This window comes from Oncorhynchus masou, chromosome 5 (genome assembly GCF_036934945.1).
Source record: "Oncorhynchus masou masou isolate Uvic2021 chromosome 5, UVic_Omas_1.1, whole genome shotgun sequence".
Classification (NCBI taxonomy): Eukaryota; Metazoa; Chordata; class Actinopteri; order Salmoniformes; family Salmonidae; genus Oncorhynchus; species Oncorhynchus masou.
In genome coordinates this window covers 28,288,864-28,359,578 of record NC_088216.1, presented here as the reverse complement: position 1 = coordinate 28,359,578, position 70,715 = coordinate 28,288,864, and the positions used below count along the sequence as shown (strand labels likewise).

General features: G+C 46.1%; 4 protein-coding genes across 5 annotated transcripts; 3 read left to right on the top strand and 1 right to left on the bottom strand.

The window, feature by feature from the left end:
• Window positions 1-2,729: 2,729 nt before the first annotated feature.
• LOC135539338 (N-acetylmuramoyl-L-alanine amidase-like) lies at window positions 2,730-5,655 on the bottom strand. Its single transcript, XM_064965164.1, has 5 exons — window positions 5,336-5,655; window positions 4,213-5,061; window positions 3,861-4,071; window positions 3,314-3,608; window positions 2,730-3,054 (listed from the first exon to the last, which is right to left on the bottom strand). Exons 1-5 carry the CDS (start codon window positions 5,397-5,399, stop codon window positions 3,025-3,027), a joined length of 1,449 nt encoding a protein of 482 aa, XP_064821236.1. The 5' UTR covers window positions 5,400-5,655; the 3' UTR covers window positions 2,730-3,024.
• A 1,389-nt stretch (window positions 5,656-7,044) lies between these two features.
• On the top strand, window positions 7,045-8,361 carry LOC135539346 (trafficking protein particle complex subunit 5-like). Its single transcript, XM_064965168.1, has 3 exons — window positions 7,045-7,155; window positions 7,358-7,486; window positions 7,742-8,361. Exons 1-3 carry the CDS (start codon window positions 7,045-7,047, stop codon window positions 8,036-8,038), a joined length of 537 nt encoding a protein of 178 aa, XP_064821240.1. The 3' UTR covers window positions 8,039-8,361.
• A 2,101-nt stretch (window positions 8,362-10,462) lies between these two features.
• LOC135539316 (mucolipin-1-like) lies at window positions 10,463-27,749 on the top strand. Of its 2 annotated transcripts, XM_064965140.1 has the most exons (14): window positions 10,463-10,703; window positions 17,258-17,529; window positions 17,852-18,019; window positions 18,510-18,666; window positions 19,415-19,496; window positions 19,835-19,931; window positions 20,175-20,274; window positions 20,822-20,928; window positions 21,684-21,833; window positions 21,994-22,095; window positions 22,178-22,300; window positions 22,775-22,981; window positions 23,645-23,775; window positions 24,064-27,749. In XM_064965140.1, the coding sequence occupies exons 1-14, from the start codon at window positions 10,658-10,660 to the stop codon at window positions 24,098-24,100; spliced, it is 1,779 nt and encodes a 592-aa protein (XP_064821212.1). In that variant the 5' UTR covers window positions 10,463-10,657; the 3' UTR covers window positions 24,101-27,749. The 2 variants fall into 2 exon arrangements, with proteins under 2 accessions (XP_064821212.1, XP_064821219.1); XM_064965147.1 differs by lacking the exon at window positions 17,258-17,529.
• Window positions 27,750-29,967: 2,218 nt separating this feature from the next.
• On the top strand, window positions 29,968-66,685 carry LOC135539232 (mucin-2-like). Its single transcript, XM_064965056.1, has 5 exons — window positions 29,968-30,337; window positions 50,221-50,936; window positions 51,240-51,330; window positions 63,122-63,279; window positions 63,450-66,685. The coding sequence occupies exons 2-5, from the start codon at window positions 50,312-50,314 to the stop codon at window positions 66,047-66,049; spliced, it is 3,474 nt and encodes a 1,157-aa protein (XP_064821128.1). The 5' UTR covers window positions 29,968-30,337; window positions 50,221-50,311; the 3' UTR covers window positions 66,050-66,685.
• Window positions 66,686-70,715: the final 4,030 nt, after the last annotated feature.

Here is a 70,715-nt window from a genome sequence, read left to right as displayed (position 1 = left end):
AAGAGTCTGGCTGACTGGCGGATCTGGAAGAGTCTGGCTGACTGGCGGATCTGGAAGAGTCTGACTGACTGGCGGATCCTGGCAGACTGACGGATCTGGCTGCTCCACGCTGACTGGCGGCTCTGGCTGCTCCACACTGACTGGCGGCTCTGGCTGCTCCATGTAGGCTGACAGCTCTGGCGGCTTCTTACAAACTGGCAGCTCTGGCGGCTCCGTGCAGACTGGCAGCTCCGTGCAGACTGGCAGTTCCTTGCAGACTGGCAGCTCCTTGCAGACTGGCAGCTCCTTGCAGACTGGAAGCTCTGGCTGCTTCATGCATACTGGCAGCTCCATGCAGACTGACAGCTCCTTGTAGACTGGCAGCTCCTTGCAGACTGACAGCTCCATGCAGACTGGCAGCTCCGGTTGCTCCATGCAGACTGACAGCTCTGGCTGCTCCATGTAGACTGACAGCTCTGGCTGCTCCATGTAGACTGACAGCTCTGGCTGCTCCATGCAGACTGACAGCTCGGGCTGCGCTAAACAGGCGGGAGACTCCAGAAGCACAGGAGAGGAGGAAGGCTCTGGCTGCGCTAAACAGGCGGGAGACTCCGGCAGCGCAGGAGAGGAGGAAGGCTCTGGCTGCGCTAAACAGACGGGAGACTCCGGCAGCGCAGGAGAGGTGAGGCGCACAGTAGGTCTGATGCGTGGTGCTGGCACTGGTGGTACTGGGCCGAGGACACGCACAGGAAGCCTGGTGCGGGAGCTGCCACCGGAGGGCTGGGGTGTGGAGGTAGTACTGGGTAGACCGGACCGTGCAGGCGCACTGGAGCTCTTGAGCACCAAGCCTGCCCAACTTTACCTGGCTCGATGCCCACTCTAGCCCGGCCAATACGAGGAGCTGGTATATACCGCAGCGGGCTATGCATCCGCACTGGAGACACCGTGCGCTCCACAGCATAACACGCTGCCTGCCCGGTCTCTTTAGCCCCCCGGTAAGCACAGGAAGTTTGCGCAGGTCTCCTACCTGGCGTAGCCATACTCCCTGTGAGGCCCCCCCCCCCAATACATTTTTGGGGCTGACTCTCGGGCTTCCTTCCGCGCCGCCGTGCTTGCTTCGCCATCTCCATTCTCCTATAACCTTCTTCGCACTGCTCCAGTGAATCCCAGGCGGGCTCCGGCACTCTCCCTGGGTCGACCGCCCACCTGTCTATTTCCTCCCAAGTAGTGTAGTCCTGATATTGTTGCTCCTGCTGCTGCTATTGCTTCTCCTCATACCTATGCCTCTCAGCTCTCGCCGCCTTCAGTTCTTCTTTGAGGCGGCGATATTCTCCAGGCTGATCCCAGGGTCCTTCTCCAAACAATTCGTCCTCCCATGTCGATACCTCCTTTTGTTGCTCCTTGGGGCGGCTACACTCCCCTTGTTTAGCCCAGGGTCCTCTCCCGTTGAGGATTTCCTCCCAAGTCCAAAAGTCCTTTTTACGCTGCTCCTGCTGCTGCCTTTGCTGTTTCTTCTGTGGCTCCTGCCTGTTGACACACTGCTTGGTCCGATTGTGGTGGGTGATTCTGTAACGGTTTTCATGCGGTGAAAGAGAGTAGGACCAAAATGCAGCGTGTAGATTGCAATCCATGTTTAATGAACAAAACGTAACACGAATCTAAATACAAATACTACAAAACAAAGAACATAATGAACGTAACGAAAACCGAAACAGCCTATACTTGTGTAAACTAACACAGAGACAGGAACAAGGACACTAAGGACAATCACCCACGAAACACACAAAGAATATGGCTGCCTAAATATGGTTCCCAATCAGAGACAACGATAATCACCTGACTCTGATTGAGAACCGCCTCAGGCAGCCATAGACTAACGCTAGACATCCCACAAAACCCCAAGACAAAAACACACCACAATAACCCATGTCACACCCTGGCCTGACCGAATAAATGAAGAATAAACATAATATATTTCGACCAGGGCGTGACACTAAGAGGAGTGGAATCCAGTCATTGAGTGGAACACATCTATCCTGGATCCTCTTGTAGCCTTGGTGCCAGAAGTCATTCCTATGCCACTGGGTGTCACTGTCTCTCTCTCTCTCTCGACAGATGCAGCTATACTGATCAAAACATGTTATGTTATAAGAGTTATAAGTTCATATAAGGAAACCAGTCATTTTAAAAAAAAAAATTAGGCCCTAATCTATGGATTTCACATGACTGGGCATAGGCCCACCCACTGGGGAGCCAGGCCCAGCCAATCAGAAGGAGCTTTTCACCACAAATGGGCTTTATCATCAGCTGTCCGGATGGCTGGTCTCAGACGATCCCACAGGTGAAGAAGTCAGATGTGGAGGTCCTGGGCTGGCGTGGTTACAGGTGGTCTGCGGTTGTGAGGCCTATTGGACATACTGCCAAATTCTCTAAACCAACTTTGGAGGTGGCTTATTGTAGATACATTTACATTCAATTATCTGGCAATAGCTCTAGTGGACATTACTGCAGTCAGCATGCCAATTACAAACTCCCTCAACTTGAGACATTTTGTTGTGTTGCAAAATTGCGCATTTTAGTGTGGCTCTTTATTGTCCCCAGGACAAGGTGCACCCGTGTAATGAACATGCTGTTTAATCAGCTTCTTGAAATGCCACACCTGTCAGGTGGATGGATTATCTCGGCAAATGAGAAATGCTTACTAACAGGAATGTAAATACATTTCAGCACAAAATTGGAGAGAAATAAGCTTTTTGTGCTTATAGAAAATGTATTGGATCTTTTATTTCAGCTCATGAGACATGGGACCAACACTTTACATGTTGCTCTAATATTTTTGTTCAGTATACTGTACATGTCTCTCTGTTGTGTTACAATACTGTAATGTGAAGCAGTGACAACCAAAAGGTTGAGTGTTATAACCTGTTATAACTCTAAAACACACTGTTATCATGGACATAACAAATTGATACCCCCATACAATCCAATGAGATATTTTGACAAAATTGGTTTAATTCCACACTGCTTTTTACATGCTTGTCTTCTTCATTGGTCTTTTCTCGATGAGCTGGTTTCCTGTAAAAGGTTGCTGTAATGAGTGATCAAGATAACACCGGATCTAAACGTGTCAGCAGCATCAAAATCAACAGTGGACAAACAGATTAATGTTGGTGTTTATCACTAATGTCTAATGTAGGAAAAAGGGCACAATTGTATTATGACTGAATAGTGTTCTGGTGCAACTGTGATGCCCTTCTGATTGTGTATGTACTAAAAGGATACATTTGACATTGACTGACGGTATAGCAGCCAAAAATACTGAACAGTCTCTCACCCCAAAGTGCTCCCAGCCCCTGATCTCTGAGTAGAGGGCGTCTCCTGGACATGAGGTGTCCACCAGCTGCCGGTGCCCGTGGAGGGTGAAGTTGGCCTGCAGGCGCCCGCCATCCACTGCACACTTGGCCAGGTGTTGGCGCACCAGATCCAGGGCGTGGCGTGAGGGCAGAGAGGAGGAGTAGTTGCCAATGAAGGCCACGCCGTAACCGTAAGGGTTCTGCCCCCTGGTGTGGTTGCCAAGGTGATGCCATCCGCGCCCCTCGTAGATGTACCCTTCAGAACCCACCACAAAGCTGAGGGGAACATACATTTAGGAGTTGGAGTGATAGAACAAATTGCATTATCTCACAACACTGAGTCCTGTTATAGCATCTTGTCATTTTATATTGCACAGTTATACTGTGTAATAAATATCATGTCAAGATTTGCTATGGTATGACTGCTTCAGTAATTGTAGGCTGACACAGTACACTTGTCTCCATCTATGAAGCTTAGTATAAAGGGTTTGTTAATATCAGCGAATGGATGAAGGGGTCAAAGTTCACCTATATCCGATGTCGGCCCAGCCACGGTCTTCTTGGTGGAAGCGCTGCATGGCCCTCATGCTCCTGGAGCACTGCCTGAAGGAGTAACAGGGCCTGTCTGGCTCGTAGGTGTGGTGGATATACAGGAAGGGGAGGGGCAGCGCAAGAGGGAAGGGAGACCCTCGGTAGGGTGCCGCCCCCCACTGACACCGTGGGATGATGGGAGGGCAGTCTGGAGAGGAGAGGTTGAACCAGAGTAGAACAGGTTCAATTACTCTTCATGTTTACAGACTTCAAATGAGTAGCCATTTATCACCTACAATTTCATAATTACAGGGGTAAATGATCCCCTCTCCCCCACCCTGAGACTCACCCCAGTATCTGTGGACAAATTCCAGCATTCCGTCTCTCACTGCTTTTTCCACCCCTGTATCCTTGGCTATCCACTGAGTGTCCTCCAGCCTCCACACCAGGTATAGGGTCTCCATCACCTGCCTCTGGGTGTCCAGGGTGCCCAGCAGGGCTTGGGAAATCTCTCTACGCTTGGGGCTGATGTGGCTGGATACAACCCCCAGGTCATGCCCCTCCAGCACATGGTTGTAGTAACCCTTCAGCACCTCGCTGAGTTTACCAGGCTGTTCAGAGTGGGCCAGGGTGGCAAGATCCATGCCCAAAATGGACCCATCCATTCCCCCATTGACGAGGGCATCGGTGGCCAGGGTGGGCACCCTAGACAGCTTGAACACCCTGGGGTTGGTCAAGTTGTCCCAGCAGCCATCTGGCCCCAGACGCTGAGCGGGTGGAAAGTCCTGGAGGCTAAGGAACGACAACCCTAGGTTTTTGGCCAAGGTGAGGGGAAACATGCCCAGAGGAGGGGTGCCCTCAAGCTTAGCTTTTAGACCCACCTCAATGCCTAGAAGCATGGGAGCGATGGCCACTGTGGTGCCATCTTGGGTCAGAACGACCCCTCTCTCCTCACCACGGTCCGTCACAAAATGGTGGATGGCTTTGTCGAAGAAGCCAAAGAGAGTGGTGTTGAACACAGAGGTGTGGGTGTGGCTGATGTTGTTGGAGGCCCCCAGGAAGTGCAGGGTGAGTGGGTCCTCATGTCCGGCCGTCCTGCGCAGCCTCCTCACAAGGGCTAGTGGGGACAGGTCTGGGTTAGAGTCCTCAGCCAGCTCTACGGCACGTATGAAACTGTCCATGTCGCGCAGGTGGTCCTCTGAAACCAAAACAAGTGTTTTATTTCATGCTACAACAGACTCCGTGCAAACAGTTACCTGGGGCTTCATTCATACTCATATTCATACTATCTGGGGTATTTAATGTATTGTACATCAGCTACATACTAGTGACTCTTTGTGTTAAATTGAGCTCTCAGTTTAACAATAGAAGCATATGTTGCCAATGGAGACGGACAATGCAGTAAGGCGGCCGTACCTTCAGACATATGAACCCAAATGAACAAGTAATTACAGTCCATTAACACAGGTTACCTGAACAGAGAAGGCTGTGGCACGTTCCAGCCACAATGAAGAGCCATAGAACCACTGTAGTCATTCTGAGTGTAGCTGCACCACACCAGATCCAGAGGCTAAACTAAAACCCACAAACAATCCCCAGACAAGGTCAACCCAGGCTGCCGATTAGAGTTGTAATCTTCTTATCTCTTACGGTCCAACACTCTGTTATGACAAACCACAACCACTCATGAAAACCCCAAGTAGAATGTCTTGGTGCCTAATAAGGCTTTGTATCAAGTACCTAAAGCTGGTTTCACTTCCCACTTCGGGGAATCAATGTGTTTGTAATGCGGTGTGTCCCAATAGATGAAATAACTCTTTATACACAGACGCCTCCAAATATTGATTGGTTCCTACCCAAAGTCAAAGTTAGTCATCGGAAAACAAATAAGGCCTTTTGAAGCTTGTGACGAGATCAGGCTTAAAGGGGCAAGAGAAAGTGCTGAAGATATGCTGGTTTGTATTCGTCGTCCCGTTATTTCTTTGATGATAATAATGATATTACATCCACCTTTCACACATATGGATGTAATTACACACACATACACACAGACACACACAGATAGTGAAGTCTGGTAAATGTGTTCCACGATACATAGAGAGGGGCGGTCTGTTTACCGTCAGTGTCAGGGAAACCCAGGAACCTTACTGGAAATTATACTTAACAAATTCCCCTGAAAACAACCCAGTGTAGTAGGCAGACACTATAATCAGTGCATGTATGCTTTTTAAGATGACAGTAACGTTCCTGACTCATGGCATTAGTGTCCCATGGCAGGTGGTGTCCATATGCTTATGAGGTTTTGGTGGTAGGGAGAAAAGGGGAACAAAGTCTATTACACTTGAGTGAGTGCTGCATTGAGAATTGCAGCCAGTGTCTGTTTGTTTTTGTGTTTTTCTTCCATCCCCAACCCGTTTGTTCTCAATGTATGAGGTGAATTTTGGCCCCAATGTTTCTTTTCCCTTTGTGCCATTTAGCAAACATCCATTACCAGGGGATAAATGGGACAATAGTGGCCTCTACTGGATTTTTAAAACATTATTTGTGTAGGTTTAAGAAATCTGTTTAAAATACGGATTTATGAAAACTGTAATATTTTAATTGTATCAATACCATAATGTTTTAACAGAAGATATTTCAACATTCATATTGTGATGTGTGAGTGTGACGTATCACCCGGAATAATATCTGCTATGTTTATTTCTTCTCCGTGCATGTTTCAGAGTCAACTTTCCACCATGTGTGCTCATTGAATGAAATAATCCTTGTTTTTATTCATATTCTGTTCAAGAGTATCTAACCGTAGCAGTACGTTTCCTGATGTGTTGAAATTGATGGACGGTTGTCAGAACAGTCATTGGGTGATGTTAGGTACTAATGCCGCGTTCAAAATAACTGGGAACTGGGAAATCTCCAACTTCAGTGCGTTCAAGACAACTGGGATCTCGGGAAAAACTAGTTCCCACTGGGAAAAATCATTTGAACTGTCATCCACCTCGGGCATCCTTCTGGAGTTACGACCTAAAGATCACTTACGTCATGATTTGACCTCGTTTTTTTCCAGAGTTCCCAGTTGTCTTGAAAGCACCAACAGTCATGCGCTGATATTTTATTATACACCAACATTCTGCTGTTGTTGACAGTCACTCGCTCTCCTCACCTTCCTTTCCCCCTGTAGAAAATGGAGACTCGCTTCACCAGGGGCAAGTCTGCGATTCTAGAGCGTTCGCTCGCCAGATTCTTCTCTGAAATGGTGCAGTACTGCCAGAGTCAGGTGTACTCCGCGTCAGGTGTACTCTGCGTCAGGTGTACTCATCATCGGGTGTACTCTGCGTCAGGTGTACTCTTCAGCGGGTGTACTCATCGTCGGGTGTACTCTGCGTCGGGTGTACTCTGTGTCGGGTGTACTCTGTGTCGGGTGTACTCTGCGTCGGGTGTACTCTGCGTCGGGTGTACTCTGCGTCGGGTGTACTCTGCGTCGGGTGTACTCTGAGCTGCAGGCACGCTTGGCAGACTTCGGTCAAGGCATGGGGGCCAGCCTGCTGGATGTGCTGGATGTGACGGTTTTGAGAGAAGAATGGAAAAGGGAAACCAAAGTGTTGAACATACTGCTCTTCATCAAGGCATGAACTTTGCACATTGTGTGTGATTCACATACTAGACTTTTTCATGAGTGTAATAACAACCAATGTATGACATTATACTAACATTCACATAACATTAGGCTAAAACGTAATACAAATATAGCCTAGGTATGAATGGCTCTTGGCTGTAGCAGCGACTTGACCTCTACTTCAAGAGACCTGACCTCAGACATAAGCATAAACACAAACAAACCTTCACCTTTCTCTGCCTTCCGTTCCCCCTCGGTTCCCCAGGTGTCGGTGTGGAGGGCCCTGTTCGGCAAGGAAGCGGACAAGCTGGAGCAGGCCAACGACTACGTCAAGACCTACTATATCATTGAGAAAAAGCCCCTGATCAACACCTTCACCTCGGTGCCCAAAGAAAACAATACGCTCAACTGTGCCGCTTTCACCGGGGGCGCGGTGGAGGCCATTCTCACACACAGAGGCTTCCCCGCCAAGGCTACGGTGCACCGGCACAAGGGCACCACTCTTATGATCAAGTTTGATGAGGCCGTCATCGCCCGAGACAAGACACTGGAGGGCAGATAGGATAGAGAGAGTTCAGAGGTGGTCGGACTGAGATGTGAAAGGGATGTACTGTATACCCTATTGGCTGTATAATGTATAGTGCTTCCTTTCTTATTCCCTATACATTTTATTGTCCTGACAAATGTGGGAGATCGGAGAAAGTACTCACTTTAACTTCCCTATCTGTTGGCAAGGTCAACGTACATACTTGAATATTGCTACGTGGGTGGAGACAGTTTTTACAACAACGCATCAATTTGTGTACATAGTTACAGAACTTCCCTACTATGACTAACCCACTATAACTATGACATGATGCCTCTTCCACTGCCGTAAATTAACTCAATGGCATTTTCAGAAAGTTAACCGATTTAGAAAGTTCAGAAAGTTAACAGATTCGGTGCATTTGAATCAGTGAGGACAATGACATAGAATAAGGAAAGGAAGCTAGTTGAAAGTACAGTATTCATTCATTCATTCATTCATTCATTTAAAGGACCTACTCTAGAGGCAGATGAAAGGGAGGAGTAACAGTATGGAAAGAGAGGAGTGTGGATTGAGTAGCTCAGTGATGTGCCAGTAGTTCACTGGTGAAAAAACAGAAATGGTCACAAATGAATGCACTTCATCCTGGACTGGTTGTTCAGCAAGATGTCAAATGGAATCCCCTGATTGAACAGAATAATATAGCACTGTACATTGATATGCACTTCAGTCTTATTTGTAATATCTAATGGGTGGGATATTTTACAATGCTCCCCATTTAGACATGACACATCATTGTGTCATTTTAAGTATACATGTGGCTGCTGTCATGTCTTGTTATGTCTGTTCCTGTCCTTTCTCTTCACTCTGTCTCTCTCTGCTGGTCTTTTTAGGTTACCTTCTCTGTCTCTCATTCTTCAGCTGTTCTACATCTCCCCTAACTAGCTCATTCACTCTTTCCCACCTGTTCTCCCTTCCCCCTCTGATTAGGTCTCTATTTCTCTCTCTGTTCCTGCTACTTTCAGTGTCTGATTCTTGTTTGTGTTTTTGATGCCAGAAGCAAGCTGTCGTCCCGTTTGCTTCCACCTTGTCCTATCCTGTCGGAGTCTGCCTGGCAGGTGCATCCTGCATTATACTAACGTTCTTTTTGTTCCATTGACTACGTTGGAAGAGGATTTATGCCATTCCTGTTTTTCATTAAAGAACTCTGTTTTCTGTTAAAACCGCTTTTGGGTCTTCACTCAAGTACATAACAGCTGCTTAATGTCCACAACTTATTTGGTGCTTGTATATTGCTTTGTCAAAATTGAAATAAATACTTTAATACCTGAAATAATACCTTTGTATTTCATTGAAATGACCAAGAAGTGTAATGTTTAAATGTGCCATATGGACCAGAAATTCCATGAGAATAAATAATCGTATCAATAACATAGGTCTCAAGGTTATACACAATTAGATGTTGTGCTTGGTACGTGTTTTATTATCGTCTGAAATGAAATGTTGGCCAGAGGCTGCAAAAAGATGGTAAAGTTGAAGAGGGAGAAAAACGAGTCAGAGAGATCGACCTGGAGAAGAGTCCCCCCCTAAGCAAGCTGGTCCTGGGGCTCTGTTCACAAACACAAACAGAGCCACAGGGCAGCAACACAATTAGACCCAAACAAATCATGAGAAAACAAAAAGACAACAACTTGACAAACTGAAAGAATTAACAAAAAAACAGAGCAAACTAGAATGCTATTTGGCCCTAAACAGCGAGTACACCGTGCAGAATACCTGACCACTGAGACTGACCCAAAATTAAGGAACTCTGTAAAGACTCAGTGAACATAGCCTTGCTATTGAGAAAGGCTGTTGTAGGCAGACCTGACTCTCAAGAGAGGACAGGCTATGTTCACACTGCCCACAAAATGAGGTGGAAACTGAGTTGCACTTCCTAACCTGCCAAATGTATGACCATATTAGAGACACATATTTCCCTCAGATTGCACAGACCAACAAAGAATTTGAAAACAAATCAAAATTTGATAAACTCCCATATCTATTGGGTGAAATACCACAGTGTGCCATCACAGCAGCAAGATTTGTGACCTGTTGCCACAAGAAAAGGGCAACTGGTGAAGAACAAAGACCATTGTAAATACAACCCATATTTATGTTTATTTATTTCCCCTTTTGCACTGGAACTAATTGCACATCGTTACAACACTGTGTATAGACATGTGACATTTGAAATGTCTTTATTCTTTTGGAACTTTTGTAAGTGTAATGTTTACTGTTAATTTTTGATAGTTTATTTCACTTTTGTTTATTATCTATTTCACTTGCTTTGCCACTGTAAACATATGTTTCCCATGCCAATAAAGCCCTTTGAATTGAATTGAAATAGATGAGAACAAGCGCCACCTTGTGCAGTCACATGATGGCACATGAGTCATGTGATCTCGTCGAAGGAAGTTATGTCTTGTACCGATGCTGAACCTATACTGTAATTGCAGAACACAGAAAAACGTCGTCCTCATGGCTATCTTCTCAGACAGTTAATTTCACGCCAACAATATACTCATGTTTTATAACCGCTTTTATTTGCCTTATTTATTCTGAGACAGTTCAGATTTTATGTCGCATATTTATTTATAGTTTCAAAACGTTTACATGGCTACAGCAAGCGGCAATTGCAACCACGGCAGCGCCCGTTCAGGTATGTTGAGTTTCAATACTTTTCTGACATGTAACTTTGTGTGTTTTAAGTGGTTTGTTACATTGTTGCATGTCTTCCATTGAAAGGAGGGCCCTGTGTATATTATGATTGTTGTGTAACGTAGCTCTACAGTGTGGGCTGTCATGTCTTGCCAATCATCTCCATGAAACATACATCTCATTCCAATGGTGATTAATCGTGAATAAATGCATTAGTAACATTGTATAACACAGTAACATAGACAATAACATTGTATAAGACATTAACATACACAGTAACATTGTATAACACAGTAGCATTGTGCAACACAGTAACATTGTAGGAGGCAGCTGCATCAATAATGTTTTGTTACAATGTTTCCAAACACTGACTGGAAGAAGCGTTATTGCATAAATATGTACAAAACCATCCACCCTCTAGTCCGTTATCCCCAAGATGTTTTGTTTTTTAATCATGTGATTGCTGTTGCTGGGGATTTTAATGTGTTGTGTTACGCCTGGGAAGAAAACACTTCAATTTGCTTAACTTGCCATTGGCTCAATTTACCCCAAGGCAAACACAACTACAAGGATGCTCTTTCATGCTAGGTTTAGGGCCTGATATTGACGTTTACAGAGACCCCAAATTATGTATAGAACCATTTTTAAATGATCTGCTTTGGTTTATATGCAAGCATCACGAAACCTCTTCCCTAAATATTTGGTCAAATTATACATTTTGTGTATAGTTTCCTCGAAACAAGGGGTGGCTCAACTTACCCTTTCATTAACATACCTGATTCTCCCCTACAGACATTCTAGATTAAATAGGCAAAGATAGTTTGCTTTATGTTGACCTGATGCTGACAGAATTTGCCAATAACAGTTTACACTTGTCAAATCTGGGGTAGGAAATTATACCTGATGGCCACGTTCAGCAAGGAAAATTGTAGCCTTGAAATTGTTCTATTCTATCCCACCATTGCAGTCAATGCTGTACTTCGATACTCATGAGTCTTGATTTAAACAGTTATTCCTAAATTCCAGGGTTAGTGCTATCTGGAATCCCTGGGACGTCCCTACCCTAAACACAAACCCCTACCCCGCCCATTTAAATGATTAGTTGGACGTCCCAAGGATTCCGTTAAAGTTCTGGAGTGTTGGAACCCAAAGACTCTGACTACTCTTGCTCCCTCCCACCACCATAGCATGTCTGCTACATTTTAAACCAGACTGACCCAGGTTTTTAAATTTTTTTTATTATTTTTTTTTTCACCTTTATTTAACCAGGTAGGCCAGTTGAGAACAAGTTCTCATTTACTACTGCGACCTGGCCAAGATAAGCATAGCAGTGCGAACAAAATCAACAACAACAGAGTTACGCATAAACAAACATAGACTCAATAACACAAAAGTTTAAAAAAATTGTTTGTACAGTGTGTGCAAATTTAGAAGAGTAGGGAGGTAGGCAATAAATAGGCCATAGAGGTGAAAATAAGGACAATTTACCATTAATACTGGAGTGACAGGGTTATCCATACACTGTGATAACCTCCCACCACCCAGTTTCTTAACCTCCCCTCACGCGTCCTAGTCTATGGTGCCCATATGACCATGGACACAGGCTTTCATTTCTGCACTTAACTGTGTGCTTGTTCAGCTGGTTAGAAATGGTCTTGTAAGCAGTCAAGCAGTTATCAAGCATTTGTTTTCTCATTCCGTAGTATACCTTTTGACTCATTGTTTACAGCACTTAATTTGTGATCTCATACATATTAGAATGAACTAATTCACCACAAGTGCACACTGTGGGGCCACACTTGCGAGCATTAGAAACAGTTTCAATTAAAACTGTTTCTCCGTCTCATAATCGGCATCAGCCAATTAAAATCGCTGACGTAGTTGTACGTGATAAACAAAAAAAATCTGAAAACCTGCTTTTGCTTTGTCCTAGTGGGGTATTGTGTGTAGATTGATGAGGGGAAAAAAACAATTAAATCCATTTTAGAATTAGGCTGTAACGTAACAAAATGTGGAAAAAGTCAAGGGGTCTGAATACTTTCCGAATACACCGTAGTGTAACGTTGCCGTTAGGCAAAAAAAAAAACACCACTTAATTTCTTATGTAGGCTACACTTACATGTACAGCGTTTTCTATGCATTACTGTTTAGGCTGACCCCATTTAGTCGACTGGTCGATTGTTTGGTCGACCGTGATTGTTTGTTGTTGTCGAGCAGTGGCATATATATATAAAAACTAATGATGGCACAAGAGACACGTCTGATTCAAGCCAGTCTGAGTGGACTAATCCAATGCGGGGGTGGCACACCAGTATCACCAGTAGTACATTTACCATTCATTCCCATAGTTTCTAATCTACAATATTTGTTTGGTTATGGTCATTTCTGTTAATGCATTCAATATATTATTATTATTATTATTACAGTCTTACCGTTGTCATTCTCGTAGTGGACTCTTTGTTTGCAGAGAGCACAACCTATGCTACACTTGTGAGAAAGTTTTGGTTTATTTCATTCCATTTACGAGTAGTCAATTCTGCTTGTCTTTACTCGCCGTCACTGTGGAGCTTCTCAAAGTTTTCTTTGCCTCAAACAGCAAGTAAACAAAGTCTGTTTCTACATCCATTGAGAATGACAATAGTTCCTCAACGTAGCCTATTTGAAAAATCTCTCCCTTTCGATTAGCCTACCACTCAACATGAAAGGGGGAAAAATGTAATGCTCTGACCCAGTGGAAACGTCATAAAAAAAGTGTTACGGTTTTCTGTATGGCAAGGAGAGTCGGACCAAAATGCGGCGTGTTGATTACGATTCATGTTTAATGACAAACACACTAAACACAAACACTACAAAACAATAAACGTAATGAACGTAACGAAAACCGAAACAGACTATACTTGTGTAAAATAACACAGGACAAGGACATAGGACACTAAGGACAATCACCCACGAAACACTCAAAGAATATGGCTGCCTAAATATGGTTCCCAATCAGAGACAACGATAAACACCTGCCTCTGATTGAGAACCACTTCAGACAGCCATAGACTTATCTCGAAGACCCCACTAAGCTACAATCCCAATACAAACACACCACATACAAAAACCCATGCCACAACCTTGGCCTGACCAAATAAACGAAGACAAACACAACATACTTCGACCAGGGCGTGACAATAGGCCTATCTGATTCTTATCCCTTTCGCAAAATAGCTGTGTCTGTCTGTTTGGAGCTCACTGGCAGGAAACTCTGAGGACCCAGAATATTTTATACAACACTTTGGGCTGGACCAAGTTCTTCTTGGCTTTATTTTTACATATTGGCAATGGCAATTGAAGTTACTTTTAGATTTGTATTATTTTAATGTTAGTTTTTTTCTTCTTTTACCCCCTTTTTCTCTCCCCAATTTTGTGGCATCGAATAGTTAGTAGTTACTGTCTTGTCTCATCGCTGCAACTCCTGTACGGGCTCGGGAGAGACGAAGGCCAAGATGTGCCAATGTGTCGGAGGAAACACCGCACTGCACCCGGCCTGCCACAGGAGTCGCTAGTGCACGATGAGACAGGGATATCCCTACCGGCCAAACCCTCCCTAACCCAGGCGACGCTAGGCCAATTGTGCATCGCCCCATGGACCTCCCGGTCGTGTGTCCAGCTGCGACAGAGCCTGGGCTTGAACCCAGAGTCTCTTAGACCACTGTGCCACCCGGGAGGCCCTTCATTTCAAATTTTGATTAACCACATGACATTGAGATATGAGACTTTATTAGACTTTATTATAAATGAAATTAGACTGTTCCACGAAAAAGTGCAAATGAAAATCATAACTTTGCACTCCAAATGGAAAAGGTTGCTGACCACTGGTGTAGCCTGTTAACAGCAACTTTAGGAGCATAATTTCGGAATCTGTGAAGGCCAACAGCAGCGGGAGGAGGGGAGACAGGAACTGTTTTTTTCTTCTTCTGGTTAGGCTATATTGATCTCTGGCTCCCTCTTTAGTCATTTGTGTGTTTTCATTTTTAAATGCAGTGCTTAATGCATCATACAAGCTCAATAGTGTACATAAAGTTGATTTTATTCAAATATATGGAAAAACACGTTAAAATATTTCAACCAATCGATTGGTCAAAAGAACAGATTACTCTTGGTCAACCAATATATATATATATTTTTTAGTCTGGGACAGGGGTAGGGCTCGAACCCATGGTGAAAGTGCACTATTGATTTTGAGTCAACCGCGTTAGCAGTGTGTGCCACATGGAAGCAATGGTAATAAAGGTACATGATTTTTTTTTAACGATGTATGATAAAATTACATGTGTAAGGACTTCATTTATCTTGTTTTCCATTAAAGCACATGGATGTGTGTGAAAAAGATTAGCAAAAACTGGATTTTGTCTCATATGCGAAAACGTGAACATTTTGTCTAATGTTAGTATTAGTAGCCTAGTTAAAGATGCATCAATGAAATATTGGCACACGGCATTGTTACACACCAATTTAACAAAAGTGAACCTTGAATTTATAGGTTTAAAATATCCCTCTCGTGTCCAGGGTTGACATGTTTTTTTAATATATATTTTTTTACAAATGCCATTGGTTGGTGGATATAAAATCTAAGATATTTTATAGGCTGATGCAGAATTTGTTACAGGAAATAATCACTGTCAGCTGGTGAGGCTAGCATAGGGCTAACGTGCCAGGTTATCTGACTGGACCAGCTACAATGTAGCGTTCTATAACGTGCAAGTAAATCAACGATTTTAATTGACTGATGTGCATTTTGAGACTGAGAAACAGTTTAAAGTTAAATAATAACAATAACAAAAAGTCCACCTCATAACCATGTCCTCATACCACAGGAGGAAATAGAAACAGGAAACAGGAAATAGAGTCCAAGAGACCACCCAGAGTTAAGAGTTGACAGAGACGAGGAGCAGCTTTGCTTGTTTACTGGTTCCAGTGAGGTTGCATAGTGTTGCCTGCTCTCCCTGGGTGGCCCAGTGCAGACTGATAGCTGTTGATCCATTTTAGCGATACAGAGATGCTGGCAGACTGATGGTCACAGTGCTGACTATGACTGACGGACAAGGTGCAGGGTTGTCTATTAAGCCTTCTCTAACACACCATTGACTGCCCTGAACCGGAAGAGCAGGATTTTTCAGCTGATTTATTCCATTTGATTGACTCTTATCTCTTAGTGCGGCTCAGCAACAAGCCCTCATCATCTGCTCTTTTGTTTTGACGATTGCTAACGGCCTTGATGGCTGAAATGCCCCATCAAGATCTGTCCATTTTTTGGCTCGGGCTACTATTGCTGGCACGAAATGTTACATAGTGAAATTCTTTCAGCACAGGTCTGAATTGTTTTTGACAGGGAGAGTCACGCAACTGCTGTCATGTCTGTGAGTGTTTGTAACCTTGCAAGGTTCTGTGTGTGCAAGTCGATATATTGTAGTTCGGTCACTCCACGCTAGATAGGCTTCTCTCATTCACTTGGACGAACTCAAGATTGTTAGATATGCAGGTGATTATTGTGGATGGCTTTCCATAGGTAAACATTGAGATATCACCGTTGCCTCACAATCCTACACACACACACATCGGTGATTCAGATTGTGGTTCTTCTGTCTGGTATTTGAGTTCTGTTTACCAGAGGTGATGTGACCCAATTCATGACAGCAGTTCATTTCAAGTTCCACTTCCTTTTCTTCCATTACTGCTGAACTAGCTCTTTTACCCACTAACTATATGGTCCACATTTCCCTTCCAAGTCTGTTACTGTCACAAGTTTGTTTGAGTGACTCAGAGTTTGAATTCAGCTTTCACCAGCGGTCTCTCCACTGAAGGTGCAGTGATTTAGGTTTGTACTACACCTTTATGGTTTATGTTATCGACAACGACGATGACAATCCAAATGTGTACCATCGCACCTCAAAGCTCCGCTCCTTCGTCAAGTGACTACCAAGTCAGACGGGTGTTGTAGCAGTAGCCCGACCATCCCTGGAGTCTTTCTGTGTCTTCCAGCCATCTCCAGGGGTGTGTTTCTGTCGGCCTTGAGTGGCAGAGCCGCCGGCTATAGCACACCAGTCACCCGCATCTCTTCCTCCAGGGAGGCTGTCTGTCTCGCCCGGCCCAGCTCAGAGCATCTGACCTGGGTGTTGTTTTGATACGCTGGCCTGTACCACCTCCCAGGGTTTTACTAGATAGAGATGTGATGATGGATGACTATATGAGGCGAGGGAGATTAGGAAATGTAATTAATGAAAGCTGCCTGATCTAGTACGAGAGCCGTCGCTCACTGAAGGGTAACATTACGGCACGCAGCCTATTCATCAGTGTACTGTTGGTGTTGGTGCTCACAAAGGAAATAGCACTAATATGGAGTGCCGTTGCGGTGCGCTATTGCAGATTACATTGGCGTTTTGCTCAGTTATCCACTCCACATTCTTTGATAGGCCTGACTGTTCGTATTCGTCACTCTCACTATCCTTCTCGCGCTGCTCACGTGTTTTTCCCTTCCTTTTTCTTCCCTCGCACTCTATCTTCTCTCAGAGAAGGACAGCCTGGTTTCCTCTGTGTCTCCTCACGGCTCCGGCTCCAGCGACAGCGTCGGCGAGCACGTTCACCACAGAGACAGCCATGGCAACCCCCGGTTGCCCCCTGCGACGGCGGGGGGTTGGCTGGGGGTGGAGCAGGAAGAGGAGGCCCTGCGCAGGAAGCTCAAGTATTTCTTCATGAGCCCATGTGACAAGTTCCACGCCAAGGGCCGCAAGCCCTTCAAACTGGGCCTGCAGCTGCTCAAGATTGTCATTGTCACCGTGCAGGTAACTACACGCATTTAGTTTCATATTCACTTTGAGTGTATGAACAGTACATGCTAAACGCCCTCATGACAAAGCTCAGGTTTTATGGCAGGACCGACCATGCTGAAGTCCATAACAACTGACACCTTGTTTCATATGCACCGTTCCTATTGGTGGATAGGATGTCTGTGCCTCTGACGTTTTGAAATATGGACCGACAGTCTTTACAACAATAACTTCTAAAATGTCCCTAAGATCAAAAAGGGTTACGTTATAGTTGTTGAACGGTCACTTCCCTTCAATAAAGCACCTGAATCCCTACTTCCCTCCCTCCCTCCATCAGCTGGTGTTGTTTGGCCTCAGCAACCAGATGGTGGTGACGTTCAAGGAGGAGAACACCATGTCCTTTAAGCACATCTTCCTGAAGGACTATAACGAGGGCCCCGATGACACGTTGGCCGTGTACACACGGAGCGACGTCTACGAACACATCTTCTACGCCGTACACCAGGTAACAGTCACTAACGACACCCGGGTCATGTTCATTAGCGCATGCAAAGGACTTTAAAAAAAAAAAAAAAAAGTTTTTTAAAGGAAAATGTTAATTAGAGTTTCAGGAAATCTTTTCGTTCGGTGCCTAATGAATATGACCCGGCATACAGACTAAGATGTAAACATGTCCATGCGGCGCAAAGAAGGACCCCATCTTGTCCCCTTCATAATTTCATCCTCAACTTTCCTCCTAAAAGTCTCCCCCTCTTTAGGCCCTGTTTGAATATTTAGAATGTATCCGTTCCTTCCTGCATCATTTGAAGTAATCACAGATCTCAGCGAGTTTGATTGGTGAAAGCGGAAGTGTGGAAACGTTCACTAAATCGTCCACGAATCCGCATACAGATCAGTGATGACCTCAAATTAGGGCGGAAAGAGGGATGAATTCTTTTAAAATATTAGAGCAGGGCCTTATTCTCCATCCTCGTACCCTTCCTCCTCCCTCACAGTATGTGATGCTACCCGAGACCACGGTGGGACGCTATGCGTACGTCTATGGGGTCGGGGTGAACGGGAGTGCCCTCTCTCTCTGCCAGCAGTACTACAAGAAGGGCAGCATCGATCCCGCCAATGATACCTTCAACATTGACCCTCGTGTTATCACAGGTACATAGATCTACTTTCTTGCATTATGCCAATGCCAGAGGTCGCCAACCCTGGTACTAGAGCTACAGTGTTTTGTGCTTCCCAAATGGCACCCGATGGAGTGAGAATCTGGTGCCATTTGGGACTCAGCTTAAATGTAGTTCTGTTCCAACATGCTTTTGATGATTAGTTGACTTGTTTGAAAAAGGACGAGTTTTTGTGTCAGATTAGAACAAAATCCTGCACGCCTTGTGGCTTTCCATGGCCAAGTTTGGTGGATTGACCATTGCTTTATGCCTTAGCCTTGTCTAGCCTGAAGTTAAGTCATTTAATTTACTGTAACAATGGCGACTACCCAAAGAGTTGCTAAGCTGCTTCTTTTCAGTACCACGGCATCTTTTCAGTAACTGTATCATTTGTTTTGTGTTAGTAAGTACTGTATTGTTCCCGGACCCCAACCATGTGAAAGTAGTAGGAAGCCCCACTTCCTTATATGAGTTGACACTTGGGACAATACTACTGACTAAAGGGGAAACACATTGAGCAATGGAAATCACCCTTTATTGAAATGGCCTACCCTTGAAGTGGCCTGCCCTTTGACTCTTGACATGATCACCAGAACAGAATAACCGTAGATATATAATTACTAGAACATACATTTATATCAGTGTAATGGTCATTCTATTTCAGTGTAATTCTATTTCTGTAAGGAAAAACATTGACAGCCCCTGAAATGACTAACTTCTCTCTCTCTCTGTCCTGTTACTAGATTGTGTGGGAGTTAACCCTCTGTCAGTACCTCGAGCGCCTTTAGGCAGTGACTACAAGAACTTTACCCTAAAGTTCCACAAGTAAGGCTTCATTTTTCACATATCTTTTCAAGTGACTTTGTGCTCTCGTGTTTGCTGTCGGTCGAAAACTAAGATAGATGGGACATCCATCTTTGTAGTATCTGGCTGTTGATTTTTAGCGCCACAAACTGTTTACGCACTACCTATAGCCCTGGGTTATGTTCATTAGACGCCAAATGGAAAACTAACAAAAAACAGGGAGGGTCTACCTGGACTTGTCCAATAAGAAACATTTTTTTGTTTTGCGTTGCAAAATGTTTGAAAACGTTTCTCTTTGCCTTCACTTTGACATCACCCTGATATCCCTCTTCATTTTCTATGTTCACTATGTTGTCTAGACTCATAAACGTGACGATACAGTTCCAACTAAAGGCCATCAACATTCAGACCATCATCAACAACGAGATTCCTGACTGTTACACCTTCTTCATAACGGTGAGTCCCACCCCCCTTCCTAAAAAATGGTCCTACCCAGTCTGTGGCTCATTGTAACCTGTTTAGTGTGTAGTAGTTGCTGTGGAAACGTTTTCATTGCCTGTATATTTTAGATAACCTTGAACTCATCTGTTATATTATCCCTTGAGGAGTTAGCCACTTTTTTATGTTTCATTTTATTGCCAAAGTTTACAGCAAGTACTATTAGTACCTGTATAAATGTCTTCCCATCTGTTTCTCCAGATAGTCCTGGACAACAAGGCTCACAGTGGGGAAGTGAGGATCCGTCTGGAAAACCAGGCTTTTATAAAGGAGTGTAAATACCCCAGTGTGTCTGGCCACGGTGAGATAGAGTCTTGTTCTTATTGAACATTTATTTCACCAGGTTAATACTAATTAGACACCAAACGGGAGAAACGGACTGAAACGGAGGGACTACCTGAACTTCTGCCTTTGCTAAATATTTTTCTACGGTGTGCCCTAAATATCACGACCCAGGAGAATCTCTTGAGGTTGAAAACCATTTTTTTTTTTCAGAGCGAGAGAGACCTGGTCAGAGATTCGGCAAAAAAATAAAATAATTGCGTGTGCATTGGTCAATACAAAACTACACACACAATGACCAAACAGGCATTTACCGGTACAACTTGTACCACAAACAAACAGCAAGACAAACACACAAACAAACGGCAAGACAAACACTATGTACACTCTAAGCAATCTCCCCTATTGCCGTCTTCATTTGACCTCATAAGACATTATAGATGCCTCATAGGAATTTTCACTTAGTCATGCATTGGTGTCAATGTGACATTTTGACTTGTGGAAGTAAGGATTCTACTTGATGAAAGCCACTAACTCCTCTCTTTCCTTCCCTCCCTCTATCTCAGCGGAGAACTACACGCGCCTAACGTTTGACGTGGTGGTGGCGATCGTTTGTATGCTGTCCCTGCTACTGTGTGGCCGCTCCATACTCCGCGGCATCATACTACAGGCTGTAAGTCACTGGGAGGTGGAGGGCAGGAAGAGAGGAAGTGGTTAAAAGGAGGATCATCCAATCTGGGGGTCCTCTATCGCTCAGTTGGTAGAGCATGAGTCTTGCAACGCCAGGATAGTGGGTTTGATTCCCGGCACCACCCGTATGTAAAATGACTGTAAGTCACTTTGGATAAAAGTGTCTGCTAAATAGCATGTATTATCTGAGAACATACTGTAGATGCATTTGTTTGCTTGTTATTGGATTGGGGTGGAAGGAAGAGAGATTTTTGTTGTTGTTGATGGTAGTGGATTGGTATTCTGTGATTGATTCCATTTTTAGAGTAATGCTCTGCGACACGAAAACCGAGGAGGTGTGAATACTCGTCTTTCCAGTATGGTCACCCAACTCCTCTCTCTCTCTCTCTCTCTCTCTCTCTCGGTGTCTCTATCTCTCTGTGTGTCTATCTCTCTCTCTCTCTGTGTCTCTCTCTCAATCTGTGTGTCTTTCTTTCTCTCCGTGTGTGTCTCTCTGTGTCTCGCTCTGTGTGTCTTTCTTTCTGTGTGTGTGTGTGTGTCTCTTTCACTCTGTCTCTCTCTCTCTCTCTCTCTCTCTCTCTCTGTGTGTATGTGTCTCTCTCGCTGTGTGTGTGTGTCTCTCTCTGTGTGTATGTGTCTCTTTCTGTGTGTCTCTCTCTCTCTTCCTGTGTGTGTGTCTCTCTATGTGTCTCTCTCTCTCTCCATTTGTCTATATCTCTCTTCCTGTGTGTGTAACAGGAGTTTGTCGAGTTCTTCAAGACTAACCTGGGCCGGAAAGTCAGCTGGGATGAAAGGATGGAATTCATCAATGGCTGGTACATCCTGCTCATCATCAGTGACGTTCTTACCATCATCGGCAGCGCCATTAAGATCGGCATAGAGTCCAAGGTCAGAGGGGACTTTTTCCTCTACTGCTCAGAGTAGAATAGAATACCTTTATTTTTCCCAGAGAAAAATGCTAAAGAATTATTTCAAATCGGCAGCCCCAAAAAATAATCTCAGTTTGGGTTATGATAAAAACCGTTGTGCTGAATATCTCTCCAAACAGAATATGTCATTGTATGATGAGTGTGGCATCCTGTTGGGGACCTCCACCTTGTTGGTGTGGGTCGGAGTCATTCGCTACCTCAGCTTCTTCCAGAAGTACAATGTAAGTTGCCTACACACACAGACACAGACAAGCACTAACGATGACAGTGATTCACCCACTCTCCTGGCTCTCTCCCTCTCAGATCCTGATCGTGACCTTGCGAGCTGCGTTCCCCAACGTGATCCGGTTCTGCTGCTGTGTGGCTGTCATCTACCTTGGCTACTGCTTCTGTGGCTGGATCGTGCTGGGGCCCTATCACGTCAAGGTACAGACAGCCACCATTTTGAAGCACAGACAGACATGCTAACAGAAGAAGGCCAATGACAGAGTGAGCCGGCAAATAGCTTGAAAAGGAAACAGTGAATCTGGAGGGGGACACCCTATATGGTTCAGTGATGAATGCACAATGGTGCATTGTGGGATTTTGCACAATAATGACATACTGTGATATTAACATGTGATTTGTCTATTAATATAATGACATTTTACTGGCCCTTGCCACTAAGATGGCCATAATGGATTTTCTTTGATTTATGTTGTTTAAAAAAATGTCTGTACTGAATCCTCAATCATTTTGAAACGATTCACTTGTTTATATCATACAGTAAGAATGGTCATGTTAAGTCATGGTTGGTTGTGTAATTTAACAGTCTCTCTCTCCCTATCGTATTCAGTTCATTAAGCTGTACTGCTATGAAATGTAATTGAACTGTTTCCCCTCTCTCTCTCCCTCCGCCAGTTCCGCTCTCTCTCCATGGTGTCGGAGTGCCTGTTCTCGCTGATCAACGGCGACGACATGTTTGTGACCTTCTCAGAGATGCAGGAGAGCAGCACGCTGGTGTGGGTGTTCAGCCAGGTGTACCTGTACACCTTCATCTCCCTCTTCATCTACATGGTACTGTCGCTCTTCATCGCCCTCATCACCGGTGCCTACGAAACCATCAAGGTAACAACAACGGGCAACATTTTCGTCGGGCAAAGGAGCACAGATCTGTGTCAAAAATACAGTAATCTCATTATAATCTGCAGGGTGATTTAATTTGAAAATGTTCTTCGACGGTGTGCGTTTTCAGAGACCATGGTACAACCAAGAGACTTTAAAGCCCTTTGTCTATGAAGGAAGTTAGAGGTCATTTCTCAAGCCATTGCTAACCAGCGTTACCGTAATATGTGTGGAAGACTATAGTATCTACTAGCAGTTACCCTGGACTTCCAGTCATTGCTCTAACGCTATTTAGCAATTGCGCTAACTCTAGTTAGCAACTTCCTTCAAACTGCACGCAGAGACATAAAAACAGTATCCGCGAGTTCATCTGAAAAAGGGCTTCATTGCCAAAATCCCGAAGTATCCCTTTAAACGGACTTGAATCCAAATGAATGTAAAAGAGCACTGTATAATAACATTCATGTTCACAGCTCATAGCGGTACAAACAGAAGCCAATTACAAACAACAACACCTAATGAAAGCCAACCGATCACAATACACACTGTGGCAGCTTCCCAAATGGCTCCCTATATAGTGCACTACATAGGGAATAGGGTGCCATTTGAGATGCAGAGAGTGAGCAACCTAAACATGGATGCCTGTCTCCTGTCCTGTCCCTCCAGCACCAAACCCAGGAGCCCTACCGCATTACGGACCTGCACGCCTTCATCGCAGAGTGCACTGACACGCCCAGCTCGGGCATGTACCGGGGCCTCGAGACCTCGCCCTGCTCCTTCTTCTGCTGCTGTGACAGGTGGGTCAAAGGGCATAGGTCAAGACTGAAGGTAGAGTTCAAGGCCGGGTTCAGAAACCACCCTCCAGCTCCTAACCTCTTCAGTGTTTGCCGATCTGAAGGAGTCAGATGGGTGTAAGTTGATGGGGATGGATGTTCCCCTGTAGAATGATCAGCAGTAGATGCCACTTAAATGACCAGACAATAACAGATGCATTCACTGTTATCCTTTCTATCATGGTTGAGAGACGTTTAAGTTTTTCTACATGTGTATGCGCGATTGTGTTACGTGTTTGTTTCTTCCCACAGAACGACAACATACGAGGATGTCCTTTTGGTGAACTGACTGGGATGGGGTGTCTGGACCTACAGCGCTCTCTGCTGGCTGGAGCGCCACACTGCATCCAGATTTTCATTGTCCTTACCATCAAATCTAGGTCATGCATGAGCACTTACTTGAATGAGGAGCCTCAGTTCAACCGTATACAGACAGAGGACTATGAGCTGAAAGCCTAATCTTTTTTTGATTGGATTCATTGGCCAGACCTCCTGCATTGTGTGAATGTTATAGGGATGTTGCCTGGATGTTACACAGTAACATACAGCTCAACACAGCATTCCCCACACAGAAAGAGAACAACAGTATTTTACCAAAAATCTGGATATTTGCACAATCCATACTTGCTGAGGACCATAGTGCAATGTGTAATGTCTTGTTAGCACTAATGCTAACGTTTAGCTGCTTTTAATTGTTTTACATGGGTTTTTAGGTTTTCAGTAAGCTGCACAAGGGACAAGAACTGGACAGAGCATGTTTTTTTATATCAGAAGTTCTGGTTATATATGAAGGGGATGACAATGACATGAATACTTCATACTAGGCCAGAGACTGCTCTGAAGTAGCATTCCTACTGTCCATAAAAGGAGAGGGCACTTAAGCCCAAGTCACATGACTCACCCAAGAACATCATTGCCCTGTCATGAGGCGCAAGCCCAGCAAGAACTGCTGAGAGCAAGGCTGGCTTCGCCACAGTGCATTGTGGTCACCACCGCTGCTCTCAAGTGTGCAAGTACATTGAACTTAAACCCTGCACTGCGCCTGGACCCAATGGCTCACTCAATAGCCTTAATCTTTGCTCAGATGAACAAATCTCCTGCCTAATAGGCCGTGTTTAGACAGGCAGTCAAATTCTGATCTTTTTTCCACTAATTGGTCTTTTGATCTTTTTCAGAGTTGATCCGTTTTGGTTTAAAAAAAAATACAGATTAGTAGAAATAAGATAAGAATTGAGGTTCCTGTCCAAACGCAGCCATTGTATTTCAGAATTTAAGACCGATCAGTTAAAAAACCTGTACTCACACCTGGGTGCTGGGTCTGGTCTCCAGGAACAATATCCATAGAATTGTTCTATAGTTTAAGTTGGACACAGAAAGAGATGCAGTGCATCATCTCAATCACACATACAGTACCAGTAGTTTCAGTAGGTGTTAATCCGATGACACAGCAAACAGGGTAAACCTCAGCGCTATTGTTGATTTGTACGTGTCAAGTTGTACACTGTACATGTCCTGTTCACGATGCACAAATGATGCTGCTTCATCAGAGTTCATTTGGAAGGGGACCCGTAGTGAATTAGTCAAATCCACTCCGAGTCTCACAAAGACCCACTAACACAATACCCACCATGCCACAACATTCTGGTCGCAATGGTAATGTGACTTTCCGATTTTGCCTGACCTGAATGTAACTTCCTTAAATGAGGAAACTACATGATTGGAAAATGGAGAGTTCATCTATTTTTTGTGGGGTGAATTTTTTTTAAAGGCCTAAGCTCCAGTCATGGACAATATGGATGGAGAACTGCAGATTGTATCGGACTGGTCTAAAGAACAAAGACTGCCTGCGAGTAACGAGGAGAGGATAACGAGCAGGCAGGACGGCTAAACGAGGCCAGAGGGATGGGGTATTTGCGAGCACTGCAGTAATGCCTGTTATGTTGACCCAGAAGAATGCTCTTACATATGTTTTGTTCCCATTCTGTTTTATGCCTCATAATGATGCCTAGTTTAAAACTAGCCAATTGCTTTGTCCTAGTGAAAGTTTAAATTATTTTGTGTGTTTTTTTCCAATGTTGTTTCGGTATCTAGAGAGAAACGCCTAAGGGGAGTGTGGTCTTCAGGTTCAGACTCCAGAAAGTGGTCATGAATTGAGCTTTGTACTCCAATCACTATTGAATAAGAAAAAATCATATATTTTTTAAATATGTTATAGGCCTGCTTCCATTACGGTCCCTAGCTACTTCTAAAAGTGAACCTTTTGCCGTTTTGATAGATTCCAAAGAACCAAGGTGTAGGCAAAGTTATATGGGAGTATAACCTCCCAAATAGGCTAAAAGCAGAGCTTTCGCCATATCCGTTCTTTAGGATCTGAGAACACCAAAGGGCTGGAGGCTACGAGAAGTAGCTAGGGGCTGAAATGGTACAGGGCCATAGCCTGTCTGTTAGTGAGGAGTCATGTAGCTCTTATTTTAATGATCATATAGTACATTTAAATTAAATGTATGTTCTTAACTAAGCAGAACACAAACAGGATTTGTTTTTGGCCTTGCGTTTGTATATTGTAGTATTAGACACTTAGATGTCCTGTCCAAGCAGTCTGTAGACATTTATACAGTTCATTGTGTAATCTTTTTTTTAATGTTGATTGTACTTGAACATTGTTTTGAGTATGTTGGATCTCTGTGCCACACTCAGTACGAAGCCAAACCACTGATGATTAAATGCCTGTTTGTTCACCTGGCTGGAAATACTTTGGAGAAGGAGGGGGTGGCAGGCAAATGCTTTGGGCTGCATCCCAATTCTCCACCCTTCTCTCGAAGTCTGCGCTTGCATGCATCAATGGATTTAAAAGCAATGGATTGGTGTAATCGTTGGCGAGAGGGAATTTCCTCTTGTTAAGTCTGTGACGGGAAGTGTGCAAATGCAATTTCTTTTGAAAAAGGGTGAAGAATCAGGACACATCAATACTTTGGTTTCTTCACCATTTGATTTAGATCCAAACAAAGCCGGTCAAATTGTCTGCTTTGTTTGTGTTTGAGTTATATATTATTTGCATGAAACTCAACTCGAGGCCCATAGTCAAGCTTACATTATAAAGTGTGTGACGGATAATCATGAGTTTACCACAGGATGTAATTACCTGAAGTTACCAGAAGGGGGAATACGGGCTTTTGCACCCCTCAGACTCGGACAATAACATCCTAAAGGAGGAGAATAGACCACCTTACATCCAAGTTCTGTTTATTAGGTAGACAGAGACAATAGGGATCGAATACAACGAAGACTAAATTATAGTATTATAGTACAACAAATACCATAGGTACATTTACACAATTCATGTAACATTCAATATGCACACATTCGGCAGTCCACATAGCAAAACGGCGATGGTAGATCTCCTTACATAGAACACATGTCCTGGTAACACGGGAAGTTGGTGGCACCTTAATTGGGGAGAACGTTCCATTCCATTTGCTCCGTTCCGGCCATTATTACGAGGCGTCCTCCCCTCAGCAGCCTCCACTGCTAATGTACCTTTCCTAAGCAGCCTTTGGCGGCTGATGCAGCACATCACCTTCCAGTCCACTAAACCGAATATCATCATCCATTATGTACTGTCCTGGCTACCCATCCTTTAGCTGAGCTCTTGGCCCATGTCCATCTCAGTGACTCACTCTTTGTTCTTGCACTCTAATAGTCTGCTGGGTGTGTCCACTGTGTATGTGCACACCACTTGATGCTGGCGATGAGTTTTTAAAATCTTTCTCCACACCAATTACAAACACACACATACGAGCAACGACTATCTCCTCTGCCAGACCCGCGTGGTCTCGCCTCCGTCCCTCGTGCCTGCATTACTGTTTGCCACTTGGCCTTAAATTGTACCAATTAGATTTTGTTTCTCAATATTTCAATAATAAATCATTCGATTTGTCCCTTGTGTTAATGATGGCAGATTGATTGATTTCCACGTTTTTGAGTATACGTTTTTTTCAAGACAAGAAGAGAATCGTCCCGCCCATTGGGGATCTCACTACACCCCCTTATTGTTTTTCCATTTAACCTTTACAGATTATTTTCATTGAAATACGCATTTTGCACGAGAGACCTGTAAAGACCTGTGGATATGCTTGTAGTCGTTACATGGTGCCCTCAATACATCATGACTACTCCGAGGTAATGGTCTACAATCTACAGTTTCAACGGGTCGGTAAAGTGTGGTGTTTGAGTCTGTGGCGTTGTTATTTCTATAGTATTTCATTTGTCGTTTAATAATGTGTTCCAGTGTGTCAAAAGTGGCCTCACGTTTCCCGACTGCTGAACAACGATGACCGAGAGAAGCTACTGTAGTAAAGGGGTGATGCGCGAGGCTTCCATGATCTTTTGAGATGAGGTTCCCTCTAACTGTTGTCTTGGTGGACCAAATACTTCTTGCCCAGGCCAGAAATGTACCACCATGACACTTTTCTTCAGTGTGTGTGTGTGTTGGTCTATTTGTCTCTATATCTGCCGGTCTCTCTGTCTGTCTGTTAGCTTCTCTGTATGTGTGTGGGCTGCATGGTTGTTTGCTCTGTGCCACGGGCAGCGTATGCAGCTGTACACGGAGCTGCAGACACAAAGTATGTCTGGGACTAGTGTTGTTTTGGCAGATGGGTAAAACAACAAGACCACACTGGAAGACTGTAGGCCAATAAGACAAACAGTGGGATGACAGAAACCCCTTTGGTTGAACAATTAATCCCTGTTCCATTGCCACAGGCTTTCCATAGAGACCAATACTGAGCCACACCCTTATAGGACAACATGACAGAGCATTGAGGTGGGTGGGCAGAACCAGGAAGTGACTGGATTTAGTTGTTTTACTAACAACCCAATTAAGGATCTTAGTTTGCGGCCGAATACACACACACATACTATAAAAGCTACGGCGTCAGGGAGAGGCTCTTGGTTCCCCATTCTCTGCAATAGGCCCTATATGATAGGTAAGGCTGACAGGCTGCAGATGTAACAATTAGCAAAGCCCTGTGATTAGCTGAGACAGACAGAGGGGTTAGACAAACGGAACCGAATGAGTCACCTGCTTCCACACACACTATAATGAGGTGAGGTAAACACACACTGTAAGAAAGGCAGTTTGAATGGTGAGGATCCCTATGTCTACATCTTTCACATCACTCTAGTCCAGAGTGAATACATCATGTCTGTTTCCAGTCTAACCCTCTCCTCTCCTGGCACTGTGAGTTGGGACTTTTCTTTGCCCAAAGCCTCCTGTTTCATTCGTTCTTCTTTGTCGTCTTGCTGTATTAACAAACTAGTTGATGTCCGATGTCTTGGCCCGATTCAGTCTCTTTCAATCTCCTTCTGTCAATCTCATAGTCTTTGTATGTTCCCCGTCTTTTCATTGATTCCTATTGTAAAGCCAGCAGCTGCAACTGAGGGAACAGAAGCAAGCTGCCACTCCCATTGTGGGCAGTCAGTGCCATGCAGCAAAGTAGCTGAGGCTGTATATCTTCATAAGCGCCATAAACAGATGCACCTTATCATCACTGTCTGATGAAAACATCACCAGAACAGAAGCTTTTCAGAAAATGTATAAAATGACCATATTTTCCCATTAACGAACATACGACTTTTAAACTTCATTTGAATAAATGTTGATGGTCCTAGAGTTCTGAAATGTTCAGAGCACGTTGAGTTACTGCTTTGCGAAAACCGAGTTACAAAGTTTTCATCGGACAGTGACGTTATGCTAATAAATAAGACATAACCAGGACTGTGAATAATGCCTTTCTCAGTTGAATAAATATGCCTATTCTTCATTGATATCAAGAAACTATCAATTGCATTCAAATCGATTTTTGAACAACCTGAAACTGAAACCTTGACAGACTACTGTGTGTACATACTTATGTGGCCTAGCCTGTGTTTTGCCTTACAGGCATCCAGTGTAGGCCTGCAGTAGTTTAAATATGAACCATGCAGCTGGATTTTGGAAGTTCATACACGAGAGTACGAGTGAGGGGGTGAGGGTGGGGCAAGGCACTCTCGCACACAGAAAATAAAAGGAGGGGCAGTGGTTTAGCATATGACATCATCCCTATTTTAAATAAAGCTCAGGCCATGTTCTTCATTGGTTCCTAGCTGGAGAAATCGATTTTTTTTGGAGGGGGGGGGGCATGCTTCTCCTTCAATTTCACCATCGCTTAACTATGTGGTAACTCCACTCATTCGATTCTTAATTTTCAGAGTGGTCTGCTTCTGTGGTCCAAAGAACGTTACTAAAGGAGGGATGCACGTCGTTTGAACAAGTCAATTGAATCTACAGCTTCATTGTAAAGCTTGACAGTGAAGGGAGCCAGCTGCACGTTTGATTGTTTGTCCTCTAAATTTACAACGTCTGCGTCGACATATTTGGTCTGTTTTTGTCCAGCCAGCGAGGAAGTAGCCTTAAAAAGGAGTAGCCTACGACGGTCCCTGAAAGAATTTGGGGAAACGCTGCGAAGCGTGCCTCGACTTTCTTACGGTGAGTGGGAATTGATAGATTGTAGCACGAGCCAGCAAATGTCTTGCAAAAAAACAATTTCTAGGCTACATTGTTGCCATTTTGGCGTATTTTGATAATTTTCTGCTAATTCATGCTGGTTTCGTGTTAAACAATGGCTTCTACTTTATCCAAACAAAGCTCATGAAATGACACCGATCAAACGTTCGTTGTTGAAAGCCCGTGTTTTCTAACAGGATTTTGATGTGATGCCTACAACGTCGGTGGAGAGTTTGGGCGGTGGTTTCCTTTCCCTCAAACAGCCTTGTCAAGGCGCATTAGGTGACTGGACACACAACTGTATATGTAGCCTGTATGTTAATTGAATCAATAATTTATTGACTAACCTCGGCACCAAACTTCCCCTATTATGCCCCAGCTCAGACTCTCATTGTTCTGAGAATGAGGGCCCCAAATGGCTACTGCAAAACCGGGGTTAATTTACCGTTCATGATTATGTCCTGGGATTTGGGCTTCGCTAAATTCTGTGGCTCGCGGGTAAACTCTGCTCTGAAATTGCGTTTTCTAATGGAGAGCTGGTGGATCGCGATCCCATTATCGATTGATAACCCAATCGAAAATGCCTCCTTAACTGTTTAATTTCTATATGTGTAGTCTAAATGTCTTTGTTGGTTACATTGCTGAATCAATATCACATTAAACACACCATTAACATCCAGCTGAAAATCTAATGTAAGCAAAATTGATCGAGAAGCATATAGGCCTGCGCCTGCCCATCACAATTTCCCTATCACAAGAAGATGTTGAGTTACTTTTTACACCATCATCACGTCAGTGAAAACGGGAGTGTCTGTCTGGCGCATCTCGGAGATGGCTGGCTGCTAGATTATACTCCTCACCAAGATTTACATCGCTGTTTGTTTTCATACTCGCATACACATCCAGAGATATCTCACCCATGACAACAGACTGAGACTGGGCAGAGCTAGAGGGAGAGGTCAGAAGCATCCGATGGCTATGTGATACTGTCATCTGGGTTTTGGCTCCAAATACATATGACATAATCCCTAATGGGGCACATGCATTCCATTCCACATGCCAACGAATGCTATCCCACCTGCCCCATCTCAATGTCACTGATTGGGTGTCAACAGAAGTCTATCAAATGACAGACTCGAAATCTGATCAAGAATCAATGAACAGCATCAGTCTGGTCAGTGTCTGCTGTTGTCATCAATTGTTCTGTTTTGTATAACAGGCCTCTGATCAAGTGTTCTTTCACTGATAAATCTGAAAGTGTTAAATTGTAATTTGATTTCTTAAAGGAGACATGACTGTTTTTCTTTTGCTAATGTGGTGAATGTGATCGTGTTTGGTTTTCAGATGTGTTGTTGTAGGGATGCATATCTATCTATCCGTTTCAGGGTGTTGCATTGACTGAGAGGTTACGTTGCTGCAGGGGTTTGACAGTGACACCCTCTCTCCCGCCCTGAGTGGGGAGTGTATGTCCTCGCTCAGCGGTGACCTCTCAGGCAACCCTCTGAGTGTGAATTATCACTGCAGGGGTGTGAAACCATCTCTCTCACTGATGCCTATGGCAGCCTGAGCTCCTAACAAGATCAGGGGTGTCAAACATGCAGTCAGGGAGGGGGGTCCAATATGGCCCGTGGGTGCTCTTATTATTATAACATGTATTTTTAAATATACTTTAAAATGACTAAAAACCAAATCAACTGTCAATTATAATGGACCTGCATTCAAAAAGTTTCTTGAATGTGTCCAGCTCACTAATAATCACCTACATGTCGGGGTGCATTGAAAATTCCGGAAACTATAGACTGAAGACAATATTTAGCTTATTTTTAAATATAACAAATTCTATGGCCTTCCGGACCTTATTGAAGACAAAATGTGGCCCCTGGGGGAAAATGACTTTGATACCCCGGTTTAAGATAATACCACTTCCCCTTTACGGTCGCCACTTCCTCTGTCCTCATCCTAAACCTCTGCAGTGTCAGGTCTAAATAGACTAGAGGTTGGTAGTCAGTGACCTAGAGTCTAGTTTCAATTATAGTTCCTCTATGCCAAAAGAGCCCATATCACACTACGTCAATAAGGGGGGAATTCAGGGGACTCTCCCAAAAAATTGCAGGGAGGACATAACAAAACGTTGCAATTCAAAACCAAAGTTTTCAGGCAAAACCTTTGCAGTGGTTTTGCAGGTAGTTGATGCGTTGGACTAGTAACCCGAAAGGTTGCAAGATCGAATCCCCGAGCTGACCAGGTAAAAACCTGTTGTTCTGCCCCTGAACAAGGCAGTTAATCCACTGTTCCTATGCCGTCATCGAAAAATAAGAATTTGTTCTTAACTGACTTGCCTAGTTAAGTAAAGGTTTTAAAAATATATATAGATATATATATAGATATATATATAGCCACTAGCGAAATGCACTCGTTAAAAATAAGCTCTGCTCTCCATTAGAGGTCGACTGATTAATCGGAAGGCCGATATCGTAAATCGGTATTTTTGGGCGCCGATTTAAAAATAAATATATAAACGTATACCTTTTTTTTTTTTTTTTTTTTTTTTTACTAGGCAAGTCAGTTAAGAACACCTTATTTTAAATGACGGCCTAGGAACGGTGGGTTAGCTGCCTTGTTCAGGGGCAGAACGACAGATGTCAGCTCAGGGGATCCAATCTTGCAAGCTTACAGTTAACTAGTCCAACGCAATAACGACCTGCCTCTCTCTCGTTGCACTCCACAAGGAGACTGCCTGTTACGCGAATGCAGTAAGTCAAGTTGCGAGCTAGCATTAAACTTATCTTATTAAAACAATCAATCATAATCACCGGTTAACTACTCGTGGTTGATATTACTATATATTATCTAGCGTGTTCTGCGTTGCATATAATCTGACTGAGCATACAAGTATCTGACTGAGCGGTGGTAGGCAGAAGCAGGCGCGTAAACATTCATTCAAACCACTTTCGTGCGTTTTTCCAGCAGCTCTTTGTTGTGCGTCAAGCATTACGCTGTTTATGACTTCAAGCCTATCAACTCCCGAGATGAGGCTGGTGTGACCGAAGTGAAATGGCTAGCGCGCGCTAATAGCGTTTCAAAAGTCACTCGCTCTGAGCCTTCTAGTAGTTATTCCCCTTACTCTGCATGGGTAACGCTGCTTCAGGGTGGCTGTTGTGTTGCTGGTTCGAGCCCAGGGAGGAGCGAGGAGAGGAACGGAAGCTATACTGTTACTGGCAATACTAAAGTGCCTATAAGAACATCTAATAGTCAAAGGTTAATGAAATACAAATGGTATAGAGGGAAATAGTCCTATAATAACTTCAATCTAAAACTTCTTACCTGGGAATATTGAAGACTCATGTTAAAAGGAACCACCAGCTTTCATATGGTCTCATGTTCTGAGCAAGGAACTTAAACGTTCGCTTTCTTGCATGGCACATATTGCACTTTTACGTTCTTCTCCAACACTTTGTTTTTGCATTATTTAAACCAAATTGAACATGTGTCATTATTTATTTGAGGCTAAATTGATTTTATTGATGTCTTATATTAAGTTAAAATAAGTGTTAATTCAGTATTGTATTGTTGTAATTATTACAAAAACATTTTTTCTAAATCGGCTGATTAATCCGTATCGGCCTTATTGGTCCTCCAATTATCGGTATCGGCGTTGAAAAATCATAATTGTTCGACCTCTAATCTCCATCTTGCTATTCAGTATTTTATTAAAGCGGATAAAGTATTGACAGTTTCCCTATGCCAGAAAAATCCCCAAGTTACTGCTTTTGTCTATGGTTGGGTTGACGAGACTACCCTACGTGCAGGTTTAGGATCAGTATTATCAACCCTAAAATCATCCTTATCGCTGTAGGTATTGAAAGAGAACTGACCTTAGTTCAGCCTCGTAGAACTAACGTTCTCTCGATGAGAGTCATGTAACGCGATTGGCAACCAACTGGTCATGGAATGTAAATGCACTGGTGCACTTCGAATGGTTCCTCTCCTGTAGTCTGGATGCCCTTGTTAGTCAGCATGGTGCCCTATGGAGCAGCTGCAGTTGTCTATTTTAGGTAAGACTCACAAATCCAGGTGGTTGGCATTGCATTGTTTCCGATCGCGGGACCGGTACCGCTGCTTAAATTGGATACAGCCGTAAAACTCTGCAGGTCAGTATCTGAGTTATTTAGTTGGGCGCCTTCAACAAATTCACTTAAATAATGGTCTTGGGAGTGAGGGTGTCACAAGTGTGCTGTTGGCTCATGGCTTTCCACTTGTATGGTTGCTAATGCGTCCTTATTTGCGCTGGTTATTGTTGGGGCCATGTGAAAGCATCAATGCAACAGATGCTGAGATATTACGCAATGCATGTCAAGGTCACTGGGCTCAAATCCATTTTCTTTGCCCTGCATAGTGAGCAGATGATATACTACCTAATTACACATCCTGGCGGGACTAGCTATCAACTGCCATAAAATCCCTCAATTTGCTGCATTACGTATGGCACACATCTGTGGTGAAATACAATTACAGTAGGTTTCATCATGCATTCTCTCGCTGGTTTCTATGGCGTCTCAGTAAGTCAGCCCCAAATATAGGGAGTAGGGTGCTATTTGGGACACGGTCTCCAGTCTGGAAGGGCTCCTGCCGGCTGTCCCATGGGAAGCTGTGGTTTGTTGTGCTGCTGTAGCGCTTGCCACTGTGGTGGTCTGTGCCTTGGCATTCTCTTTATTAGCCACAAAGCAATGGACACGCACTGCTTTTGGACTCTGTGGCTGCCTGGCACTGTGACATGTGGCTCTGCTATGAGCCAAAGTGTTCAGCACATTCAGGAATTTTTGTCAGATCCTTTGTGTTCTGGTCTGACCTTGAGATGCCTGCTCAAGGAACTATTAAGTCCACTTAATATTTTTCCAATGAGGCCTCATTCAAATCTATTCACGCTGTATCCCTCCCGATAGGCTTTAGCCATATCTGGTTCGTTAAAATGAGGTGCTTTGGGACAAGGTTTGATTTGTGGTTAGGCATTGACCCCAAGGTTTGAGGTGTGTGTATGATGGCCCTTGCTGTCTGTGTGTGTTGTAGCTGGTTACACACATCCTGTTTTGCTCTGGTCTGCCTCTTGACCCATGAGTAACCTAGGTCTGTGTGTTCAGTAATAGAGGCATGGTGTGTGTGCCCCCAAGTGTGTGGCAGGCGCAATGGGATCAGTCCATCTGGCCTGGGCTCACCCTGGCTGCTCATAGCTCTGGTAACTGATCTGGCCCTGAGGCAGCAGCACCACAGAGCACAGCTACTTTCCACTATTGACTTACTTCCTGATCCCCAGAGAGAAGCAGCCCTGTAGCCATCCCACTGTAAGCCTCACCCTCCCCATCCCTCCAAAGCCTGGTGTCCCTGGTCTGTCATGGCTTTATCTCAATTAGTCTTTCAGTGATTCCCTGCAACCTATCCCCTTGCCTTCTTCGCAAACCCTTCAGACCTTCTCCAATGGGGTTTGAGAAGATGTGAGGAATCAAGGATTTATGAATTCAGAGCCCTAGTGTCCCAGGTCTGGTTGTTCTCATGGGATTTTTGCCAAAACCAAGCGTGCCAGCTGATACCCCTGTCCCCCTTCCCTGGCTAAACTAATCCATACGCCCCTCTATGCCCCCGGACAAAGGGGGCTCAGTGGGCACAGAGGCAGACAATGGGCCCTGTCTGTTACCTTTTAATCCTCAGATTACCCACTGACAACCAGCACACACGGCTACCCGGGGCGGCAGGGTAGCCTAGTGGTTAGAGCGTTGGACTAGTAACCGAAAGGTTGCAAGTTCATATCCCCGAGCTGACAAGGTACAAATCTGTTGTTCTGCCCCTGAACAGGCAGTTAACCCACCGTTCCTAGGCCGTCATTGAAAATAAGAATTTGTTCTTAACTGACTTGCCTAGTTAAGTAAAGGTAAAAAAATACAATAAAAACACCTCCCCTCTGCCATCTCCCACCCTGCGGGAACATTCGGCCCCATTCGCGCCTTGTCCTGAAAAGACCCCCAGACCAAACCTGGCTCAGTGCTGCTTTGAACCTGGTCCAGTTTAACCAGATTGTGCTAGTCTCGAGTCCATTCCCTTCTTATCCCCCCCCCCCAGGCTAAATGACTAGGTTACCCCATTGTCTTATGATTTCCCTTAACACTACCTTGTTAGGCTAGTCCATCCCATCTGACTCCCCCAAGGCTAATTGGCTACACTAACTATCCACTTAGCCTGTAGCGTGACTTGCCACAGTCTTATCCTCCTCATTATCAAGTGCTTTAACGTCACTTAGCACATCTCCATATCCCCCTATGGAATTAATTAACATTAACGTGTGGTTTAAGTACACAGTCCAGCTAATGGATTGTTTAGCATGGCTAAGCCAATGCTTAGTGTCCATCCTATATGTCAGGGACAGCAGCTCTGATCCTGGAGGGCTGCAGCGCAGGACACACATACATCAGCCAGGCAATCAACTAATTCTGTTTTTTCATTACAGCAGGATAGGGTTACTTCATAGGAGCTGGCCTGGAACAGGAGCATGCACACACTGCAGTTCTCCATGACTTGGAGATGTCCACTACTGGTCCATAGAATAGCTTGGAAGCATCTTTGTTTTCTCCGTATATGTCTATGGTCTACCCAAGTTGGCAAAGGGGCCTTGTGCCCTGGTGCCTCCAACGGGGTCTGCCCCAGCCTCATCAGTCATCCAGGAAGTGGGACTGTGCAGACACCTCATACAGGTCTTTGTCTAGAGTTAACAAGCTCTGTGGTGCGCCAAGCTATACATGGGGCAGGGCTTCCAGAAGACCCCCAGTGCGGAGGACCCCCAGTGAGGGGTGGGGTGATGCAGGAAAAGGGCGCTTGGTGGGGTAGAGCTCCGCTACCCGACCTGAGGTTGACGGGCCCCGACATTAAACATCGGGTTAAGGCCTGTTTATTCATCAATGGGCAGGGTTTGGGTGTCACTAAATTGACCTCTATCATTTTGAAGCTGAGCCATTTGCTTGTGCTCTGCTGCGCAGTAGTCATACCTGACTAGGATCATAACGATGTTCCTTGCGTTTTGTCAGGAGTTTACAGCTAACTGCTCTCATGTCTCTTCATTGAGCAGAGCAGCCCAAGTGGAGCCTTTGCTATGGTTACTCACGGACTCCGAGTGCAGGGAGCTTGTGACAGATGGAGAGTAGCAGCTAAAAGGTTTACTAATGGAGGAAGTCATTTCTGACTTTGGGCTGGGCCTTAACCTTGGCAGAAACAATAGGGCCTGAAAGTCTTGGGCATGGTTAGGGTTTGGGGGGCTTAAAATACATGCCTGTGCAGAACTCCAGTAGGGGGTCCCATGTTTTGGATTGTACCCTAAGACATTTCATGCTGGCTGGCTTGGATCCTGTGTGTGTTGTTTTTGATTAGCCATGGAGGGATTTGGTAGGTAATTTTTGCGATTTGATTTGTCATTGACATAGGTTTTATGCTTCAATTCTGTCTCCAACTGAAATGAGCACTACCTCTTCAGTGTATTGCCAGATGAGATGCCATGGACTTTAGTTACGAGCGATGGCATGAGCTCATATTCCCACTGAGTAATTCCATTCCACTCTGAGTCCATTGTGCCAGTGGATCTGGTTAAACGGAAGGGTAAAGGTCAGTAAGCTATCTTCTATGGGAGAGTTTCTCCGGTTGCGATGCCTCATAGGAGATCCGCACCCTGCCCTCACCCTCAGGTCACTGTGAAAAGGCTGCCACCATAGGGTGTGCATGGGAAGGCAGCGGTGCATAGCTTCATTGGGAGAGCCCACAGTAGTGTGTGTGCGTTGTCCAACATTGCCTGTTTTTGTTACGGAGTGGCTGCGGATCTGGCTTTTTCAGGATCTTTAGTCTACAGCACTAAAAGATTCTGTGCATGTATATATTCTCTACGCTTGGAGAAGAGGCTACTCAGGTGATGCATTTTTAACAATTGCTAAACACTATGGGCTACTGTCTGTTTAAGCTTAAACTATTGGATCAGTTAGGTTCGCTACTGGAGCAATAGTTGAGAAATGAAAACCCCACCACTAGATAATTTAGGAAAAGAATGCCGGCTTGTATTTTGTACATAAAAACACTGACAAAAAAATGAATCACCTTGAGTAAATATTGATGTGTGAAATTTGTACAACGAGCTCAATATGAATGAATGCATCAACAGTACAACAGACTTAGATATCGGCCTATAGTTTACTAGGGTGCACCCAACTCTGAGGGTCTCTCAGATTTCAAAGTTGAAATGGCAATACAATAAACATGAATCCACATAAAACACAAACCAATTCACAAATATTAACAAACCACCATAAGATGGAATCAAATGTGAGTGACTGAGCTGATAAACACTAAGGCGTTTAAGTGTAGCATGTGCTTATAACAATCCCACTGCAATGTATGATGCCCTGCAAGAGATCCTACCACACCTTAGTATGGTGCAAATTCGGTGTTCTCCAAGGAAAATAAATCTTCACCTTCAAATCTTCATTGATGTCCTGGGTTCGGGCGGCTTGCCATCCTTGGTGGAACTGAATCCATACTCAAACAAACAGGATCACACATTTATTTATTTATTTATTTATTTATATATATATATACTGCTCAAAAAAACAAAGGGAACACTAAAATAACACAGCCTAGATCTGAATGAAATATTCTTATTAAATACTTTTTTCTTTACATAGTTGAATGTGCTGACAACAAAATCACACAAATTATCAATGGAAATCAAATGTATCAACCCATGGAGGTCTGGATTTGGAGTCGCACTCTAAATTAAAGGGAAACCACATTACAGGCTGATCCAACTTTAATGTAATGTCCTTAAAACAAGTCAAAATGAGGCTCAGTAGTGTGTGTGGCCTCCACGTGCCTGTATGACCTCCCTACAACACCTGGGCATCCTCCTGATGAGGTGGCGGATGGTCTCCTGAGGGATCTCCTCCCAGACCTGGACTAAAGCATCCGCCAACTCCTGGACAGTGTGGTTCAACGTGGCGTTGGTGGATGGAGCGAGACATGATGTCCCAGATGTGCTCAATTGGATTCAGGTCTGGGGAACGGGCAGGCCAGTCCATAGCATCAATGCCTTCCTCTTGCAGGAACTGCTGACACACTCCAGCCACATGAGGTCTAGCATTGTCTTGCATTAGAAGGAACCCAGGGCCAACCGCACCAGCATATGGTCTCACAAGGGGTCTGAGGATCTCATCCTGGTACCTAATGGCAGTCAGGCTACCTCTGGCGAGCACATGGAGGGCTGTGCGGCCCCCCAAAGAAATGTCACCCCACACCATGACTGACCCACCGCCAAACCGGTCATGCTGGAGGATGTTGCAGGCAGCAGAACGTTCTCCATGGTGTCTCCAGACTCTGTCACGTGCTCAGTGTGAACCTGCTTTCATCTGTGAAGAGCACAGGGCGCCAGTGGCCAATTTGCCATTCTTGGTGCTCTCTGGCAAATGCCAAACGTCCTGCACGGTGTTGGGCTGTAAGCACAACCCCCACCTTTGGACGTTGGGCCCTCATACCACCCTCATGGAGTCTGTTTCTGACCGTTTGAGCAGACACATGCACATTTGTGGCCTGCTGGAGGTAATTTTGCAGGGCTCTGGCAGTACTCCTCCTGCTCCTCCTTGCACAAAGGCGGAGGTAGCGGTCCTGCTGCTGGGTTGTTGCCCTCCTACGGCCTCCTCCACATCTCCTGATGTACTGGCCTGTATCCTGGTAGTGCCTCCATGCTCTGTACACTACGCTGACAGACACCGCAAACCTTCTTGCATTGATGTGCCATCCTGGATGAGCTGCACTACCTGAGCCACTTGTGGGTTGTAGACTCCGTCTCATGCTACCATGAGTGACGCACCGCCAGCATTCAAAAGTGACCAAAACATCAGCCAGGAAGCATAGGAACTGAGAAGTGGTCTGTGGTCCCCACCTGCAGAACCACTCCTTTATTGGGGGTGTCTTGCTAAATTCACTATCACAATTCCAGTGGGTCAGAAGTTTACATACACTAAGTTGACTGCCTTTTATACAGCTTGGAAAATGATGTCATTGCTTTAGAGGCTGACCCTCAACACTGGGGCCCCACAAGGGTGTGTTCTCAGCCCTCTCCTGTACTCCCTGTTCACCCACGACTGCGTGGCCATGCACACCTCCAACTCAATAAGTTTGCAGACGACACTACAGAGGCAGGCTTGATTACCAATAACGATGAGACGGCCTACAGGGAGGAGGTGCAGGCCCTCTGAGTGTGGTGTCAGGAAAATAACCTCATTCTCATTGTCAACAAAACAAAGGAGATTATAGTGGACTTCAGGAAACAGCAGAGGGAGCGGCCCCCTATCCACGTCAACGGGACAGTAGTGGAGAGGGTGGCAAGTTAAGTTCCTCAGCGTACACATCACGGACAAACTGAAATGGTCCACCACCACAGACAGCATGGTGAAGAAGACGCAGCAGCGCCTCTTCAGCCTCAAGACAAATTTCTTCAGTCTCCTGTCACCAAAAACACTCAAACTTTTACAGATGCACAATCAAGAGCATCCTGTCGGGCTGTATTGCCGCCTGGTACGGCTACTGCTCCGCCCTTAAACGTAAGGCTCTCCAGAGGGTAGTGAGGTCTGCACAGCGCATCACCAGGTTCATCCTTGAGAGCAATTTCCAAACGCCTGAAGGTACCATGTTCATCTGTACAAACAATAGTATGCAAGTATAAACAGCATGGGATCACGCAGCTGTCATACAGCTCAGGAAGGAGACGTGTTCTGTCTCCTAGAAATGAACGTACTTTGGTGCGAAAAGTGCAAATCAATCCCAGAACAGCATAGGACCTTGTGACGATGCTGGAGGAAACGGGTACAAAAGTATCAATATCCACAGTAAAACGAGTCCTATATCAACATAACCTGAAAGGCAACTCAGCAAGAAAGAAGTCACTGCTCCAAAACCGAAATAAAGCCAGACTAGGGTTTGCAACTGCACATGGGGACAAAGATTTGTACTTTTTGGAGAAATGTCCTCTGGTCTGATGGAACAAAAATAGATCTGTTTGGCCATAATGACCATCGTTATGTTTGGAGTTAAAAGGGGAGGCTTGCAAGCCGAAGGACAACATCCAAACCATGAAGAGTAGAGGTGGCAGCATGTTGTGGGGTGCTTTGCTGTAGGAGGGACTGGTGCACTTCATAAAATAGGTGGCATTATGAGGAAGGAAAATGATGTGAATATATTGAATCAAAATATCAAGACAATCAGTCCGGAAGTTAAAGCTTGGTTGCAAATTGGTCTTCCAAATGGACAATGACCCCAAGCATTCTTCCAAAGTTGTGGCAAAATGGCTTAAAGACAACAAAGGTATTGGAGTGGCCATCACAAAACCCTGACCTCAATCCATACAAAAACTGTGGGAAGAACTGAAAAACCGTGTGCGAGCAAGGAGGCCTACTAACCTGACTCGGTTACACCAGCTCTGTCAGGAGGAAGGGGCAAATATTAACCCAACTTGTTGTAGAAGTCTACCTGACATGTTTGACCCAAGTTAAAAAAAAAAAAATTAACCGCAATGCTATCAAATACTAATTGAGTGCATGTAAACTTCTGACCCACTGGGAATGTGATGAAAGAAATAAAAGCTGAAATAAATCATTCTCTCTCCTATTATTCTGACTTTTCACATTCTTAAAATAAAGTGGTGATCCTAACTGACCTAAGATGGGGACTTTTTACTCTGATTAAATGTCAGGAATTGTGAAACTGAGTTAAAATGTATTTGGCTAAAGTGTACGTAAACTTCCATCCCCGTCCACAACCAAAGCCTCCTTGACGGTAACATTGCTCACTGTTGCCCCTAGTGGCTGGTTTCCACGTCATCTCCCGACGTCCTCAGACATGGATGGACGTCGAATACCGACTTGCATCACTAGTGACCTGCCTGGTTTTCCTTTGTTGATTTGCTGTATTTTCAAAATTGAGAGCAGGGACAACTATGTCGATGACCACAGCATCTTTTCATTTAGTTAGGAAGGAAGGAGACAGCCATGCAACTGGGTTGAGAACTGAGCTGGGCTCATGCTCAGCAGAGCCTCTTGTCATTATGCTGTGAGTAATGACTATCTTGTGTTGGTGGATTTCATTATGAGATTGGATCTCTCTGAGTGCTCTGTGGTGATGCAGCAGAACTCTGCAACACTGCCTTATATGGGCAGACGAAGGAACAGTCTCTTATGCTCTCTCCACACCCACTTCACCCCATTCTTCGCTCTTCCACCACCAATCCTAAGAGTTCATTCAACTTCCCCCTCTTACTAAATATATTTGCTCCCTCTTTGGACAGGCTGGCAGTCTAGATAAGCAGGGAAAGCCAGAACTGGCCTAACTATTTTTTTTTTCTTCACCTCTGTGGATATGAAGTATTTAGGAGCATGTGTTCTCATGCAGTTGGTAGGTTAATGACTTGGGTCATTCATTAGGCAGTCAACTGAAGAAAAATGGTCTGACAAGGGGAAGGATTACCTGAACCAGCATTTCTTATTGGTCAAGTTTTCCATTGCAAAATGCTTTGCTACGATTTGAAGATGACCCTGGTGTGTGTGCTTTGGTCAAAATGCGTTGTAACTTCTGGTGAACTTGGTCAGTTGTTGACTTTGACTAGTGACTGCCCCTTTCCTGTCTGCAGGGAACTGGTCCAATAACGAAGTTCTATGTAGGAAACCCCCTTCCCTAATAAACCCCTCCTTCTCCAATACTCTGTTCTCCTACAAAACTCCGGTCTTTGTAAAGCCTCTCCACTCACTCCCACCCTCCTTTCGCTTACACACACACACACACACACACACACTGAATGAAGCCTGTTTCCTTTGGCCAGAGCTCCAGTACTTTGGAGGCCTCCACATAGCAAGGCCTCACTCAGTCAGACAGCAGTCCATTAATGAATAACCAGAGACTGAGGCCCCTGTTTGTCGAACACCCATGGCGCTATACAGCTCAGTTACACCATAGTCTCTACCAACCAGGCCCAGTTTAGTCTAGCTAGCAGACGTTGTGTTCAATGCCAATTGGGTTGTCTTTGTCAGGCACAGGGGCAGTCAGGGAAGGTTGGTCACAGACACAGGGTTTGCTTTGGCAGTGTAGTCTAAAATTGAGGTCTATTGTCCAGTCTTGTAGTCAAAGATGATGCAAGTACTCTGTACGGCACAATGGAATCAGAAGAATGATTAATCTGGTAGACCGTCCCCTGCGCTCTCACACAACGTATATACTGAACAAAGATTTGACTAAGTCTAGTAGCCTAGTGGTTAGAGCGGTGGACTAGTAACCGGAAGGTTGCAAGTTCATATCCCCGAGCTGACAAGGTACAAATCTGTCGTTCTGCCCCTGAACAGGCAGTTAACCCACCGTTCCTAGGCCGTCATTGAAAATAAGAATTTGTTCTTAACTGACTTGCCTAGTTAAATAAAGGCAAAATAAATATAATGAAGTCATTCAATTTAAATGAATAAATGAGGCCCTAATCTATGGATTTCACAGGACTGGGAATACAGATATGCGTCTGTTGGTCTCCGATAAAGTAGTGGTGGGAATCAGGAAACCAGTCAGTATCTGGTGTCACCACGATTTCCATCATGCAGTGTGACACATCTCCTTCGCGTAGTTGAGCTGGCTGTTGATCGTGTGCTGTGGAATGTTGTCCCACTCCCATTCAATGGCTGTGCAAAGTTGCTGGATATCGGCGGGAACTGGAACACACTGATGATCCAAAGCATCCCAAACAAAACTCTGGTAACACCTGTGGTGGACATTCCTACATTCAACATGCCAATTGCACACTCCCTAAAAACTGGAGACATCTGGCCCTTTATCACCCCCAGCACAAGGTGCACCTGTGTAATGATCATGCTGTTTAATCAGCTTTTTATGCCACACCTGTCAGGTGGATGGATTATCTTGGCAAAGGAGAAATGCTCACTAACAGGGATGTAAACAAATTTGTGCCCAAATATTTTAGAGAAATAAGCTTTTTGTGCATATGGCAAATGCCTGGGTTCTTTTATTTCAGCTCATGAAACATGTGACCAACTCTTCAGTGTATATATTCGTACACACCCTTCCTGTGACAGCTGTTTATAGGCTTCTACCCTGAGGAGCCTGACGGGCAGAGCTGGAATGTGGACGGGGTGGCTCGGCTCACCGACAGACACCCTGGCCCGAGCCCTCCCCGGGCATTCCAGCACATGTGCACACGACACTGGGCCTCAACCTCAAACCTTTAGGGCAGATTTATCATTGAAACACCCCTCATATTTCCCCTCTGCACTCTCCCTGTTCACCTCCCTCTGTGAGCTAGCAGAGAGCAGAATCTATTTTTCACCTGTGGTTAAGACCGCTAAGACTGTTATGACACTGACATCAGTAACATCCCCAACCTCCATCCCAACCCTTGCACCTTTTTCTCTTTCGTTTTCCCTGTCGTCCGACTGCATTTCCAACCCACTCCAACACAGATAAATCACCCCTGCTTGTATTAAAGGAGTATTATAAGTGACCCATTTTGCTGCGTGGCTAAAACATGGCTGGCACTGTAGGATGATTGCAGACAGCTGTAATTAAACTGCAAGAAAAAAAAGACTGGGCGAGAGGGGGGGTGAGTTAGATGCAACGCAGCAAAGATGAGACTGAGACGGGGGCAGCGAGTTTCTTCCGTCTAGACAGCCCACCCCAACAGGCTTACGACGGCAGCTTTAACCACACACCCAGAGAAAACAGACAACTTGCAGAGTTTGTTTTCCTGGACACTAGTTATTATCCAGTCACTGTTGTCAGACTGCAGCCCGGGGGCTTATGAATTTGCATACTTCCAACACATGGTAATTGTTGCCTTGGGCATTGAGCTAATTGTGATATTAGCTGTGGCGCTAGCTGCAAAGTAAGCATGCTTTGTCCTGAAGATGGTATTAGCCCTTTTTCCTTTTGCTGGTATTTGTTATGCAAATGAATGAAGGGGAGCACAATGGCTCATTATTTTATAAAAATGTATGATGCCTTTCGTATCTATCAACTGTGCAGTTTATTCTATTTTTTTTTGGTGGGCGTTCCCCTTTTCAATCATTCCAATTGCAAATCTATGCTAAGACTTGGCCAAGGCTATGGAAAGCAGCTCTGAAATTCCCAGAGAATTTGTCATGAGGCCATTTTGACGATGAGTGGTTTTTAAGAAAGCTGCTGTGCAATAGTTTCAAATAGGACAAACTACAGCTAGCTTCTCTGAAGCAGAGGCGTCTCTAACAACCTCACTAATCGCCTTACTACAGTTCAACAAAGCCCTTGATATGCATGTGTAGGGTTTTAGTGACGCCATCATGCCACCTACCACTACCCGGAGGTCGGCTCGGTTCGTGGTAAGGAATGCGATACAGGCTGCACTTTGGTAAGCCCCTGGCATTAGTGGTTAAGTCAGCAGCCACTGGCATTTGCTGGACCAGCGATGGGCACAAGTAAAGCCAGGCCAGTGCCCATTCTGCCCTAGGCCAAAACATCCCCCTTTTATCCCGCTGCTGTCCCCTGAACGCGGGTACAGCACCTGCGCGTTAAATCCGACTCCTGCCCGGTCGGCTGGATTTAGTTAACTGGCAGTCGTCCCTCTCTGACGTCCCTCATCCCGCTATCTCCCTAACGCTTCGCTACGTTGGTGTCGGAGCCCATCCAAATGCGGTAGCCGCGTTGTTTGAAACACAGAGTATTGAGTTGAACTTGTGATTATTGTGACGAGTTGACAAATTATTAAATTAAGTTTAGCCATGTTTCCTCCCCAAATTGATGATGATAATGCTGAATGTGCTACGTCTTTGTGAAACTCTACTGGCCTCTAACTCATGGGCAATAATCCAAACTTGATTCAGCCAAGTCATTGATAACAAATTCAGTATCACAACCTCTTGGGTCATCAAGATTTGAAGTATGCTATAATATATATATATATCTCATTGACTAATGTAGAGATCTGTAAGAATGGCTTGCAGCTCTGGTGTCGCCCTGCTCAGTTGACTGAAGGCTGCAAACTTGGCCCCTCATGGTGCCTTTATCCTCCCTGACCCCTCTTGGTCTGTGCTGGAGATATGTAACAGAAGAGAGGAGAAAAGGGAGGTGGCGGCCAGCAGCCTTTCTGCCTGCCGTTGGAGCCAGAAGGACGAGGAGAGGAAAAGAAACCATGGAAAATGGCACTGAAGGCTTTTTGTTTGTCCTCTCTGGTTGAAATAGGGGTCAGACCATTGGTTTGGAGGGGGAGAGTGAGGGAATTTGAGGGGTGCATGTGTTTTGGGGGAGAGGCGTTGGTATTAGTTCTATTGGCCGTCCGCTATCAAACTGGCCCAGCGAGTTCCACAGGATCCCCACAAGTGATTTGCTTGTTAATTTGCCTTTTTAGTCCGGTCATTTGCCAATTGACTAAAAGGCTGTTAGGCCTCGTGTGTCGGTCAAATAGGTCGAGGCCAAACGGTATTGAAGGAAAGAAATTCCTCTAAACATAAAAATGTGTGAATAAATAGCAAACGGAGGTTCGTGTGGGGAGTTGGGGACAAGGTGGTATGGTATGTGTCAACGTTAATACTGTTGAAGTCGGAAGTTTACATACACCTTAGCCAAATACATTTTAAACTAAAATTTTCCCTGTCTTAGATCAGTTTATTTTAAGAATGTGAAATGTCAGAATAATAGATTTTATTTCTGCCTATATTTCTTTCATCACATTCCCAGTGGGTCAGAAGTTGACATGTACTCAATTGGTATTTTGTAGCATTGCCTTTAAATTGTTTAACTTGGGTCAAATGTTTCAGGTAGCCTTCCACAAGCTTCTCACAATAAATTGGGTGAATTTTGGCCCATTCCTCCTGACAGAGCTGGTGTAACTGAGTCAGGTTTATAGGCCTCCTTGCTCGCACATTCTTTTTCAGTTCTGCCCACAAATGTTCTATAGGCTTGAGGTCAGGGCTTAGTGATGGCCACTCCAATACCCTGACTTGTTGTCCTTAAGCCATTTTGCCACAACTTTGGAAGTATGCTTGGGGTCATTGTCCATTTGGAAGACTCATTTGCGACCAAGCTTTAACTTACTGACTGACTTCTTAAGATGTTGCTTCAATATATCCACATCATTTTCCTTCCTCATAATTTCACCTATTTTGCGAAGTGCACCAGTCCCTCCTGCAGCAAAGCACCCCACAACATGAAGCTGCCACCCCCATGCTTCACAGTTGGGATGGTGGTGTTCGGCTTGCGAGCGTCCCTCTTTTTCCTCCAAACATAAAGATGGTCATTATGGCCAAACAGTTCTATTTGCTTCGTCAGACGAGGACATTTGTCCAAAGAGTACGAATCTTTGTCCCCATGTGCAGTTGCAAACTGTAGTCTGGCTTTTTTTATGGCGGTTTTTGAGCAGTGACTTCTTTCTTGCTGTGTGGCTTTTCAGGTTGTCGCTATAGGACTCGTTTTACTGTGGATATAAATATTTTTGTACCTGTTTCCTCCATCTTCACAAGGCCCAGAACGTATCTCCTTCCTGAGCGGCATGATGGCTGTGTGGTCCCATGGTGTTTATACTTGTGTACTATTGTTTGTACAGATGAAAGTGGTACCTTCAGGCATTTGGAAATTGCTCCCAAGGATGAACCAGACTTGTGGATGTCTACATTTTTTCTTCTGACGTCTTGGTTGATTTCTTTTGATTTTCCCATGTCAAGCAAAGTGGTACTGAGTTTGAAGGTAGGCCTTGAAATACATCCACAGGTACACCTCCAATTGATTCAAATGATGTCAATTAGCCTATCAGAAGCTTCTAAAGCCATGACATCATTTTCTGGTATTTTCCAAGCTGTTTAAAGGCACAGGCAATTTAGTGTATGTAGGCTTCTGACCCACTGGAATTGTGATACAGTGAATTGTAAGTGGAATAATCTCTAAACAATTGTTGGAAAAATGATTTGTCATGCACAAAGTAGATGTCCTATCTGACTTGCCAGAACTATAGTTTGTTAACTATAGTTAAGAAATTTGTGGAGTGGTTGAAAAATGGGTTTTAATGACCAACCTAAGTGTATGTAAACTTCCGACTTCAACTGTAAGTAACTGAATAGAGTTGCTGCTTGGCCTCCAGGTTTCCCCATCTGCTCCACTGACGTTTCAGTCAAACTATTAATGATGACCTCAGTCAGATGGCTTCTGCGTAAGTGTCTCTGCTCTCCCAGTCCCCTCTTCCATTCCTCTCTCCCTTCCCCCACTTGCTCTCCCTTCCATTTCTTCTGTTGCTCCCTTAACTCACCCCCTCTTTACGCTCTCCCTCTTCTTGCTCTCCCTTTGTTACGCTCTCCCTCTTTTCTTCTTGCTCTCCCTTCCATTTCTTCTGTTGCTCCCTTAACTCACCCCCTCTGTTACACTCCCTCTTTTCTTCTTGCTCTCCCTTCCATTTCTTCTGTTGCTCCCTTAACTCACCCCCTCTTTGTTACGCTCTCCCTCTTTTCTTCTTGCTCTCCCTTCCATTTCTTCTGTTGCTCCCTTAACTCACCCCCTCTGTTACGCTCTCCCTCTTTTCTTCTTGCTCTCCCTTCCATTTCTTCTGTTGCTCCCTTAACTCACCCCCTCTGTTACGCTCTCCCTCTTTTCTTCTTGCTCTCCCTTCCATTTCTTCTGTTGCTCCCTTAACTCACCCCCTCTTTGTTACACTCTCCCTCTTTTCTTCTTGCTCTCCTTCCTTTTCCATCTCTTGCTCTCTCCTGCGTGTGCTCCACTCTTACGCGCTCTCTTCCTCCTCTCTTGCCAAGCCTGTTTTTTGAGCTCCAAACACAGATTTCTGCTCAGACCATCTGTTGACCTGAGAACATATCTTATAGCGTATCGAGGGGGTAGAGTACTGGAAAGAGGAACAAGTGGCTAAGAATAAAAGGAGTGAGGGGAAGGGGGGTATACTGAAGAGAAATGAACTATTGTTGTTGGTGCTGGGGTAGAGGGGCAGTTGGACAGGGGGAGCTGGAGGAGTGGGTGGGAGGGCTTGAAATAGGAAGGGGTGGTGGGTGGAAAGTATAGTATATGAGGGAAAAAGCAGCAATGGGGAGAGGAGGCCACGTTGGCTTGGGAAGGCAGCCTGCCAGGGTTCGAGGGGCTCCAGCAAGGCTAATGAGCCCCAGATCCTGCTCATCCAGCACCCCTCCCCCCACCCCCACATGTCCATCCACGCCCTACATTTGTTTCGCACAGTATTGTCCATTGAGGCCTTCCAGAACCAGTGTGTGACTTTTCTTAGTAATCGCTGGCTGTCATCGTGGTAAGTATCTGGGCAGCAGAATCACAAACAAATGGGATGTGTGGTCCTGGTTTTCCTGTCTCCGTCTCGGTCTGTCGATTTGTAAGGCCTTGCGGTCTCTCTCCCTCACTCTCCATATATGCTGGAGGACATTTTGTTTTCTCTTATTGCATGTCAAACTTTTTTTTATAGTTCTCTGACAATACCAATTTTAGTCATGGATTGTAAATGTTCTCAGTCTCTGTGATCCTCACATTGTATTGCCATCTGACAGCGTGAGTGACAAATCTTAATGTTAGCTTCCCTGGCTGCTCTCCTGTTTTTCCAGTAGTTTCGAATTCCTCGGCGAGATCATGTGCCTCATGTTGTTTCCGATGGTTCTGGTTTTTTTGCTGTTTTTTTTAACTACTTGTCTACGACTGCATGGTTTCATGTGGCTATTCTGATAATATACTTGACTTCTGCTACCAGTATTTATAGTTCTTTGATAAACAAACATGTTTTCTCACACCAATGTCAACATTTCGGAATCTCTTTTCTCCCCATTCAGATCTGTGAGGTTGTTGACAAGACGTTGGTTCCACTCTGGTTTCAGTGTGTTTGTGATCCGGTGAGTGAGACCGTTGCCGGGCCTACAAGGGATGAAACCGGATGGGGTTGCCATGGAGCCCACAGAAGCTGTAGGAGCCGAACCCTCGGCCCAGGGGATGGCCACCGACGAGATGCCAGCCCCTTCAACTTCCCCATCCCCTCCATCGCAGCCCGAAGACACCCAAAACATCACAGCGAAGCCTGAAAACCCTACAGTGCCCCCTGCGTCCAAGGAGGTCATTGGCAAGGCAGCAGCTAAACCCAAGGCTAAGACCGTGGGCTTGGCTAAACAGCGTCCAGGCACAGCTGGCACCAAGGCCACAGCGGGTCTGGCATCAGGACCCAGCACTTCTCGTCCGGGCACGGCCCCAAGCCACATGGCCAATGGATTAAAGTCCACAGCTAGTGACCTGGCCAAGAAATCGGCGTTGGACAAAAAGAAGACCACCATCGCAGCCGGAGCATCGGCGTCAGCTGCAGCCACGAAGAGGTACGTGGGGCCGGCCGCCGCTTCCACTGTCAGGACCCAAACTAAGGTGGCTGACAGGAAGGCTGTCGGAGTCCCCAGGTCCACCTCTGCTACCAGGACTGTGGCGATGGGTCCTGGCACTCCAACGAGGAGACCTCCTGCTGCTGGTCCCATTAATGGGGCCGGGGCCAGACCCAAAACCACAGGTGAGGACTATACACACAAACATACTGCCGAGTATTTAGTCTTGTTAATCATGTTTTGGTTAGACACAGCTTTTTGTTTTCCTTTGTCCCGTGTTGTGTCTTTAGTCACTGTCCTATGTATTTTAGCGCTCACACAAACCCACCTGTGCTTGGCTGCAGACACATTTGCTCTCAACTCCTACTACACCAATCCTTCATCCCAGTCCTCCGTCCTCACTCCCACCCCTCATCTTCATTCCACCTTTTTCCTCCCCCATCTCTCTCTCTTCATGCACTTTCTCATTTGCTCTCCCTCTCCTCCAGCTTCCAGACTTGCAGCCTCAGCTTCCCCCAAGCCTTCCAGCACTGCAGTCACAGCCAAACCCAATAGGACGACGGTTTCCAAGACAACCAGGTAAGGCAGCCTATCCCGTGACTGCACCACCACCGGGCATGCAAAGTGATTTACCGGGCAGTGACATTTGTGGCTGGCAGATATACATTTGAATGAACTCGAGGGGGGAAAAACCAAGGCACTGTTTATAGTTTAAAAGAAACTCTCCCCTCACATACACAATGCAATCACCCAAGATCTGAGGAGCCGCTTCGCATAAAAGGCACCACTCGACAAATCGGATCAGTGAACGACTTGTTTTGCGAGGAGCTGAAATTGAGTATTGATGAAAAGTGGCCATTGTGGGTCCTGCCGGTCTGTTATTGGATTAGGTTTCCCACTGTGTCCCAAATGGCTTTCCATATTATATATATATATATTGCGCTGCTGTTGACCAGAGCATTATGTGTCCTGGTCAAAAGTAGTACGGTTTCATTTGGGATGCAGCCCTAGTCTGAGTCACGCTATCTCCCACGGCCCTAGTCTACTGAGTCACGCTATCTCCCACGGCCCTAGTCTACTGAGTCACGCTATCTCCCACGGCCCTGGTCTACTGAGTCACGCTATCTCCCACGGCCCTGGTCTACTGAGTCACGCTATCTCCCACGGCCCTGGTCTACTGAGTCGCGCTGTCTCCCACGGCCCTAGTCTACTGAGTCGCGCTGTCTCCCACGGCCCTAGTCTACTGAGTCGCGCTGTCTCCCACGGCCCTAGTCTACTGAGTCGCGCTGTCTCCCACGGCCCTAGTCTACTGAGTCGCGCTGTCTCCCACGGCCCTAGTCTACTGAGTCGCGCTGTCTCACACGGCCCTAGTCTACTGAGTCGCGCTGTCTCACACGGCCCTAGTCTACTGAGTCGCGCTGTCTCACACGGCCCTAGTCTACTGAGTCGCGCTGTCTCACACGGCCCTAGTCTACTGAGTCGCGCTGTCTCACACGGCCCTAGTCTACTGAGTCGCGCTGTCTCACACGGCCCTAGTCTACTGAGTCGCGCTGTCTCACACGGCCCTAGTCTACTGAGTCGCGCTGTCTCACACGGCCCTAGTCTACTGAGTCGCGCTGTCTCACACGGCCCTAGTCAGCACCACCATGTTACTGAATTACATGAGTTATTGCCCCCAGGGCAGGGGTTATTCACGGGGGCTCTGGTCGCTCTCTCGCTGGGATGTTCCAGCAACTCTACGGGTGTGTCTCAGTAATGGTCTAAAGGGGCTACCATGTCAAATGTGATATCGGGAAGCACCTGAGTGAGCTGGGTGAGCAATTACGCAGGTACTTTCCCGGAACAGACGACACAAACAACTGGATTCATTATCCCTTTCAAACCCTGCCTCCAGTCCACTTACCGATATCGGCACGAGCCTCATTGAAATTGCAACAAGGGCTTCTGTGAAAATGTAATTTAATCAGAAGCCACTGCCAGATTTCTGGATAGGGCTGCGCTGTTAAGACACTGATGCCCTTTTCAACCACGTACCTATGTGAGAGTGGATTCTCGGCCCTCACTGGCATGAAAGCTAAATATAAGCACAGACTGTGTGTAAAATGATTTAACACAGACTCTCTCCAATACAACCCAACATTACAAAGTTGTGTGTATATCCTTTCAAGCACACCCTTCTCATTAACCTGTGGTGAGTTTATCACAATTTTTGATGAACAAATGTTTTAAATGTAAGATGGCTAAATAAGGAGTGAAATTATTGATTGTTATTATATTCATATTTGTGCCCTAGTCCTATAAGAGCTCTTTGTCACTTCTCACAAGCCAGGCTGTGACAACTCACACTGGTTCTTATGTTTTGTGTATGTGGCAGGCTTAAAATGATGGCAAAAAAAACATTTGTGTGCTGACCCTGGTGCTAGAGGGTGTACAGCTGACCCTGGTGCTAGAGGGTGTACAGCTGACCCTGGTGCTAGAGGGTGTACAGCTGACCCTGGTGCTAGAGGGTGTACAGCTGACCCTGGTGCTAGAGGGTGTACAGCTGACCCTGGTGCTAGAGGGTGTACAGCTGACCCTGGTGCTAGAGGGTGTACAGCTGACCCTGGTGCTAGAGGGTGTACAGCTGACCCTGGTGCTAGAGGGTGTACAGCTGACCCTGGTGCTAGAGGGTGTACAGCTGACCCTGGTGCTAGAGGGTGTACAGCTGACCCTGGTGCTAGAGGGTGTACAGCTGACCCTGGTGCTAGAGGGTGTACAGCTGACCCTGGTGCTAGAGGGTGTACAGCTGACCCTGGTGCTAGAGGGTGTACAGCTGACCCTGGTGCTAGAGGGTGTACAGCTGACCCTGGTGCTAGAGGGTGTACAGCTGACCCTGGTGCTAGAGGGTGTACAGCTGACCCTGGTGCTAGAGGGGGTACAGCTGACCCTGGTGCTAGAGGGGGTACAGCTGACCCTGGTGCTAGAGGGTGTACAGCTGACCCTGGTGCTAGAGGGTGTACAGCTGACCCTGGTGCTAGAGGGGGTACAGCTGACCCTGGTGCTAGAGGGGGGTATGCAGCTGGAGGTTGAATGTTTGAAGAGGTACGGGACTATAAAAAGCTTGGGAACCACTGTTTTAGACTATTGGGATACTCCGGCTATACAGTATGGCTCCACACCTAATCTCTCGTGGACAGACTACATTAACATTAATGGTAGCGTAGATCTGTCCTGAGACAATGGCGTGTGAGATAATGAGCAGCGTTTAGTTCTAGTGCTTTGGACAAATCAAGATTTCGCACGTTTGCATCTTTTGAATTTTGGGAGTGTACATTTGTCCCATAGGCTTGCCTATAACTTGCAAAGAGAGAGGGTGGAGCTCTTTGTTAGGTTTCAGGTTTCGGTCTTCGTTTTCTGTGTGGACCCAGAACTTAGTCGAGTGAGTTTGTTGGATTTGTTTTAACGATATGGAGAAGCAGTATGTCACTGTGTGTGTGAGATCAAGTTGCTTGTGTTTGACGACAGGAGAAGCAGTATGTCACTGTGTGTGTGAGATCGCGCTGCTTGTGTTTGACGACAGGAGAAGCAGTATGTCACTGTGTGTGAGATCGCGCTGCTTGTGTTTGACGACAGGAGAAGCAGTATGTCACTGTGTGTGAGATCGCGCTGCTTGTGTTTGACGACAGGAGAAGCAGTATGTCACTGTGTGTGTGAGATCGCGCTGCTTGTGTTTGACGACAGGAGAAGCAGTATGTCACTGTGTGTGTGAGATCGCGCTGCTTGTGTTTGACGACAGGAGAAGCAGTATGTCACTGTGTGTGAGATCGCGCTGCTTGTGTTTGACGACAGGAGAAGCAGTATGTCACTGTGTGTGAGATCGCGCTGCTTGTGTTTGACGACAGGAGAAGCAGTATGTCACTGTGTGTGAGATCGCGCTGCTTGTGTTTGACGACAGGAGAAGCAGTATGTCACTGTGTGTGAGATCGCGCTGCTTGTGTTTGACGACAGGAGAAGCAGTATGTCACTGTGTGTGTGAGATCGCGCTGCTTGTGTTTGACGACAGGAGAAGCAGTATGTCACTGTGTGTGTGAGATCGCGCTGCTTGTGTTTGACGACAGGAGAAGCAGTATGTCACTGTGTGTGTGTGACAGCCAGTCTGTCTCTCCATCCATGCTGGGCCCTGTTCCTTCCTCCCTGGGTGAGCCAGAGCTAGTGAACAGGCCTCTCCCAGCCATAGCTGTGACTGCTGCTGCCCTTCCATGAGACTGGGCAGGGCAGGCGGCACAGGGCTCATATATAAAATGAATAAATGTAACACAACATTACTGTTCCGTTTCCCCACCTGCAAAAAAACGTCGGACGGCCCATAATGCAAAACGAGATGAAAGAATGGCCTATAGTACGTTGCCATAGTTACACATTGGCAGAGAAATAGGGTTTTCTTAAACTATTCATCTTAATTGCCCTCGGGGGTGAAATAGTCAATTGTACTGGATAAGAAGCAGATATCAATATATTGGAGACAAATGGGTCGCAACAAAACAGAGTGAGATTGGATGGGAGCCTCAGAACAAGGGGATTGGGTAGTTTGGCAACTGGCAAGTTGAGTTATGATATTAGATTAAAGGGAAAAGGGTTGTCGACTAAGTTAGCAGGTGTGCTGGTAGCTTGAGGCGTCGCAGAGCTGTTTTAACAGCTGGCCTCGCGTGCCATGCTTCTGGCACACACACTGCTGGGTTGTGTTCAGTAGTGCAAAAACATTTTGAAACTGTGAAAGGGGAATGTTCTACCTGAACTTGTCTGGTAACAAATGCTAATTTAATTTTCTGTTCCAAAACGTTTTGCTACTGTGTTCTCTACTGAACATACCCCAGGTGAATGAGTCCACCAATCCCCTAATGCAGTGGTTAAACTTTTTATAGTCCCGTAGCCCTTCAAACATTCAACCTCCAGCTGCGTACCCCCTCTAGCACTAGGGTCATCGCACACTCAAATGTTGTTTTTTGACATCATTGTAAGCCTGCCACACACACTGATACATTTTATTAAATCATAAGAATGAGTGAGTTTTTGTCACCCAGATAGGCCAGTCACGTGAGAAACCCGTCATCATGCAAGCAGTCAGACAAGTGAAAATAATGGTCAGTAAAGAGAACTTTAAGCTTGTCTCTCAGTTTAAAAAAAACGTGTCAATTCTTTGCCCCTTGATAACCAGAGCACTTCTGTATGTTGTCAAAGCATTACATGGTCGCTGCACATATCATTGCATAATGCAGAAGATACACAAGAGTTTAGGGGCCTTGCTTTAACAAAGTTAACCATTTTCACTGTAGTGTCCAAAACGTCTTTCAAGCTGTCAGACATTCCTTTGGCAGCAAGAGCCTCTCGGTGGTTGCTGCAGTGTACCCAAGTGGCGTTGGGAGCAACTGCTTGCACGCGCGTTACCACTCCACTATGTCTCCCTGTCATGGCGTTTGTGCCATCAGTACAGATAGCAACACATCTTGACCACCAAAGTCCATTTGTCACAAAGCTGTCGAATACTTTACAAATATCCTCTCCTGTTGCCCCTGCGCCCATAAATGTAACGGACATATACCAGGAGCTGTGCCAGGCATGCCATGTCTGTTGACTCGTCCAGCTTTAATGGATGGAATTCACTGGCTTGTATGCAAAGCAGTAGTTGTTTCAAAACATATCCTGCCATGTCACTGATGCTTTATGAAAGTGTTTGATGAAGGCATTGTCTGTATAGTTGTTTTTTTGTTAGCCTTTTCCCCCAGCATTGTCCCAGACAGATCTGAGGCAGCAGGAAGAATAAAGTCCTCCACAGTAGTATGGGGTTTGCCTGTTCTAGCCACTCAGTAGGTCACCATATAAGACTCTTCCGGCCCCTTCTTATTGATGGTATATGTTGCTTTTATACATGTCTCACTCCTCAAGTCGTCTTAATTCTCGCTCAAACTCACATGGCTTATTTTTCAAATTGGCATGTTTTGTTTCTAAATGTCTGCCCAAGAGTGACTGTTTCATCGTGTTGTGAGATGGTATTTTACACACATAACACACTGTGGCTGAGGAAAGGCACTACTTCCAATATAAGTGAACCCCAAATCAATTTATTTCTCATCATATTTGCGATTGGATGGTCCAGCGTCCCTGTCTTTGCGGTGCTTTCCCGGGTAAGGGGGCAGTAGCTCTTCGGTTGCATCAGATTCACAACTGTCCATGTTAGCTGTGCTAACAACAAATGTAGAATTACTGATGCTAACATTGGACGTGCTCGTGGAAGCAGAACAACTTGTGTCGTCGACAAGTGCAGGTGTAGTATTGCTGGTAGTAGCAGTACTACCAGTAGAGCTGGTATGTGTCTCTATGGACGCGGGCCTTAAATAATTTTTAAACTATCAATTTTCGAGCAAACGGAATGAGCAGCAGCTACGTTTGGCCACATACGGAGCATTAGTGGATTTCTGCGAGAGTAACGGTTAATGTGATTGGATGTTAATTATTTGACTAGGCTATAACCTTGTTATTTTGCCGAACACCTAGTTGGTTTCATTTTATTTTTGGCAGTGAAACTAGGCTTTTTAAAATTTATTTTTACGGATTTAAAACAAATAATAATTTAAATGTGAATCATTATACCCCGGTTTGGGAGTACCTACCCTAATGCATCTCTTGCCAGAAGTGATGGAGATTGAACCCCACACAAGCAGTCCCTAGCCAGTCTGACAGACAGCAAGAGGGCTTGATTATCTGGCAGGCCACAGTAGGGGGGGTGCCATGGCAACGGAAGGGGATTTTAATTCCCTGTATCTGTATCCTTTCCTTTTCTCTATCTGGAGACAGTGCCCTTGTCCTGTTTTTAAGCAGTTTGTCCGCCCAACCCCTGTCCCTCTATCTCTCCTCCTTTACTCCTCCCTTCTGTTTATGTACAGTACCAGGAATTTAGCCAGCACCCTCTCAACCCTCCCGCTGCTCTCCTCCCTCCACCGTGAGGGCATCTGTCATTTTGGTGGGCCTTAAGACTCCCTCTGAGAATGGGAGGAATCTAGGGTGTTGTATAAGGTGAGGTCATGTGTGTTGAGTCATCCATATGGGAATTTCTGTCAAAATGGTCACTGTAATGAAATTGCAGTTACACCTCATTAGATGACAATCTATGCAGGTCAGATACCTTTTCACTTGCAGTCTGACTCAAACATGCATAATAACAGAGTTGTTGAATAACTAAAAGGAGACCATTGACTGTCACTCTTGATCTTGTGCAATGCAGTCACACAATGTTCCTGTCCCAGCTTCGCTCTCCCCCTTTGGGGATGAAACCATGCAGTTCTGGCCCCAGCCTTGGCAGGGCATAGTTACTGTTTCGCGCAGATGCCTTGTACACATGAGGATAGTATAGTAACCAAGGCCTCAGTAAATGGGTTGTCTCTGGATCAGTTGCTAACCAAACGGATATTACAGCCTATTGTATTGTTGATGTCATCACATAGTGTATAAATTATTTTTAATAGCCATTGAATTCCTTAGCGACATCTTGAATACACCTGTCGGTTCTTTGTATCTCCAAACCGGCTGTGAATCTATTGCACCACTAAGGCATATCAACCAAGTACTGGCTTTGAATCCCTTGTTGACACTAACCAAACCCTTGTAGCCACAACAAATATACCAAAGCCGCTGAACTACAGTGCCACCCAAGCAATTAATACTGTATGGGGACTCTCATCCCTCCTTGACTCCCTCCCTCTGTGAGGATCAGGCAGTTCTGAGTGTCTCTGTGAAGACGAGATGGAGGGGTAAGGCTGTACGCCCAGATGATGTGGCCCCTCGCCTCCCCTCCCTTCCATCTCTCCCTCCTTCCTTTCAGAAGGAGTCTCTCGCTCTCCATTCCCCTGCCTTAATTTATTGCTCCTGTTTTGCGTTCACTACATGGAACTCACCCAGGTAGGAAGGCAATCTGCTTTTAGTCATCTGTCCATTCTCTCCCTCTTTCTTCCATCGTGTTGTTCATTGTCGCTCATTTCATCACTGCGTGCCTCACTTTGTCATTTTCTTTCCCTCTCAATCTCTTTTCTTCCTTTCCTCCGTTTAATGCCGTCTCGTCTAACACGGCTCACCCCGCTTGTCTTCAACTAATTCCCCCATGTCATCTGAAGGTACAGCATGCCTGCTTTCTTATTTCGCTGCTCTTTACCATGCAATCAAGGCCCTGCTCCCTCTGTCCCACCGACGCACCCTATTACAGTATAATAATAGCGAAACCTGAAGGCCTTTGAGTCTCCGCAGCCTTTGTTTTGATCCTGCTAACAAATGGAAACAAATGGCCATTATTGGGCTGAGTCGCTGTGGGAGAGGCGTTTGTGTGGCCAGGCATGTACGGCCAGACCACTTCCGTAAGTTTGTCATTGTGAGTTCATCTATGTTGTCGGCTGTGTCCAAACCATGGCGAACCAATCAGGAACAGCATGACGGATATTGGTGTAATTGACTGAATCGCAACAATGTCACAAACCGGTCAGCTCCTCTGACATTTCCTATCCCTTTTTGTTTTAGACGCTGTGTAGGTATGAATCTGTCCTATAGAACGATATGCAAAGCATCGATTTTTGCACAAATACAGTGCTGCCCTTGTTTCATTACACCTGGTTCTTAAGCAACTGTTTTGAATGTAGGTTACTGTAGCGCTTTGGAGCATGGGCTACAACTCATCGCACAAGCCTGTCAATATAAACGCCTCGCACCAGTCTGTACATGTAGATTGCACACACCAGTATCACGCACCCAAGCATAGCTCTGTAGATGTTACTATTCCCTGCTCCGCTGTTGCATAGCCTAAGGATAATCGGTCAAGTGTGCTCATGAATGCAAGGGCACTAGGGCATACAAACACGCACACTTGACATTCTGTCCACTCAGCAGTATGCAGGGGGATGGGCACTGCCTTGCTCTGAAAAAGGTCGCGTCTGGATCCTGTGGCTTTTCCACAGTTGTCTGGCACCTGTTTTTAAAGTGAACGAATGGCAGATCTAGGATCAGCTTACCCCCGCCAAATCCATAACCTCAGCCAGGAGAGGGGTAATTTTGAAACTGACCTCGAATCTGTTAGGGGCTGATTAAGCATATACAGTCACCTGCCACAAGACCACTTACCCTCTTCCTTTATTGCTCTAGTCTACTGTTTGACCTGAAGAGCCAAGAGATTATGTATTGCCCAGGGTATGTTCATTACATGTTCGCAATGGAAAAGGTTTTGCAACAAAAGGAAAATGTGTTTTATAAGACAAGTATATTGCCTACTGTTCAGTTTTGTACCTACTGAACACGACCCAGGAGTCTTGGGAAGGTTGAGTTCCGCTGTTAAGAGGTCCTTAATGTTATCTATGTGACATCAGGTGCTGTAGATGTCCTGGAGGGTAGGCAGTGTGCCCCGGTGATGCGTTGGGCGGATCCCACAACCCTCTGGAGAGCCCTGCAGTTGCGGACGGTGCAGTTGCCGTACCAGGCAATGATACAGCCCGACAGGATGCTCTCAATGGTGCATCAGATGTTTGTGAGGGTCTTAGGGGTGAAGCCAAATTTCTGTTGTGCCTTCTTCAGCACTATCTGTGTGGCTGGACCATTTTCAGGTTGTCAGTGATGTACACACAGAGGAACTTTAAGATTTTCACCAGGAGGGGGCTGAGCACGCACACTTGTGGGGCCCCCGTTTGTGGAACAAGGTAGTGGAGGTGGTATCACCACCTGGGGTCGACCTGTCACGATATCCAGGACCCAGTTGCACAGGGCTTGGTTCAGACCCAGGGCCACAAACTTAGTGATGCGCTTGGAGGGCACTATGGTGTTGAAGGCTGAGCTGTAGTCAATGAGAACAGCATTCTTACATAGGTGTTCCTCTCGTCCAGATGTGATAAGGCAGTGTGACAATGATTGCTTTATCCATGGATCTGTTCGGGTGGTATGAAAGTTATAGTGGGTGTGGGGTAAGATTGAAATGATATGATCCTTGATTAGTCAAAGCACTTCATGATGACAAAGTGAGCGCTACGAGGCGATGGTCATTTAGTTCAGTTACCTTGGGTACAGGTACCATGGTGGCCATCGTGAAGCATGTGGGGACAGCAGACTGGGATAGAGAGCGATTGAATATGTCCGTAAACACACCAGCCAGCTGGTCTGCACATGCTCTGAGGACACAGCTGGAGATACCGTCTTGGCCGGCAGCTTTACGAGGGTTAACGCGCTTAAATGTCTTACTCGCGTCGACGACGGAGAAGGAGAGCCTGCAGTCCTTGGTAGTGGGCCTCGTCGGTGACACTGTGTTCTCCTCAAAGCGAACAAAGGTGTTTAGCTTGTCCGTGAGCAAGACGTCGGGTGTCCGCGACGTGACAGGTTTTCTTTTGTAGTCCGTGATTTGTCTGTAGACCCTGCCACATACGTCTCGTGTCTGAGCCATTGAATTGCGACTCCACTTTCTCTATACTGACATTTTGCCTGTTTGATTGCCTTGTGGCGGGAATAACTACACTGTTTGTATTCTGCCATATTTCAAGTCACCTTGCCATGGTTAAATGCAGCAGTTTGCACTTTCAGTTTTGTGCGAATGCTGCCATCTATCCACTGTTTCTGGTTAGGGTAGGTTTTAATATTCACAGGGATACAACATCTCCTATACACTTCCTGATAAACCCAGTCACTGTATATTTGTCTATTATTCTCGGAAGCTACCTGGAACATATCGAAGCAATCTTGAAGCGTGGGTTCCGATTGGTCAGACCAGCGTTGAAGAATAGTCCTTAGCACCGATACTTCCTGTTTGAGTTTCTGCCTATAGGAAGGGAGGTGCAAAATGGAGTCGTGGTCAGATTTGCCAAAAGGAGGGCCTTGTAGGCATCCTGGATGTTGAAGTAACAACTGTGGTTGAGTTTTTTTAGCAGCGCAAGTATTAGTCTATATATTCGTAGAACTGCTGGGGCGGCAGGGTAGCCTAGTGGTTAGAGCGTTGGACTAGTAACCGGAAGGTTGCGAGTTCAAACCCCCGAACTGACAAGGTACAAATCTGTCGTTCTGCCCCCAGGCCGTCATTGAAAATAAGAATTTGTTCTTAACTGACTTGCCTGGTTAAATAAAGGTAAAATAAAATAAAAAATAAAAGAAACTTCTGCAGACTTTTCCGAAAATTTGCTTTAATATCCCAGCTTCAATAAATGCCGCCTCAGGATATGTGGTTTCCAATTTGCATAAAGTCCATTTGAAGTTCTTTTGAGGGCCGTCGTGGTATCAGCTTGAGGGGGGGATATACACGGCCGTGACTCAACCGAAGAAATTTATCTTGGGAGATAATACAGTCGGCATTTGATTGAGGTATTCTAGGTCGGGTGAACAAAAGAACTTGAGTTCCTGTATGTTATCACAATTACACCATGAGTCATTAATCATGACACATACTCCCCCAACCTTCTTCCCGGAGAGATGTATTCCTGTCTGCGCGATGAACTGAGAACCCAACTGGCTGGACCGACTGTCAAGTGTCTGTCAAATTTAAGGAAGTATCTGTGTTAATTGTGCAAACATCAGTGTAGTAGGACATTCAGTCATACAGTGTAGAGTCTGTCCAGCCAGTTGGGTTCTCAGTTCAAGAGCCATGTTAGTCCCTGATGTCTATCTTGAAAGAAAGCCTTGCCCTGAGCTCGTCAACTTTATTATCCAGAGACTGAACATTAGCTAGTAATACACTCGGAAGAGGTGGGTGGTGTGCGTGCCTCCTAAGTCAGACGAGAAGACTGCTTCGAGTACCTCTCCTCCGCCAATGTCGTTTTGGGTCAGCCTCTGGAATCATTTCAATTGCCCTTGGGGGTGTGAACAAAGGTTCCGCTTCAGGGAAGTCGTATTCCTGGTCATAATGCTGAGTTACCACCTCTGATATCCAATAGTTCTTCCCGGCTGTATGTAAGACACATTTTTCTGGGCAAACAATGTAAAAAATAATACATAAAATAAACTAAATACTGCAAAGTTTCCTAGAAGCGAGTCAGCCCTCTGTCTGTGTTATTTTATCATTTTAATTAAAACATTTATTTGACCTTCATTTAACAAGGCAAGTTGGTTAAGAATAAAATCTTACTTACAATGACGGCCTACCCTGACCAAACGCGACGCTGGGCCTATTGTGCGCTGACCTATGGTACTCCCAAACACGGTAGCTTGTGAAACAGCCTGGAATCGAATCAGGGTCTGTAGTGACTCCTCTAGCACTCTGAGATGCAGTGCCTTAGACCGCTGCGCCACTCGGGAGCCCATCATTGTGCCCTCTTGGTCAGGTTATTGTGACATGAATGTGTTCTCCATAACCTACCTGGTTTAAATAAAATGTTTTCTTCCCCAGGCCTGCCACTGGTCACACTGGCCTGTTGATGGGCACATCCAAGCCAGCCGCTGCCGGCTCCAGCAGACCTGCAGCTTCCAGAGTCGGCACCACAGCCCCCCCTACTGGCAGGACTACCACAGTGCAGGCACCCAAACCTACAGGCCCTGCCAAGAAAGGTGCACATGCCTTACAAGTTGTTTTGTACCATGAATGTAACCCACTTGATTCTATTAGGATTGGTCTTGATTATCACCTGTATGTATCTCAATCAACTTGCGAAGGTACCATTTTATATTTTTAGTTGAGAAGAGCTATGCGTGTTTAAATTATTCCTGTTCATTTACAGATGTCAGCAGACCAGCTGCCGCAGCCAGAAAGCCGGCAACATCCGCCACTACCAAAACGACCAAACCTGACCCCCCTAAAGCGACTGCAGCCTCCAGACCTGAGCCTGCCTCCAAAAGGGCCCATCCCACCAAGGCGGCAGACACCAAGCCAGCCCGCCCTACATCACAGGACCCTAAGCCCCTGCCCACACGTAAAGCCCCTCCCACCACACGGCCCCCTGCCACCCGACAGCCCCAGGGCAAGACACCCCCTGCCTCCCCCAGCAACAAGCCCGTGGGCAGCACCATCCCCCAGTCGGTCAAACAAGCCTCCAAACCAACCCAGTCTGTCCTGCCTTTCACTGCCAGACCTGGAGCTCCCAAGTCTGCTGCTGCAGGAGTGGCTGCTGCAGGAGTGGCTGCTGCAGGAGTGGCTGCTGCAGGAGTGGCTGCTGCAGGAGTGGCTGCTGCAGGAGTGGCTGCTGCAGGAGTGGCTGCTGCAGGAGTGGCTGCTGCAGGAGTGGCTGCTGCAGCAGTTGCCGCAGCAGAGCCAGAAGTGGCCGCTTCAGAAGTCCCAGCACCAGTGTCTGCGTTTTCACCAGCAGTGGCCCTGGAGCCCAGAGAAGAGGTTTCAGCCCCAACTCCTCGGGATACTACTTCTCCATCTCCACCACAGAGCCCACTCAGGCTGGCTCCTGCTCCACCACAGGGCTCACTAGTCACTGTTGCCAGGGATGAGATGTCTGAACGACCAGAGACCGTCCCAGCAGCCCCGACACAGCCAGCACCAGACCAGACCTTACCCCAGGACATCCCCACAGCAGTTGCTAGGGCTACACCCAGCCCTCCGGATGCCTCAGAGAAAGCCCAGCTCAACATGGATGAAGAAGAGGATGAGGAGAGGGAGGGCAGCCAGCAGGTGTCTGTGTCAGAAATGAGTGGCACCCAGCCCACAGAAGAGTCCAGGCCTGGTTCAGCCGGCCCTGCGGGCTCGGGGTGGCGTGCAGGCGGTGCCCTGCTATCGGAGCTGGACTCTGAGGAGGTGAGCTGTAGTCAGCAGGGGGTGTCGGAACTGAGCGCCCCGGGCGTCCTGGAGGGCACGGAGAGCATGGATGACCTAGGAGACGCCAGTCTGAAGGGTGCCATCGACATGGAGGGCATGTCTGCCTCGGCCGGCTCGCCTGACTTTGAGAAGGTGTCCGACATCCCGACCAATGATTTTGATGACTACGATGAAGACGGAGACCGGGTGTGCGACATGGAGGTGGGTTCGGAACGGGCGGATGACCCAAGAAGAGTGAGGCATGACGAGGATGAGGATGATGACGTGGAGATGGCTAGTGAGGGGGTGACTGAGAGCGGGCTGGAGAGCTACGGCAATGCAGACGAGGATGACTTTGCAGAGGATGAGAGACTGGACAACCTGAACCGAGCCCCGCCTGCCCCACTCCTGCCCTCTGCCCTGGCCGCCCAGTGGGACCAACCCAACCCCAGCTCCTTTTGTGACCCCTGGGCCCAGCCGCACCCCCAGGCTGCCTCAGCCGCCCCCCTGCAGACCCCTACCAGCCCCTCTTCAGACCCTTGGCAGGCTGATAAGACACCCACCCTGTACTCCACTCAGCCCTGGCTGCAGCTGGCTGCCACACCATTTGTTCCAGCCCTGCCTGAGCCCTCACACCAGCCTGCCCCTGCATCTCCACTTGAAAGAGAGACCCTAGCCCCGTTGCAGTCCCTGTCCCTCATAGCTGCCTCTGGACGCGGCATGTCACACTCCAGCACCCTAAGCCCTACGGAGCTGGTTGTCCACAGCAGTAGCGAGACCAGCACCGCAGAGGAGCTCTGTGACTACAACAGCAGCTCCGGGGTGGAGTCCCGCTCTGAGGGGGGGAAACTCCACACCCTGGCTACCGCCGGGCTCTCCCTTCAGCCTGAATTGGAGAACCAGGACCTGGGAATCCACCTGGAGAGAGAGGACGGCGAGGGGGAGGAGGCAGAGACCCTGCCAGCCGACGAAGTCCCAGGGGACCCCGCCACAGCACCTACGTCCAACCCCTCGTCCTCCACCACAGAGGATGAGGCCAGCGACACGGAGGGCGAGGCCCAGCTGGGCCAGGACATCCACAACGACAGCAAGCCCGGCGCCCAGCGCTGCCTGTCTGCCCTGGAAGAAGGGGAGGAGACCAGCGGCGGTGCAGAAGAGGGTGGAGACACCCCCCAGTCTGCCAACTCGGCGGCATCCTACGCCTACGACATGACGGCGTCCAACTCCAATACCCACTCCACGGCTGAGAGCTGCGCCAAGAGCCCCGGCATCTTCTCTCTGGAGGAGCTGCCTGAGGAGGCCAAGGACCCGTCGCTCATCCAGGAACTGACCCTGCCACCGTCCCAGCAACAGGCTGCCTCGGCAGACTCCCTCCTCGTCTCCAACCCAGAGGAGCAGCAGTATATGTTGTGTGGGACACTTGAGGCAGAGCTGGGGGACACGGGGGATCTGAAACCCCTGGACCCCACGCTGTTTGCGGCCCCCCAGCAGTTCGGGGAGGGCCCCCGTGTCACCCAACCGCCCTACTACTCCACTATCTGTGAAAACACTGAGAACTCTCTCACAGGTAACGTATAGTTTCCCCCCCCCCCACACACACACACACACACTTCCCTACATACCCAGTAACGCAGCTTTTCACCCCTCCCCAGAACCCTCTTTGCTGTGTTAGTCGTCATCATTGTTTGTCCCAAACCTCTCCAACTGGGGTGGATGTGATCCAAATGTAAAAATAGGGAAGGGAAGAAATAAAGGCTTTAAATACAGCAGTGCCACTTCCCTCGTATGATATTACCTTATGAGTAAATGGCTTAACTCCTGTATGTGCAATAGCTTCAACTATTAGAATGTGTTTTTCTTCACTTTTTAATTAACATGAACTGGCATGGTTTGATTTGGATTGACTGGGCTGTTGTGAAGCAGCTCTTAAGACAAAAAACAAGAAGAAACATAACAAAAGAAAATGTGGAATGAATGTTTAACTATGTATTTATCTGACCCTTTTTACTGAACAAGAAAATGCTGGTGAATGTTGATTTGTATTGTCTTGCTGTTTCCCATCATTAAGAAACAGACATCTGTCCTCATCCCCCGAGCACTCCCCCTTCCCTCCTGCACTTTAAGATTAGACTGCCCCCCCCCCCTTCTTACATTTGTCCTTTTTGAGTATTTACCATTACCAAGCTTTAAATAAAGAATAGATATTTAACATGACTACTCTCTCCCGGACAGTTTTATTCAAGTGGGGATTGGGGAGTTGGATGGCACACTTTGTACTTATCAGCGATTATTCAGTCCTATAACATGGGAGTCAAGGTTGTCGAAACCTTATGTGGGAGACATTATATACCTGTGGGGCATATGGATTCAAAACACAATATGGTCTCCCAGCAAGGAAGAATTCATACCTACATCCTCATATACACTACTCCCACCATCCAGAATAGGGCTCAACAAAGACATTATGGAGGATGTTAAACTCCCACCCCTCAGCTGCTCCTCCCACCCCTCAGCTGCTCCTCCCCCTCCTGTACTGTGAACCACCCCCGGTGCCCCTCCCTGGTCCGCTGGATTCTTCCTCCTCCACCAGACAAACTGAGAAACAACATCAAGAAGGTTCCCCATCATCCAAACAGTAGAGGACACCCACCAGTGTTTTATTTTCTTCGAGTAATGTGTGTGTTGCCTTTTCCTTACTGTTCTGCCTGGCCTCTGCATTGTTTGAGTATCTCTTATGTCTACAAGTGCATGTTCACCGTACACCATTTTTAACCACACTGTTTAACTACTTTACCCTTGGGACGCCTTGTTTGCATGTCACTGACTGACACTCATTGGCTTTGGTTTGGGGGCTTGGTCCGAAATGGCACCCTATTCTCTAAATGATGCACGGGCCCTGGTCAAAAGTAGTGCATATATATGTGAAATATGGTGGCATTTCAGACTCAGTCCAGGTACACGTGGCGCTGCTGTCTATGTACTGATGCATGGTTGAAAGGTCTTGTCTTGCATGTTTCACTTACTCACCAGCTCCCCACAGGGACTGAAGGAAATGGTTGGTTGCTCACAAGCTTTTATTTGTTTTTATTTCACAAGACTATCGTTGGTAGTTACTGCATATACAGGAAGCCGCTTTTATTGCACAACTTTTGCACCCAAAAAAATACTATCAGCATATTTTGTTTGGGAAGTCACATTTTGAAAAGGTTAATGAAATGGATTGCTATATTTGCTCTCTGCTTTAACTCCTCCCCACCAGCCAATGCCCCGCCCCTCCAGCCAATGCCCCGCCCCTCCCACCATCTCCCTGCTGTCACCATTTCTCCTGGGCACCCATCGCTTCACTTCACCCCTGTCCCCACCTCTTTTTAAACGCTTTGTTTTTCAGGCTGTTAATGTTGCACATCTTGCCGACGATATCATGTGAATGAGGAGGTAGTTCCTGGGTTCAGCAGTCATATTGACACACTTTGTCTATCCTAAACCATTAGGCCCAGCTACAATTGTCAATTTGGCATTCAAACATCCACTATGCCAGAAATGTATGAAAATCTACAGGTAACTGCCAAAATAATGGAAACACTTGAGTAAATGAGAGTTGCAAAGTATATTAAAGCAGGTGCTTACACACAAGTGTGGTTCCTGAGTTAAACAATTAACATCCCATCATGCTTAGGCCATGTTTAAATATGCTGGGTTGGCCAATTATTTTGGAGGGCACTGGCCCCCACAGGACACGAGTGGTCACTGAATGGTTTGATGAGCATGAAAATGTCAACCATATGCCATGTCTGTCACCCAGTTGAACACTTAGAGGAGATTCTGGAGCGGCGCCTGAGATTTTCCACCGCCATCAACGAAACACCCAAAATGTTATTTATCGTTGAAGAATGGTGTTGCATTCCTCCAATGGAGTTGCAGACACTTGTAGAATCTATGCCAAGTTGTATTGAAGCTGTTCTGGCTCGTGGTGCCCCAACACCCTATTAAGACATTGTTGTTTCCTTTATTTTGGCAGTTACCTGTACAATATAATAGTTGTAAGTTGCCTGTGATGAATTATGCATCACTTTTCAAGCCACAAACCCACAAATTACAATCTCTCGAAGCTACATTTTTACTGGGTGTAGAATACCAGGACATTACATCACTGTCTTAAACTCCTCCCACTAACGTCTCCTTGGTAGACTACAATACCCACAGTCTCTGTTATCTGCTCTGACCTGCACTGCTACCTCTCACTTGTCCGTCTTTCTCTCTAACACACTCTTCCCACCGGGTGATCTCCACTTCTTCCTCGCAGGGATCAACGCGCTCCCGCAGCCACACTACCGCCGCGACCACCACCCCAACCCCCACTGTGACCTCTTGACCCCACCCAGGCTGACCTGTGCTGACCTACCCCCCCGGAGCCCTCGCCTGCAGGCCAGCCCCCAGCTCCACCGACTGGAACGGCACAAGCAACAACTACTAGAGCTGCAGCAACGCAGAGAACAGCAGGGCAAACCCAAAGAAGAAAACGACAAAGAGGCGAGGAAGAAAAGCGAGAAGGAAATGAAGAAAAAGGAGGCAGAGGAGACGCTGAGGAGGGAGGAGGTGGAGCAGAGACAGCAGATCATGCAGTGGCAGCAAGAGCTGGAAGAGCAGACACAGCAGATGTCACCGCAACAACAGCCCCAAAAAGGTCAGGCAACAGTGCTGCTTTCCCCTTCCTCTGGTCTCCATACCATTTATGAAGCACTGGAGAGTGATGAAGAGGAGGGGAAGGAAATTGAGGTTAATGTCCAGCTCAAACAATGCGAAGAAGCCCCGCTGGAGAAAGAGGTTGACAGTAACAGTGACCGCCGAGAGGTATTGGACGAAGCCGAAAGCAACTCCACTTCCAGTCCCTCTCCAGACTCCCCGAGCAGGAAGAGTCCCGGGACGCCTCCCCACCCCCCGTCTCCCAAGAATGCCCCCCTCCTCTGGACCTGGACTGGGGGAAGAAAGTTGACATTGTCCAGCAGCTGATCAACCAGACCCTGCTGCTGACGGGCGACGGCTGCTCCTCCCTGCTCTTGCTGCCCGGGGGCAGAGGAGGCACCTTGAGCCCCCTGGAGGCCAGCCTGTGGCCCAACCTGCTGCCCCCCCTCACCCCTCCCTCAGCCACGGTCACGGCGGTCAGCAGCTTCTCTCCGGAGGCCCCCGGCCAGTCCCCCCAGGGCGAGTGGACAGTGGTGGAGCTGGAGACACACCACTGAGGGACGTGTGTGTGTGTGTGTGTGTGTGTACACAGTGAAGACTCACCACTAATGGTCGCACACAATGTTATTCAAGGTCTGTCATTCACATCACTGCTGTACACACCTACTGTAACACCACCTCTCTTACCTCTCCTTGCCATTCAACACCACTGCAAATACAACACTACTGTTTGATACACTGAACTTATACCACTGTTTCCTCAAACATGATACCTTTTGAATGGGTGGCAAAGGACACTGACACCCCAGTCATATCAATCACAGACTGACTCACACTGAAATTTTACACCTCTCTCATGCCAAAACAATCATGTTCGGTTACACACCAACAGTCCCAGAAGGCTACTACCTTGATTAGGCTGGTTGACTGAAGCTTCTGGACCAGCTATTTGGGTAGAATAGTGACCGCTTGTTAGCCATGGTCCATTTTACTGAAGCCAAAACGACTGGATTCATCACACACATGCAATATGTTCAGGTTGGGGTCCTAGGTGGTTTAGTTTCCACTGAAGATGTTGATTAGTATAGATGTTTAACTGACTATTGGTCTGAATTACTGATGACAAACTGCACTTGACTAGACCAGCATCCTATAATGATTACCCTGAACCTGTCACTCACTCAATGCCTGCTTTGTGCTTCAAACCGTTTTGATTTACTCTAGAGCAACAAATCATAGAAATAGAATCCCTAGAACGGTCATGGATCCTCATTCAAATTGCTGAGGGCCTTTATCCTGTCTAGGGGTTCTATTTATATGGGCCAAGTAACTGTTTCTCTGACATCAAACCAGAGGCCTTCCACCAGCTCAGGTAAAACACTGGTTGGCCGTATGTGTTAGAATAAGGTTATTTATCGACTCTGATGAATGCCACCATTTTTCAGGGTGGTATTTCACTAAGCAGGATCTATTTTGGGATCCAGCTTAGTGAAATACACCTGGGTGCTAATAAAATGGACTGTTTCTGTTGCATGCTACTGCTGACTCTGATGGTCACTGG

Excerpts from the sequence above, each read along its gene's own strand:
- LOC135539346 (XM_064965168.1), top strand. The coding sequence starts at position 7,045 with ATGGAGACTCGCTTCACCAGGGGCAAGTCTGCGATTCTAGAGCGTTCG. Across the intron at positions 7,156-7,357 it reads AGGTGTACTCCGCGTCAGGT|CTGCAGGCACGCTTGGCAGA; the intron begins GTACTCTGCGTC and ends GTGTACTCTGAG. Across the intron at positions 7,487-7,741 it reads ACATACTGCTCTTCATCAAG|GTGTCGGTGTGGAGGGCCCT; the intron begins GCATGAACTTTG and ends TCGGTTCCCCAG.
- LOC135539232 (XM_064965056.1), top strand. The coding sequence starts at position 50,312 with ATGAAACCGGATGGGGTTGCCATGGAGCCCACAGAAGCTGTAGGAGCC. Across the intron at positions 51,331-63,121 it reads ACGGTTTCCAAGACAACCAG|GCCTGCCACTGGTCACACTG; the intron begins GTAAGGCAGCCT and ends TTTCTTCCCCAG. Across the intron at positions 63,280-63,449 it reads TACAGGCCCTGCCAAGAAAG|ATGTCAGCAGACCAGCTGCC; the intron begins GTGCACATGCCT and ends GTTCATTTACAG.
- LOC135539338 (XM_064965164.1), bottom strand. The coding sequence starts at position 5,399 with ATGACTACAGTGGTTCTATGGCTCTTCATTGTGGCTGGAACGTGCCAC. Across the intron at positions 5,062-5,335 it reads CCACAGCCTTCTCTGTTCAG|AGGACCACCTGCGCGACATG; the intron begins GTAACCTGTGTT and ends TTTTGGTTTCAG. Across the intron at positions 3,055-3,313 it reads GGGGCTGGGAGCACTTTGGG|GAAACCAGCTCATCGAGAAA; the intron begins GTGAGAGACTGT and ends AACCTTTTACAG.
- LOC135539316 (XM_064965140.1), top strand. The coding sequence starts at position 10,658 with ATGGCTACAGCAAGCGGCAATTGCAACCACGGCAGCGCCCGTTCAG. Across the intron at positions 17,530-17,851 it reads TTGTCATTGTCACCGTGCAG|CTGGTGTTGTTTGGCCTCAG; the intron begins GTAACTACACGC and ends TCCCTCCATCAG. Across the intron at positions 18,667-19,414 it reads TGACCCTCGTGTTATCACAG|ATTGTGTGGGAGTTAACCCT; the intron begins GTACATAGATCT and ends TCCTGTTACTAG.